At 38.1% G+C, this 72,089-nt stretch overlaps 2 protein-coding genes across 2 annotated transcripts; both read right to left on the reverse strand.

The window, feature by feature from the left end:
* Positions 1 to 10,071: 10,071 nt before the first annotated feature.
* On the reverse strand, positions 10,072 to 40,036 carry LOC149152735 (outer envelope pore protein 16, chloroplastic-like). The gene is made up of 7 exons (XM_089441509.1): positions 39,854 to 40,036; positions 38,596 to 38,722; positions 38,338 to 38,389; positions 29,668 to 29,699; positions 13,872 to 13,905; positions 13,569 to 13,636; positions 10,072 to 10,424 (listed from the first exon to the last, which is right to left on the reverse strand). The coding sequence occupies exons 2-7, from the start codon at positions 38,707 to 38,709 to the stop codon at positions 10,281 to 10,283; spliced, it is 444 nt and encodes a 147-aa protein (XP_089297635.1). The 5' UTR covers positions 38,710 to 38,722; positions 39,854 to 40,036; the 3' UTR covers positions 10,072 to 10,280.
* Positions 40,037 to 61,377: 21,341 nt separating this feature from the next.
* On the reverse strand, positions 61,378 to 64,703 carry LOC149152736 (uncharacterized). Its single transcript, XM_089443585.1, has 3 exons — positions 64,567 to 64,703; positions 61,741 to 64,168; positions 61,378 to 61,515 (listed from the first exon to the last, which is right to left on the reverse strand). Exons 1-3 carry the CDS (start codon positions 64,701 to 64,703, stop codon positions 61,378 to 61,380), a joined length of 2,703 nt encoding a protein of 900 aa, XP_089299711.1.
* Between the last annotated feature and the right edge of the window lie 7,386 nt (positions 64,704 to 72,089).

Genomic DNA, 72,089 nt, shown 5'->3' on the forward strand with positions numbered 1-72,089 from the left:
TGCAACATGTTTCCCATGATGCTAATGCCAATGTGTTGCTATGTAGTCGCATACATCCAAGCATCATCAACCTGTCAAATAAAGAAGCCTTATCCCCAAGGCCCCTTGAAAAGGTGGTGCAACCCTCCTAAATGTCAAGGCCACTGCACCAACCCATCTCCAAGGTTGTCTATCAAGAAAGGAGGGATAGGAAGTTCCCTCCCTAACTCTCATCCACCCATGTATCTGATTGATGCTGCGTCCTCAAGTACTTGTGCACAGCCTCAACCTCCTCATGTGTACAACCAAGCTTGTCCTTCGTCAACTGAAAGTCATATATGCCCATGGCATACCTGCAAAACTCCACCAAAGAAGTATTCGAACTCCCTCCATCTACAACTCCATGGTGAAGATCCTTCGTAGAAGATGCTTCTGTCAAGTGTCTCAAGATGTGTGAAATTGATTTTCCACCTTCATCTTTTCTTCTAGCTCTTGCAACAAAGTTTACTAACTTCCCTTCCTTCATTGTTTGAGTTATACATCCAAGTCCTCTTTGCTTCACATTTAGATCCTTTGGATACAAAGTCATAGAAGCCATCCTTGGTCTATATCCCAAGCAACTCCTCCTATTCATCGAAACCAACAAAGTTCTTCCTCCAGCTATAACCAAGAGAACGTCTCAGTGCACCATTGGTATGGCTTGTGCATCCTTAAAAGTCTTGCCCCAGCACCATAGAATGATCATCCAAGTCAACAATCCTCAAGTCCAACTTTCCAAACCAAGAGCCCACTCTCACCTAAGTGTTCTCCAATACACCAGTCAAAGCTTTCATGGTAGAGTTCACTGCTTTGAAAGCACTCCACTTTCTTCCCACTTCAGTGTTCTTCTGAAAAGACTTTGTTGCTTTCTTACTAAGGAAACTATGAGTAGCTCCAGTGTCCACCAATGCTGCAAACCTTTTGCCATGTATAGTTATCTGCACAAAACTCAGCGTTAAGGCATCCCCATTCTCTTTTGGCTTGATCTTTTGTCTTACCTCAGCAACCTTTTTCAACAATTCGGCCTTAGAAGAGTCTATCGGCTTGTGCTTCGACCTGACTTCCTTCTTAAGGTACTTCAACTCCTTGCTTGGCTCATCTAAGAAATTTGATCATGGTTCAGCTTGAGTTCCTTCAAGCTTGTCCTCCATCGCATCATGCTTTAGTTTACCAAGCAAGCATACATTGACTCCTTCCATTCGAAGTGAACCAATCTTTCGGACATTTGGCTGCATGTTTCGGTGATAGTCCTCAAGTCTGTCAATGTAATCAGCTCATCCTACTCTATCACAATCATCTACTAAGAAAGTCTTTCTCTATATCATCCTCAAGCTCCTTGACTTTAGCCTGCGCAATGGTGCTCTTCTCCCTTAGTCGAACTCGTTCCTCCATGAGTTCTTGGAGTCTGAGATCACCCTGTCATATCTCCTCATCAAGTTCCTTGAGTTCATCAGTATTCCCATGAAGATTATCCAAGTCCTCCCACAAGTCTGCTATTTTGCTTCCATATGTAGCATGAGTTCCCAATCTTGTACAAGAGCTTCATATTGTTTATGTGTTTCGTCTTTCCAATAATCAGTTGTGTCTTCAAGTTTTTGAAGTGACCTTTCGACCATCTTCATCCTTTCAGTGAGTCTTCAACACCTGCTTCACCTTCAACAGTCATCAGCCTTCAAAGCCCAAAACTTCAACTGAATCAACTTCGATACCCACTGTTACGAATTCCACCTGTAAATCTGAATCACCAAAGCCTGTAGAATGTGGAGCCTCTGATACCACCAGTGACGAAGTGATAGTGGGATCATCTTCCCTTCAATTCTGTGTCAAAATCCCCTGTGGAAAACCAAGGGCTCTGATACCAACTGTCACGCCCCTATCTTGGCAGTAGTCTTTCAACCACTAATAGGTAGGTGTAGCACCATCACCCGATTTCTTTTCAACAATACTTTCAAGTGTGGACTACACCTAACATTCCATACTTAGTTTATTTTTCACTTTCTGAATATTAACATTCATAACACAGCAGAAACATTCAATTTAAACTTCTTTCATTGTCATTATCATTTACACATATGCACAGCAGATACAATATTTAACGGGAGGGGAAACTCCCTGAATATGAGTCTGCCCACAATTATAATAATAATTCTTCAAAATATACAATTACAGTCTTAGGAGGGGAACCCCAACTTCCCTCTCACAATATCAATCAAAATACACAACTTTGCTCTGCACCGTGCAGCCTACCCGAACCATTGTTCAGGAGCGCCCACCCTTACCGGGTCGGGTCACCCAACTCGTCGGGCAGAGGCGCCCACCCCTGGGCCACCCTCCGCACCAACTCATCATGCCAACTGGTTCAACCGCCCATCGCATCATTCAACAAAACTTGTCTCCGTTCGAACCTGCCCACGGTGTGTCGCCTAACCGGTGCCCATCGGCAATGCTTGCCTGTCGATTCGCTCGTCCACACTGTCGTGTGCCTTATCTGGACGCAACTCGCCGTCATGCAGCGCCAACCACAGACCGCCCGCAGACCTGTTACAACCGCACCGTAGAATTGTTGTTCCACAGACCCGTTTCGCAACTCGCCCTCATTCAACCCGACTTTTCAATGAGCAGCACACCCTCCGCAGGTCGCTCGCTCTTACCTGACTCTTCTGTCCACCCGATTCGTCCGTCAGGCAGAGCGCCCAACCTGCGGCTCGCCGAACCTGAACTCTGTGCCTTCTACTCCCATCTCGATGCTACAGTCAAATTGCACCCTGCACCTTGCCTTGCCTTATGCATCCACCCTTGCTCGTCGTTCACCTCTTGAGCTCGCCCTTTTGTGTGAACTTCAAAATTGATTGCTTGATGTCTCTTACCCTCCATGCATATGCTTCCGCACAGATTATTCATGGGTCGACCTACCCAGGCCTGACCTCGCCATACTTTGCGTCGGCTCGCCCACACCGTCACCCCACCGGGTCCACATGCCCAACTTCGCACGATATAAGTTCACCTCCGCAAAGTTGCCATACTTAGCCAAATTTCCAACTTTCGGTTTTTCGACTCCTCTGTTGGCTCGTCATGCTCGTGCCCCGAGCACCTTTAACCGACCGCCCCAGCTCGTCGCTCTCTCTCCAACTCATCCCATCGTCACAACGAAACATCACAACCAATGTGCCCGCTTGCCGACTCGTCGCGTTTAACCGCAAGCGCCCACCCAACTCGTCGCACATGGCATCGGCGACTTGTGGGCTTCGCACTACGCGTTGCAATATCGACATTCAGCACTGCGAACTGTTGATAACCTTAAGTGTATGCCCTGGGACCTGCGAGATGCGGAACTATAGATCGCGGGATTACAGGGTCTGCGGGGTCGCTAATATGTAGGATGCAGGATGCGGGACTGCGATTTGCCTTGCTCCTTTGGTGTTTTTTTCCTTTGCTCGCTGGGCTTTCCAAGGGTAACCTTCAAATGCTTTAACTTCTGCTCCAAGAGTCCAATTTTGGACTTTCATATACCGATGGAAAACTCTTTCTGAGCACTAGGCAATGGAGAGGGTCTGATTAAACTCTGATAGCTTCTGTGGCTCAAAAATTATCATCAAACCTCATAGCTACGTGGAATTTGAAGCAACTAATGACTAATAAAGCAGTGAGTGACAACAGAACCCTTCTTCGTATCACTGTAATTAAAAACAAAGGTTGCCTTACTTCGAAACAGAGATATATGTATTTCACCATTCTTTCATATCACTGCGATGAAGACAGAGACTCCTCTACCCTAAAATTTTGATAGATGTAATTTCCTTCGTATCACTGTAATTCCTCACCGAGATATGTAGATGTATCGAGTTAACTTCTTTTCCTTTTGGAGTAAGATCACTTGCATACTTATAGTGTTTCATGTGTTACCTTTGAAGGTTGGCATAAGATCTTGGTTTGGGTCGACATATTCATATGAAGATTGTTTTGTTCATTTTAACTGATGGTGAGAGATAGTGACAGCGTCTTGGAGTATGAGTTCTCCTCATGTAACATAACCTTTGTAATTATATTCATAAATTCTAAAGACATCAAGAAAAAATCTTTGACCTACATAAAACACCTCTTGCTCATGAAACCCATGATGCAAGGAATACAATAACATTTGTTTCTTTATTATAAAATCATGATTATATTTTGTGGTGAAAAACCAAACCTAGTTACACTTTTCTTCAACAATGAATGTATGTGAAATATAAGTCTTCCATGTGTGAAGATTACCAACATTTAATAGAGTTTGTATACAACAATATCCATCACACATCATTAAGGATGAGCCATTTGAAGCTTTATATGATAGAAAATGCAACAGGCCAATAAGTTGGGACCATCCAATGGAGTGCTATTTGGAATGAAAATGCTCATTGAAGAATGTGTTGCCAAAATTAAGTAGAATGTGGACTCAAATTGAAATAGGAAAACAAGTTGTACCAAAAAAAAAACATAATTTACATAGTTCAATATTGGGAATCATGTTTTTCGAAGGTTGAAGCCACTGAAACGTTCTTTGAAGCTAGAAAGTTGTACCAAACTAACACCCAAATAAAATAAGAAAACAAGTTGTAAAAAAAACATAATTTACATAGTTCAATATTGGGAATCATGTCTTTCTAAAGTTGAAGCCAATGAAAAATTCTTTGAAGCTAGAAAGTTGAAGCCAATGAAAAATTCTTTGAAGCTAGAAAGTTGAAGCCAATGAAAAATTCTTTGGAGCTAGAAAGTTGAAACAAACTAACACCCAAATACCATTGGTCATTTAATGTCCTAAATAAAAATAGGTCCAACTGTATATAAACTCTTGCATTACACACTAACACAAAAGCACATACTATTTTTAACACCCAAATACCATTGGTCATTTAATGTCCTAAATAAAAATAGGTCCAACTGTATATAAACTCTTGCATTACACACTAACACAAAAGCACATACTATTTTTAATGATAATTTTCATGTGTGACATAGTAAACCACATACTTGACTGTATTGATTTTGAGGGAGCCAAATAGCCAAATAGACCATTCCAAACCAAGCCTTTATGCATTCTTAACAAAAAGGTAAACTGGTTTGGCACTTCGCAATCAGCGAAATACATATCCAACGAAAAGACTATAAGCTGCATGAAGCATGGAGAGTACCATGTTAAAATATCCATATTTGTTATAATTTTGAGGGACATTGAGATCAATGTTATTCGAAGTAGGGTCAAAATGTAATCCTGTGTTTTAAACCCCTATATTATGCATAATCAAACATATCGATTACATTCATGGATAATTTGGTTAAACATCAAGCCATAGATTTTTTGTTTGGTTGGAAATTGAACCATGTGATATATATGTAAGAAAATCGAGCCACGTGATATATGTGTAAGAATACTCATTAATGTGTGTGCATTGCAAACTAGTGCCAAGGAAGCCAAAGACAATGTCCTATCGGAGAATGATTAGACGTTTGTTTATAGTTTACAAGTTTTAACATGACAATGTCACCGTGATGTGAAAACATAAAAGTATGTTGGTATAAAAATATTTTATAGAAAGGTTTTCCTCCGAACAAATGATGGGGAAGCTACGATGTGATGAGGGTGAGCTATGGTGTGACAAGAGAGGGTGTTTCAATATAACTGTTCAAGTGTCGATGGATGAATTTCTTGCCCACAATTAATGTGCCTAGAGGAAAAGTATCCCAAAATATAAATCACCTAACATGTTTCCATGCATTCATTTGTCTTTCTCTATATATCACATTTTTGTGAATGAATTTCCTCTTCCATTTTTGTAAATGAATTTCCTCTTCCATTCATTCATTTGTCTTTCTCTATATATCACATTTTTGTGAATGAATTTCCTCTTCCATTTTTGTAAATGAATTTCCTCTTCCATTTTTGTAAACGAATTTCCTCTTCCATTCGTCTAGTTTTTTTTTGTCTTTGACTTTTTGTCTTTTAGAGCTCGAAGTGCTTTAGAAGGAAAAGAACTTTTGGGACCTAAAACCGGAGTCTTAATGACATAACAATGAAGTTAGGTGTTATGAGCAAAAGTCTAGGAGGAATGTTGTTGTTAATATGCCATCCGATGTTAAGTCTTAATCGTTGTGTACCATTATACAACTTAAATCTGTCCAACAAGGGGTATGATCTCTAGATTACTTGATGAACAGAGCAACATGAATATTGCTCTTGCTGGAAAAAGTTTAATTTGGGATCTGTGTCACAAAATTGAAAAAAGTTTAATTTGAGATGTGTCACAAAATTTTAATTTGGGATGTGTCACAAAATTTTAGGTAGCTAACGAGAGTTCCCCATACATAAGAAATATCACTATGAAATGGCCAAGCCAATGCAAGTGGTAGGAATTAAAATATTTTTACAGTGGCATTTGCAACATTGTCATATGAATATGCATCAATTCAACAAATGCCTAGATTAATGGTGTTCGTTGTTGTTTGCCTCAAATTACATGGCATTGTTAAGGTGTGCTTGTTGTTTGCCTCAAATTACATGGCATTGTTAAGGTGTGCTTTGAGAAGAAAAAATAGTAGACACACTTACCCTCATCGCTTCATATCTAGGATTGGGGTTACATTGTAGACACACTTACCCTCATCGCTTCATATCTCGGATTGGGGTTACATCTACAATGGATGCCTACAACATAAAGGTTACATCTATATTTTGTTGTATGTTGTGTTTTTGTGGTCATTTGCAATTCCTTAAGGGGTTTATTTTCTAGAAATGTTCATTTGCAAGTTATTTCTAAAATGTATGTACATATATTGTTTCAACAGTTGAAAATTCAGTTGGTGACTCACTAACAAAAGAACGCAATTCAATATGTTTTAACTTGCTGCTAAAATAATCACTTCTTTGTAGGATGAATGTTAGAATTACTCTTAAGCTAAAAAGAAATTGTTGTTGCATAACCAAGATAGTGTATGATTAAATATCATATGTAATTTGTGAGATGGTTATTGTGCTAATTTTGCTAGTGCACTCCACTAATAAGTATCCCATGTCATTGAAAAATGTAATAACTCCACTGATAAGTATCCCATGTCATTGAAAAATGTAATAACTCCACTGATAAGTATCCCATGTCATTGAAAAATGATCTTATTACAATGGTAAAATTCAGGAATAAATTGTAGCGTCAGACTTATTAAGTACCCATGCTTTCATCATGTCTCCCACTGTACAAGAGTCTTGCGAGTTTGTATTATCTTAAACCAAACATAGCTATTAATTTAATATCCTCGAGAAAATCTTGCCAAAGAGCTAGTGAAAGGCAATGCAATACTACTCTTTCACTAATATCAAGAGTAGGTAAAAGGTAAGAACATTTCACTAATATCAAGAGTAGGTAAAAGGTAAGCTATGTTCTTAGTAGACTTGTTTCAAGTTGTTTATGTGAGTTGAGTCATAATTATTGCCGTGGAAATTTACAAGCAGTTAGTTGTTTTTCTTCTGAAGCTCAAGTAGTGGAAGGCCATTACTATCATTGCCATTGAAAAGGTAATTAAGCATAATAAGTGTAAATAAAAAAAATCGACTTAACACAGATATGAAGGTCAACGAGTCCCAATTGACCTCCTACAAATAAACCTGACTCACCTAAGAAACAAACTTCACTCAACAGCTTGTGATAGTATCCAGAGTTTAAATTTCCATCCATGTTTACACACTTGTGGTTTTGTCATCAAAATACATATTAATCTTTTTTTAAACATTTTGATAAGCCTAACTTATCCATAGAAACAAACTTCAATCAGGTGATATCATCTCAAACCCAATAGCTAGTAATATTAACCATAGTTCAAATATTCACACTGCTGTACGCACATTTGGGTGATATCATGTCATACCTAATCGCGAATAATAGTTAACCACAGTTGAAATTTTCACTGCTATATGCACATTTTTTGTGACTTTTTTGGTCATAAAAGACACGTATTCGTTTTTTACAACATTTTCTTATGTGTGTAGTCCAAAAAGTTGGTATTCAAATATACATAGATTTGTAAAGCAAAATACATTTATAAAACTATTACATATTTAAAAACATCATCTATATACATGAAAAACTACTTTACATCAGTACTTGTAAATTGTGAAACAACTGAATCATATGTTTCTATCCAGCATGCACTAAAAACATTGTGCAGGTGTCCAGAAAACTACTTTACATTGTGGAACCAGATACATGGTGAAAAACATTGTGCAAGAATATAGCAAACTACTTTTGCATAAATAGTTATAAATTGTAAAAACAAATACATTGAGTTTCTAGCCTTGTATTTAGGATAGAACAACAAATTTTGACCTTAACAGTAGCTCAGCATGAAAAACGGACGATGAATGATGTTGTAAAAGCCCATAAAAGAAGCATTCAATCTGAAAGGCTAATACAGAACATCACGTCTTAGAAATAGAGACTAGAGAAAAGACAATCAAAAATCGTCCTAGAAGTATGGAACAAAGGAAAGGCGATCAGAAATTCTAGTGCCTTGAGACGTCAAAGTATGGACACAAACTATGTCGATCGTTTGAGTCCCAAGAATGATCTACAAACTTAAATTGTAATTGGATCTCCGAGGCATATCATAGGGACCCGATGTCACGTTTTTACAAATTATGATTGTAAATAAGGCATCAAATGTAGATATTTTGGGCAAGTGAAAACATTTTAAAGCAGGGCCATAACTCAACCCTATGTGCTAGAAACAAATGACCGCAGGTCATCACTACTATTAAGCTAGCATGCCCCTCGATTATTTTGCAATGATGAAAAAATGTTGTAAGTTTTTATTTTAGGTGTGTGATAGAAGCATTTTGCAGCATGATCAAGAATGCCCGATTGATGCAAAGACCATCACGAACCTCGTAAGGTTGTCACTTGGTCAATACTTCGTATAAGGTTATCTTAGTTTCAGCGTCCAAATATTTGATAAAGTTTAATTGTGCAGTTCTAAATATATGTTGGCCCTACTTCGAAGACATGGCAAGCATACTCAAGATGGTGGGAGACGTTGGTGGGTGCCTAGCTAAGTAAACCACAAATCCATCAAATTGGCTTGTTAGTCAAGGTAACCCCTCAACTTGGCTTGTTAGTCTGTTTTGTCAACCTACCCGTTATGCCAATTGACAGTTGTGTTTATAACGACAAGGTAAAAAATAACTAGATATGCACATATGGCAGACAGGAATTCCTGTGCCACTGTACCTTAATACATCTTCAATACTAGTATGAACAAATGCTTTCACTGCAATATCAATTTAACATTATTCAATAGATTCTTGCCAATAGACCACAGTGACTGTAATCATGGCTTGAATAGTGTAAAGTTTAGTAACATGCATCTTGACATTATATTCTTCAAATATCATATAAATCCTTCTACAACTTTATGAATAGCGCCAAAGCAGGGATGAATATATAATATGGAATATTGAGAAGAGATATATATTTCATCTAAAAGACCAATGTTGTGAACACGGCATCAGGATAAAATCGACAAAGGTCCAGAAAACCAAAAAATCATAAAATCGGGAAAATATCGGTAAAAATCGGCAAAATTAAGATACCATCAAAATATCAATAAAAATCAGCAAACATGGGCCAGGCCAAAAAATCGTGATTTCGAGACAAAATCGGAATGTTATCGAGATGTTCGCAACACTGTAAAAGACCAAAGATTTTAGAACAATCTTGCACACCGTGTTTGCCTATATTTGTAATGCAACAAGATGATCTACCAATTCATTATATAGATATTGGAAAGCCAGTTCTAGTACCTTCGAAATATGAATCTAATAAAAGAGCATCAAGAGATTGTTTGAATCTCTTATAAAAGAAAAAGGAGACTTGCATCTGTAAATCATAAGAATCTCTATACCAAATTCAAAAGAAGTCGTACTTCCCTCTCTCCAATGCAAGTCCATCAATCAAGCATAGGCAGGCCCTTCAAACTTGCGACTAGGAAACTAACCTATTGCAATAGCAACGCATTTATGCAACCAAATGCACACGAAATCAAGAAAATGATTAATAACAAAAGTTGTTCTTTTCTTTTTCCTCTACAAATGCGAAGCATTGGGTCTTCTAATTCATTGGTCAGTCTATTATACTTTATTTTAAACAATCTAGGTACTGCATGTATGGCAAGCAGATTAATGCTCAACATTTATTGTATCATGATTCAAAGACTAAATTCACTGGAAAACTGTAGCTTTATGTGAGATATCTTATGAATTCGGCAGCAGTGGCTATGGCTCCTCCTGTAATGGCGTCCTTTATCATCTTGTCTCTGCTGTAATGATTATCACTGAAAGACATGGCTGCTCCAGTCACAGCACCACTTATTAAAGCATTCTTCTGCATAAATCATAAAAGCAAATCTTAAGTTTATGCGCACAACTGAAAAATAGAACTTACAGTAAACACAAAAATGGATTGATTATACTTCTTACATACGAGAGATAAGTGTAACCAAAAAAGATCGCAGACAATGGCATTAACAGACTGCTCATAATAGCAAATAAAAGCCTTGCAATCTTCATTAGGCTCCACAGCGTCCAAAGGCATAACTCCAAAACCTATGGAAACTTTCTTAAGTTCGACTAGTGTTTAATTATAGTAACAGGTACCAACAAATCCACATAATGAGTACTTGGACCAAAAATTCACTACTACGCCAAAACCATGGTCTGCACAATTACACAAGAAATGACTACAAATTTTACCGAGACAATAAATCTTAGGATAGCCAACATGTGGGACATTTGTGCAGATGGTAGAACTTTAATTGGGGATTGTTCTAAAGAAGCTAAAATGTAGATCTTATAAAAAGGTATGTTGTTTGAATTGCATGTCAATCCATTGGCTATCACTGAATTTTGTGTGACTATTTGTTGAGTATGGTAACGCAGATATTACCCCACCTAGTAACAAGTGCCCAAGATCTGTTATACTAAGACCTGTTCCACAATGCATATCATTGGTTTCATCACGTAACTAGTCCTCGTGTGGGCCAAAGTGCAGAAAATTTTCAATTGGTTTTCTGCTACTGTCATTTGTCCAGGTGTTACATCAATGCAGTCACCTTCTGCACGATGTGTTTTGCTGCATCTTCTACTGTAGGCATAATCATTGCCACAAGGTCATTGTGAAGTCTTTGAAAATTCATAACCACACCATGTCTGTGAATGCCATTTCCACTTGTGCACATTAAAGATTTCACAAGAAAGTAATTTGGGATTGAATTTCACAATCAAAATCTTTTTGATTTAGATTTTATGAACTAGTAAATTCAACAAAAAAATAAAAGATTTAGATTTTATGAACTAGTAAATTCAACAAAAAATAAACTAAGGTTAACGAAGATGAATAAAGGCATGCCAAGCACATACGAAAAGTGGACACAGAGAGGCAAGAAAAAAATGAAACAAGTTAAGGAAAGACAAAAACGAAAAATGCAAAGACACTTGTATGCGGACACACTCCAATTCTTGCTGATAGCTTAGGTTTCCGTATCAACTGATATAGAACAAATCAATTACTGAAAGGCTAAATTCCATGGTCATGCCTCAGACACAACTAATTAAATTTACACCAGACAAAGATTAGCTCCTGCCTATTGTTTATAGAGCTTCACCATATGGTCTGTTTGCTACGTGTGATGTGTCTCTGCAAAACTTACTAAGCCTAACTGCTACAGGTTTGAACCTAGTCAAATGGAGTCAGTCTGACGTTGGTAGGATGAATAATAATTATTCAGGAAGTGAGTTTTCAACATTCTCACTTGACCATCTAAGCATGTGTAGCATAGCCTATGACACAACTTCCTAACCTGCATTCCCTTTTTACTTCCATTTCTCCATCCCATTCCCCCAGTATTCAACCTCACTAGATTCCCTTTGTTATTGAATTTAAATGTCCTTACCTGTGACTTCCCCAATTTTGTCAATTCCCCCAGTACTCACCCTCACCAGAGTCCCTTGCTATTGAGTTTTAAAGTCCTTACCTGTGACTTCTCCAATTTTGATAACCTAACTTATAGAATGTTTTGATTATTTTTAAAACACATGAACTTTTTGTGAGGGTTAGAGATTTGTTTAGCAAGAAGTGGGCCATGTCTAAAAGGCGCAGATTAGTCCGATGACAAAAGAACCAAAACCCAAATACTGCTTTTGTAAGACATGTTCCCTCCTGTAGGAGTGATGTTTAAACCCATACAGATGTGGTTAAACTCAGGTTAAACATTCCATTAGCAAGCAGCAAACCGAATCTAGATAATGAAGATTAGTCCAACTGATTCCAAAAGAAATGGAATCCGCAGATTGATTCTGTTAGGCATACTCCCTCCTCAAGGATTTATGTTTAAACCCCCCCCCCACCAGTATGTATTTAAACTTGGGTTGGAGATTCCTTTAAAACGGAAAACCATGTCAAGAGAATGAAGATTAGCCCAATGGATGCCAATAGACTTGAAATCCACAAATCATTTATGTGAGACATACAACCTCTAGGAGATATATCTAAACATCTGTAGATATGTGTTTAAACTTGGGTTGGATATATCTTTAGCAAAAAGTGAACCATGTGTAGAAAATAAAGATTAGTTCAACGGCTGCAAAAAGACCTGAATCCACATATTTCTTTCATAACACATGCTCCCACTAGGTGTTGAGTTTAAAAATTAAAACCCTGCAGGTGCACTTAAGTTATCAATTATATTTCAACTTTTCAAATGAAGAGAACTACTCATGTGTCTGCCATCAAATTAATTTCCAACAAGAATTTATTGCTGATTCATAACAAAAGCTGGGAAGTGCACAAGAGGCTTACGGGAGGGGGGATTTAAAGGATAACTGGAAACTGGAAAGATTAAGAGAAAATGGGGCAAGGAAAGAAAGAAGAAGGGGAAATGAGAAGCACAAGCCTGGGATAAAACTGAAGTAAACAGAAACAGACACAAGAAACAATTGTAGTGTCCTACTTTGGAATGATATGCATCAACTGGGATAAACTTTATTGTAGCTCAAAATGTTAACATTTTAATTCCTTCCTGAAAATAATTATCAGTGTCGCAAACATCCCGATTTTATCCTGATTTTGCGATTTTTTAGCCGAGCCGATATTTGCCGATTTTTTCCAATATTTTGGTGGTATCTTAATTTTGCCGATGTTTGCCAACTTTACCGATATTTTCGCGATTGACCCTTGCTGATTTTATACCAATGCTGATACTTGCAATATTGATAATTATCTTAAATTGTAATTTTTTAGATACTACTTTTTGTCACGTTCAAAGCTACTACTCAAAAGAAAGAACAAAATCAATGGAAAAGAAAGAGAATTTAGAAGAACCATAGTAGTAAATTGTAAGCACAATGAAATGGAAGACGAGGATAGAAATAGGTGACTATTTGCCCATGAAATAATATATGATGCATTTATCAATAAATTTTACAAAAGTTTGACAAAGATAAAAATAGCTGAGAAAGATGGAAACAGTACCCAGTCACGCCTGCCACGAATCCTTTCTACTCCATATTCTACTCCAGTATATACACCAGCTACAGCACCTGCAAGGAGTTTGAATAAAACAAAGGTTTTCAGCATATACATCAGTAATCAAAATGTGAATGACAATAAAAAATAGCACACATTCCCAAGAGAAATTTGGCACTATCTATATTACCTGTGCCTTCATAACTGAAATAACGCAAAATTTCATATATCAGCTAATGGGGCTTAATATTTTTATTATCACGCTCAAGAATCACAGAACATCTAGGAAGTTCCAAATATACTACTCACCCCACATGAACCCCTCCTTTCCCATCTTTTTAAGCTGCATTATTTCAAACAAAGTATTAGACAAACAGACTGAAGTTTGAAATTTTCTAGCCATGTTCATGTATGACACTGCAAACAGGAAGATGCAATTTTATAACAAAAGATTTTTTTATCAAGTATCTTGATGAAATATAAAATGAGGAAAGGAATGATAACAAAAAACTAATAAATAGCATCTCTCTTATAAGCAGAGTAAAAACCCGACATCGTCAACCTTGTTTACAAAGAGATTTTGAATATAATTATCCGTTCATCCATAGCATAGACATTCACATCTTTTAAGTTCTTTCTACCGCACATCCCAATTTTTATCAAGTTGGAAGGTGTTGTCACTAAAGAAGGAAAACCTTTAAGAGGGTACTATTTGGAGACTTGTTAATATTAGCATCTTGAAAGCCAGGGCCTCAATGTCTTACAGCTTTGAGAATTCAATTAATGGTTTTCAACTTTTCATAGAGTAACACCCTTGAGAAAGCCCTCCCAATTACTGGTGCTAAACTATCCAAACCCTTACAATAACAATTCTATTTAGAAGCCTTGATTTCTTTATTCACTTGACAAACATGGGCTTGTGCACTATACCATGTACGATTGCAGCACTTTGCTGCTTGATTCTCCCGAAGAGCTTGGAAGAGCACTGAGTAGCAAATTGCAATAGAAAGGAGAACATTGGCACCATACAAGTTGTTATTGCCACATTCAATTTGATGATCAATACTAAATAGAGCTCAGTTTTGCATCCAATGTCTTTACAGTGTTGATGACCTCCTTTACATTATCGTCCCCTTTTATGGAGTTCATTTAAATTATTTATTTCAAATCAGCAATTAAAGCTAAGGAATTTGTTGGGCTGAAGGTGTTAAAATATGTTAAAAATTTATGACGAGCATCTTAACCAAGTTACCTCATTTAAATTTCTTTGAAAGTAGAAAAATATCCAGAGGATCGCTCATTCAAAATTTACTTTGCTCACAAAATGTTGCAGAGAAACCCTGAATCGGCTTGACCAGGAGTTTCCAAATTATACCAAGAATATTTTATCAAAACATTAAATCATATTCCTTCATCAAATAATTAGTTTTCAAGCAAACAAAAAATTGAAAAAAAATTGAACAGATATTGAATGGACATTTTTTATGAATATATTCCTTTATCAAATAATTACTTTTCAAGCAAACAAAGAATTGAATAGATATTGAATGGACATTTTTTATGAATCATTGATCCAAATGGATCTGGATAGAACAAAACATAGTAGGCCAATGTTGATTGAACCATGGTAATTGATCTTCCTTTGGAATACTGGCCTCTTTTTTCCAATTCTGTTGACCCAGAGAAGTTAAAGCCGCATGGAGGAAAAGAATCACTAGATAAATCAACCCCAAATGGAACACAAGCTAGCTAGGGAACAGACAGGGTTGGGCTGTCTGGAAGCATCCCAGCTGAAACAGGATTTGATCATCAAACCTCAAATGAAATGGATTTATTTCCATGCAATATGGCATTTATGGAAGCTTTGTTTCCATGCTTATTTTCATTGTTGGTTCACTCTATAAACATTTCAACAAATTCAAGAGATCTATGCAAAAGTTGACGATTCATTGATCATTTCATGTGGTTGGATTTTGCCCTTCCAGTATCCAATATAGAAATCATACCAGAAATAGCTTCATGTAATAGAAGGACCTAAACAAACTACTTGGAACGGTAAGCCTGCTGAGGAGAGCAAACTACATCTCAGACAAAGGAGTAAACAAAAGACAAAGAAGCAACACATGAAATAGGGCACCAAAATAAAAGCCAAAAGATGCAATCAGATTGATGATTCCTGAGTTATGAACTCCTAGAGGTGAAGGTAGTAGCAAAATCAACTAAAAACAACCCCTACAATAAATAGAGGGGATCATAAACCATACTAACAGAAATAGTATAATTCTATAAAGAGAAGAAAGAAAGAAAGAAATTATAGTAATGTCCAGAAATGACCAAAATAAGATCCAAGGAACTAGAAAGTACATTGTATAACAACAGCAATGAGGAAGAGCCTAGAGCATCTTCAAAAACAAGAAATATTACTCATTTACCTATTACAGGATGTACCCTAGACAACATAGAGATAAAAAGTAAACCAAGAAGCAGTCTAGTGGCAGGGAAGTCAACAAGCTCATTCCTGGCAAAACCCTAGCCAGTATTCAAACGTTCAACACAACAAAGGTGTCAACATGTATCAATGTGAAAGAGCCAATGATAACCCTAATAGGTTAATAATGCCCTTTCAAGAGTGACCTGGGCTAAGAGATTTTGTAGAACACTTCCAGGGGGGGCATTGGGAATACTTTGTAGTGGCATCCAAGACCGACAAGTCTCTCAAGGATGAAAAATGTGTAACTGCACACAAGGAATAAGTTGGGAAGAAGGAATGTTAGTTGTCCCTCTACAATGGGGGCAAGAACCAATAAGTTGGAGGTGGCCTCATAGTTGAGACCACCCACAGTGGGAAGCACTGACTCATGGATCTACCATTATAGCTAAGTCTATCACAAAAATATATATTAGGTGCTTGACACCTCCAATGAATCAGATGAGGTGATCAATCTTGTAGATTTAGAAAGTGATTGCAAGAACTATTGTTTAAAAGAGATATCCTCGTTGAAGATATAAGGTCAAACACCTCTAGTCTAGATATTGAAAGGTGATAGCAAGCACCCTTTGTAATCCCTATATAGGAAATGAAATCTTCCCCAGATCTCAAAGTAGATAGATCACCTAACTAACAATGAAGTGTTGCTTGGTCTCTATCTCTTAAAAGGAGCAAGCTCAACAAATCTTGCCCTCATATAGTGTATGGTGATCACTCTAGACTCCCACCCATAATTGGGGAGGCACCTTTAGCTGGAAAGGGGTGATCCTAAGGCCATGTGACCAATATTGCCATAAACAATCAAGACAATCTACAAGAAGTGCTAAAGATCAAAAGCCATCTTAAGGTTGAGAAGTTGCAAGGAGAAACCTCAGTGGTTTAGAAGAACTATTGATAAATATCCTCCCCAATAACCCTATTTTCCTTTCAAACTGAGAGAATGTGATAAGGCACTTATAAAGAGGATATGTAATGGGGAAGTTGATCAATGGAGAATGCTAACAAAATAAGAGAGAGTGCACTATTCAATAAGAGAAAAGAGATGTACAAAACTCATGCATCTCATGAGAGAGACAAATACTCAAACCAAACTAGCACTAGCATTATCTAAAGAATAAATCTAATTGACTTTTCATCCCTTAACTTTATTTTGTTAATGTGACATATGACTTTATGACACGGGCCCTAAGACACTTTGTTATATAGTTCTAGCACCTGGTAAATACAACAATATGACCATCAGACTACACTAACTCACCATCCCTTAAGTCATATCAAAACTAAACATTTGTGGCAAAATATTACAAACTTATCTAAGCTGAGTATATTGAAGATGTATGCACCCTACCCATGAAATGTAGTAATGATGCAATTCCAACCATTAGATGAGACGATGATGAATATCAACACATTAAAATCCCATTTTGTTGTCCATAACTTTACGGGCTAAAGTACTTTACTAGCATAACACATCCTTTTCATTTGAACTCCAAAACTCATGATTTGGCCCAACTATAAAGTGAGATAATGTTAACGACATGACATGTAAATAATGTAATCGATAGAAGATATGCCAAGTCACCAGCTACCTATCTAACCATTAACTCATTATCAAATTGATGTCAATGTTGGCTGAAAATATTAACCCAGCTAACACAACTACAGAAATAGAACAAGCAAGACAAGAAACAAGAACTTCATGGAAAATGGTTTAAGCGATATTTAACAAATGTATGCATCTCATGATGTCAATATATAGTACACGTATTTAAATACCTCTAGATCTAGAGCTCAATAACAATTCATTAGTGGATAATGACAACACCTCATCACTAGATAAGAATGACAACAAATAAGAAGGTTATCTTGGATTTTGTGACTGTCTAGGGACTCGCAATCTAACATCCCCCCTCCAATCATAAGTCTAAATATTTATACCAGTAAGGCAACATGAACTAGTTATCACCTTTAATCTTCATAGTTCAATTTGAACTTCTAAACTGATCTTTGATGAAGAGATGACTAAAAACCACCAATATGAATGTTGAATGGTTCCTCTAAAATGAACCTTGAAAGAAAGTACAGTTTTTGGAATTGAAAAACTGCCATGTTTAAACATTACCTGATAGTTTGTGAACAAATAGGATCATTGTTTTGCTATCAATGAACAAATAGGATCACTAAATTTCTCTCTGAATTTAGACAAAATTAAGTGTTGAACAACATCCCAATGAATAATAGAAGAGTAATGAGAGAATCCTAGATTCCATGCTAGATCTTCCAAAATATGTTGATTTGATGAGAATGATTGATTGAATTGTAAATCCCCTGTTGAGGATACCAATTGCCATGTTGAAATTCCAAAATTTTGATTGATAGGATGTCTACACTTACTCCATATTAAGAAATAGAACACGAGAAATGGAGGACAACACAAGATATTGGCAATATGAGAGGAGAGATCATGCACGAATCTCAACACAATCCCAATAGTACAGAGGTCGATCTCAATCACAAACTTGCAAGGTTGACATAACTAAAAGCAATGAGAGAACAATACCCAGGTGTTGCGGTTGGTGTTTCTAGATATTTGTGTTACAACAAGGCAATTGTACAGATTATATCTTGAAATGATGTTGATCCAAATTGCTTGAAATTAGGCTGGGAAAAAAATATATATATATATATAAAAACACATCCAGATATTTAAAATAGATATTTGGCATATATCTTTGAAAGGAGCTTTTTTTGCCACAAATCTAAGTGTGGAGGTTGAGGCTACAACATATCAGGGCAATGGGCATGCTAGATCTAATGTCAGTAGCATAAGCCAACAATGGCACACTTCGAGACCACAAGGGTTTTCAACCCACATATATATCTTTATTTCAACATAAATGTTTAGCACTAAAAACAAAAAAAAATGTGAAGAGACTTGCATGACCTTGCTTGCCTCAATGTTGTTCTAGTATGCACCCACTACTCTTCTTTTACGACATACTTATCTTAACACAATCATCTCACACTATTGGCTACTTATATTGAACTTCTCATGGATGACTACGATGAAGGAGTCACCATTCCTCAGCTTCCATGAAAGTACCATGCTGCTATCATGACTTTCAAGACCTCTAATACAATGTTATCAGATAGAACAAGCAAGACAAAAAAAAAAGAACTTGCCAAAAGAGGCTTTAATCCATATTCAACACATATATCCATCACATAATGTCAATATATACAACATGTACTTGGCCACCTCTAGATCTAGATCTCATTGACAACTCATTAGTGGACAATGATAGATAGAATAACAACTCATAAAAAGGTGATCCTTGACTTTGTGATTGTCTAGGGACTCATAGTCTAACATACCTTAGCATGTAAAGAGCTAGATCCACATGATTGTTCTCACATGGCTTGTAAACCTTGTGGCTACTTTTCACAGTAGCAACTCTTTACATCCATCCACCAATCAAATCATATCAATATGGCAGCACTAACCGAGATATGTCCAACTTTGTTGCAAGAGCAATGCTTTCTTCCAATCATATTTTCTTCTACTTTTCCATCAAATCGAGCTTCACAAGAGGTTAAAGCAACAAGCAATCCACAACATTCCCTATTTACCTTTTGTTTTGAACTTCCGCTTATGCCCTCAACAATAGGCTATGAAAGAACTTCCACCACATGTGCAATCCATCGCTTCCCTTCTATATCATATTAATCAACACCATCCACACTTCTACTAAAGCATTTTCACAATCCCCTACCTCCATGCAACCTACAAATTATCACATGATGATTGCCTATCATCTTACACATGTACTCCTTGCACACCAACTAATTTTCTAGCTACAAATCATCAACCATCATGCATTTCAAAGTATCAAAACCTTATTTGAATCCAATTTCTCATCTATTCTTGCATCCCTACTTGAAACTTGGTTTTGTTCAAGGATCCAAAATCCTATATCTTTGCTTGGTCAAAATTTCCAACAAAAAATCTATGTTACCAAATCCGTCATGCCTAATGGTTGGATCCACGGATCCCCGGATCAGAGATGGATTCGGTTCCGAATCCGCAGAGATCCGCCTAGCTTCTTTCTGAGGATAAAAAACCGTCAACGTAATGCACAAATATGTGGTAAATGCCAACACAAAATTCCAAAACCGAAAATCCAATTGTCCATTCACAAGTCAATGAACAAATCAACGTCCGCTAAAATAATGAATCACTGAATCAGTGTCTGCGAAAATAATGAATCAGTGTCAATGAATTAATGAATCAACGTCAATGAATTAATGAATCAACGTCTACCAAAATAATCTAGGGAGTTGGCCGCCGTAATTTATTATTTTTATGACCATATTATAAGCTTTAAATTATAAACTTTAATGCAGTGACGTGAACATTATAATCTACCCATTTTTATTTGGATATTTTAAAGTTTAAAAAGTAACTTTTTATTTAGATATTTTAAAGTTTAAAAAGTAACTTTTTATTTTAATCAATTTTAAAGTTTCTTTTCAAGTTTAAAAAGTAAGTTTTCTAAAATAACTTAATAATTTGTTTAATATAAATATTATAACTAATAGCTAATGTTTAAATATTTATAAATGATACATTAATCGTAAAATAATTAAATTAATAATTATTTTTGAAGTATTATATTCAAGTTATATGTTTAAAAACTCACATATGGTTTTCATTTTTATATAAATTTAATTAATATTTATAAATGATATATTAAGTCTGGAATTATTTATATAATAATTATTTATTAGATGTAAAAATTATATATTAAAAAATGGGCATATGTTTTTATTTTTATATTTATATCAATTTATTTTTTATTTTTATGTCTATATAAATTTAAATTTTAAAAATTATAAAATATTTTATATTTGCGTGTACTTGTCATTTCCTTACCGTTTCCGAATCTTGGTTTTTCAAAAAACTGGCGGATCCATATCTGGATCCGGATCCGAATCCTGGTAACTTAGCAAGAAAACAACTCACTACCTTGAGCATTACTCTTGTTTTCCCCCAAAAGCTCATTATAAGCAATAAAAAAAATATTTTGAAGTGATTAACCTTTGGCTTCCTTTCTGACCATGCATCCTTAGGTGCAAATCCTATCACTTCTCTAAAGGAACTCTTTTCAACAAATAAATTGTTATACGCATTGCTCTTGCCTAGTATTTATCTAGAAGTAACATTCCTAATAGCATACTCTTCATCATCCCCCTTCCCTAGAGACCTCAAAAACAATGCCAAACCAAATCCCTTAACAAGCGAGCAAAAAAGATCACCTAGACATTACCAACAAGTTACTTCTTCCATGCAGCAATGCACTGTGCAGCCCAGAACTACCCCCAACTCTTCCTTAGAACACCATTCTATCATGAGTTTTGTTCATTTGACCACAAATCTTAGGAGAAATAGATCTATTGGACCATGATCTTGTTCCTTAATCCTTTCCCTTTGTAAATATCCCTCCCATTGCAATGACCTACACTTGGAGTCAAGGATTTTCCATCTTTTACCATTGATCTCAAGCTTGGATTTACTTTATTACTCTTTATAAATTTATATATAAGACATTTTTGTACTCCTACTTTGTATTGACATCATTGTACCCGTTGACCACTGAAGTGGCACTTGATGATTATATGAAGACTCCATGCCCAAGGATGATCCAAAGGACACTTGTACCATCAGATATCATCAGTCAACAAGAACTTTTAAACTCTACTTCTATTTTCTCATTATCTTTAACAGGCCTAGGATGTTGGGATTCAATCAGCAAACGAGTACACTTTGGAATGTTTTTTTTATTTAGTTAATTATCCCTTCTTTTTCAAAGGCAGATAATTTTCTGAGTTTTTTCTCTCACTTTTTACCCTAAAGTCGAGGTGACAGTTTGAAAGTTGAGCCCCTAACACGTCTTAGTGTCTAGAGTCTATGTATATTACCATACTACATCACACAAAAAATTTGTGGAATTTGGTTAGGTATATGTAGTCATTTTTTAATTTTTTAGATTTTCCGCACTACGGAAATTCCTAATAAAATTGCATTTGTAATGTAATAAGTGATGCCTGGAGAAGTTGTATGGGGTATGCGTAATAAAATTTGCACCTCCCAACCTCAACTTTCTACTATGACACACTTTGAGGGGTTAAAAAAGTGTTTTGAACCCTCAAAACCCATTTTTCTTAAGTTTATTGGGAAATCTGGCAATTAATTAGGCCAGAAATTAAATAAATGGAAAAAAATAAATATCCACACATGCTAAATGTTGTGGAAATAAGGTGGAAAATTATGGAGGAGTTAAAGTGAAGTCCCAAGGTGAGATGGACTCCTAAAATCAAGGAAATGACATGTGCTCAAATAAAATCGAATTTATTGCATTAAATTAGAAAGTTGCTTACTTGGAAATCGAATTATGAAGTTAATGCACATTTGGGAGGGGATTTGTGAGAATATTTGGTGGATATTTTTGTGGGAAATTGTCCCCACATGGATTACCACCCACTACACTTGTCATTCCATCATAAAATTCGAATTTGGCACATAAGGGAAGAAGAAAATGATGTCCATTTGCCATAATTCGATTTTTACACTTGGCACTGGAGCTTTATTCAACAAATTCAAATTTCTCTTTGGAATTGTCACCTCATGCCACTTGTTTAATCTCTCTACCTTGGGATTGGCTCCAATGCCATTTGTCATTGTCATTCTTCATTGGGATTTGCTCCCAACTCTCTATATAATAGAGCCATGGGCTCTCATATTGTAATGATGTTATGAGTTATTGTGCTTGGGAAAGCTCTGCTCTTATGTACACTTGTTCTCAATTGCAATAAAAGACTTTGGGGTTCATTCATGAGTTGTTCTTCTTTTGGAGTATGATGATTGACTCACTATTGGTATAATTTTCTTTGCTCATGCTTTGATTTATTTTATTTCCATATGTTCTTGTAGATTTGTTAATGTAAAGCTATCTTGCATTGGCAATTGATTTAGGAGTATGATTTAGGTGTGGAAATCTCTAATTATTTTCCAATAGATTTCTAAAGTTTTCTTATCATTGCTTATTTGCTAAATCTATATGGGACTAATATTTGATTGAATTTTTGTAGAGGAAAAGCTTGTTGGGATTCAAATATCAAGCATGAAGGAAAGTCTTTGGAAAGACCAACCCACTCTTGACACATTCTCCAAAGATCTCTCATTGATTCTTTGAATTTCCATGGTTTTATCTTATAAAGTGGTTTCTTGCCGAGATTTTCTTGGACATAGTGTGTGTACAAACAAATACTTCTAAATTTAAATCTATTTTCAAAAATTGTGCTTTCATTGATTCATTTAGCTATTTAAGAGCATTTTCCAAGCTAGGCAAGTGATGGAGTTCAAACTTCACTCCCATCACTTGATTTGGTTTTGCACATTATTTTGTATCATACTTGTTCATTTTATATGTGTTCTACCATCACTTGATTTGGTTTTGCACATTATTTTGTATCATACTTGTTCATTTTATATGTGTTCTACACTAATTTTGTCTTGGTTTTGCAACCCATAGTTGGAGTTTTGTTGACAACAAGTGCCTTGAGGAACGACCATTGAAAACTTTACCTTTCTTGTAGGACCTCTCAAGCACCCAAAATCTATTCTAAAGAGGTTGTGGATAACTAGAAGGAGCTACAAAGAATGTTAGACCGTTTTCCAAGCTAGGCAAGTGATGGAGTTCAAACTTCACTCCCATCACTTGATTTGGTTTTGCACATTATTTTGTATCATACTTGTTCATTTTATATGTGTTCTACCATCACTTGATTTGGTTTTGCACATTATTTTGTATCATACTTGTTCATTTTATATGTGTTCTACCATCACTTGATTTGGTTTTGCACATTATTTTGTATCATACTTGTTCATTTTATATGTGTTCTACACTAATTTTGTCTTGGTTTTGCAACCCATAGTTGGAGTGTTGTTGACAACAAGTGCCTTGAGGAATGACCATTGAAAATTTTACCTTTCTTGTAGGATCTCTCAAGCACCCAAAATCTATTCTAAAGAGGTCAGGACACTAGAAGCAGCTACAAAGAATGTTAGACCGTGGGCCTTTGGGATTTTGTCTTGGTTTTGCAACCCATAGTTGGAGTGTTGTTGACAACAAGTGCCTTGAGGAATGACCATTGAAAATTTTACCTTTCTTGTAGGATCTCTCAAGCACCCAAAATCTATTCTAAAGAGGTCAGGACACTAGAAGCAGCTACAAAGAATGTTAGACCGTGGGCCTTTGGGAGCTTGTAATTTTCTGATTTTAGAAGGACTTCATTGCCCTTTGAGGTTGCCATAGTTTGGAAGGATATTCTAACTATTTCTAGCTCTCATCTTGTACAAATCTCCATCATCTTTTGGGCAGCCCTTTAAGAGGCTTTTACACCATTGTAATATCTTAATGTAGAATCTCTTTTTTTGTGGGAGCTTGAGTTTACCCAAGGCATACTTTCTCCTTATTTAGAAGGAGGATTTTGTGTGGGTGGATTAATTTTGGCATCTCATCTTTTCTAACTTTCATTTTTAACTCATTTTGCATGCTCTAAAATTAACACAACCTCACCATCACATTTCAATTTCTAAGTTAAATTTTGCTAAAAGTTTCATTTGATGCTTTTCCTTTCATTCCTTTTGCTTTGAAGTATAAGTTGATATTTTGCTTTAGAGCAACTCATTTCTTACATGCAAGTATGTCAATTTGTGTATCAAGTTTAACTTAGTTGTTTAACATTTGCTCTCTTTACAATTTGTCTCACTATAGGCTCATTTGTGGTTTTTCTCATTTACTTTCAAAGCATAATTTACAAGCAAGCATTTACTTTTTAACTTCATCTCATTTTCAATTGTTATAAGTTTATGGTTTGTGACATTTACTTGGAGCAATTTACAATTCCATTTATTTATGAAGCTTATGTTTACATGTCTTGTACAACTTTGAGAGAAATTTTTCAAGTTACATCATTGTGAGCATTTCCATCTACTTGAGGCAATTTCCCTTTTTTGCAAAGCAAACTTACTTGCATCACTTTAATTCACTTACAAGCTAATTTCCTTTTTTCAATTGAAATTACATTTGCAATTTACTTTGAACGTTATCTCATTTCGAATATTTTGAAGCATTGCAAATTTCCTTGGGAAAACTTACTTGCATATCATTTACAAATTCTAGCATAGTTTACATTTTAACGCAATTAACCTCCAAGCATAAACTTGGTTGATAGAGAGTATAGGGAAAAAGACTTTCTTGGAAAGTTCTTCCATCTGGTACGAAGTAAGGTAAAAGTGGTTTGACCCTGCAATTATGAAGGTGGCTTGTCCCCTTGTAGGAATGAAGTCAAACACTGGCTCTTAAGACTCAGGGGACAGGTATCGTTCATGACACCTTCATGTCCTCGCCCCCTCTTTCTTACAGTGACCCCAATTTTTACCCTTTGGTAAGAGCTCAAGAGGACTGCTCATTTAGATTAAGCATTTTAGATTAAAAATAACCAAGACTAATTGCATTCAAATCTAGTATATGTGCATATCATGCTAGTACATCTTATGATTTCACTTGTACTTGCCCATTTTACTTGTCGTTATTGAATATTTTATGTTAGCAAACATTGTTTCATTTTCCTTTTGCAAGTAGAACACTATTTGCTTTTCTTTTTGCAAGATATATCTATTATCTATATACTTTGATTTAGGCATTGATTATATTTTGAAAGCATTTTATATTTTGTATCAATTATCGTGCTAACATCTTTGTCTCCATTTCAAGATTGCTTTGATTTCTTTTTTGGAAGCATTCTACTTTTGTTTAGAGCAAATGTATCTTTCATTCCTGTTGAGCAATTTATCGTAAGGCACTGGTTTTATGGTTTTATTATGTTAATGATTTTTATTGCTCATATCATATTTGGCTCATAATTCTTAAAAGTAATCCACTTTCAGTTTAACATCTCTCCTAGAACCTCACATTTCTTTCATTTTAGTTTTCTATATTAGAGACCACCCCCCATAGCTAACCTAGGAGATAACTTAAACGGAGAGAGGGCATTTAATGTGACAGCCCCTTCTCTTAGTTCCCTGCCCCCAACCACACCTTGTGGGGTTGAAGGCTTTTCTCACTGACTTGTAGGTAGGTATAGGCGGCAGGGTCAATTGGCAAAAATATTGCTTTGATGTCTTACTTCTCATCTCTTATTGTCTAGTGTGTATTTTTGTGATTCAATGTGACAGCCCCTTCTCTTAGTTCCCTGCCACCAACCACACCTTGTGGGGTTGAAGGCTTTTCTCACTAACTTGTAGGTAGGTATAGGCGACAGGGTCAATTGGCAAAAATATTGCTTTGATGTCTTACTTCTCATCTCTTATTGTCTAGTGTGTATTTTTGTGAATAAGATCACTCTAAACAACGGTTCCCAATGTTTTTCAGAATGATCTAGTTTTAGATGACTCACCAATCCCAACAATCACTCTGTGAATTTACAACCACACCTTGTGGGGTTGAAGGCTTTTCTCACTGACTTGTAGGTAGGTATAGGCGGCAGGGTCAATTGGCAAAAATATTGCTTCGATGTCTTACTTCTCATCTCTTATTGTCTAATGTGTATTTTTGTGATTTAATGTAACAGCCCCTTCTCTTAGTTCCCTGCCACCAACCACACCTTGTGGGGTTGAAGGCTTTTCTCACTAACTTGTAGGTAGGCAAGGTCAATTGGCAAAAATATTGCTTTGATGTCTTACTTCTCATCTCTTATTGTCTAGTGTGTATTTTTGTGAATAAGATCACTCTAAACAACGGTTCCCAATGTTTTTCAAAATGATCTAATTTTAGATGACTCACCAATCCCAACAATCACTCTATTGAATTTATGTTGTCTTGTAGTTGATCACTTCAATTTTCATTATCTGAACCATCTTGTTGACTACACATATCAAATTCTAATGTCACTAACCCAAGCATATTGTTGTTATTTGCACACTCACTGTGTCTACTTGATGTAAAATACAAAATTCCAAATTTGTCTCTCAACATTGTCCTAAGATCTTGAACACCTATTACTAAAATTCTTCCTTCCAACAAAAAATAAATTTTAACTCAAAAGCTGATTGCACCTAGCACATGTTATAGCCTAATAGAACTCTTTTATTATTCAAATATTAACACTGACTATATGACTTGCATGTCTCATTACTATCTAATACCTCTCATGGTCTATTGTGCTTAAAGCCTTCCTACTATAATTGTCAAACTACATTTTCTTGTTAAAACTACATATGAACATTTATGATTTTTCACATGCAATTCCTAAAACTCCATACTCCACCGAGTTGTGAATTACACAATCTAAAACAAGCTATCAATGTTTTACAGCAATAAAACACTACCTTTTGCTGCATAGTTGTTGCCCAAACACATCATAATTGAACAAGATTCCCATGTCCTAACACATGATCTCCTAGATAGAAAAACAACACACACTTAAAGTTTTCTCCTTTAGATGTGGTAATGATACCCACACTCAATTAAACTATTTTCACTAGCATCACGTTTACATTTTGTCTTGGCCTCTCAAAATCTAAATGCTCTAACATGATAACCTATGTTTTTTTCAAAACTTATCAAATTTCTCAAATTCCCAACAACTAGTAACATCTCCTAGTGAATTCTTCACGCATAACATCTACATTGTTTGTCTGAACTTTTGTTCTTCTAATGCCACATTGTCTCTCTCAACATCTATCAACTCAATGCCTCTCCAACACCTCTAGTAACATGCCTAATTGAATAAGCATCCTTTATATTGATAATGACCAATTGCCACACTATTCTAACGGTGATTATTAATCACTATTTCCCCAAAAACAACTACATCTCAACTTACAACCTACTGTAAAATAAACTTCATACACCCTTGCCACCTTTCTATTGCCCTATTTAGGCTCTAATGTTTGGTCATTTTACCAATGCATGCAAACCTTTCAGCATCGACCATTTTCAAATCTTATATAGTTTTCTTATTTTCATGCTACCAATCTGACCACCATCATTCTAATTCCTATTGTTGTGAATTCATCTACCTACTTTTTTAATTTTAATCTCATCTCCCTAAGTTTCTAACTCAGACCAATTTAATATAGTTAAAAAAACATTAATTTATTAAATAAGGCAAATTCCATACTTTAACATTTTTTTTTGCCACAAGGAGCCTTTGTTTTTTGTTCCCTCTATTTTACACTACCTCGTTCACACTTGTCAACAAGTGCCACAATTCCTAGCCACACCTAAAAGTTAATATGCTCATGATGATTTGTAATCATCCTTAACCTGACTTACAAATGCCCCACTGTCAAGGGATGTAGCTCCCAAATGCCAATTAACATTGGCTCTAATATGATTGTAATTATACCCACACAGTATAAAGTTGTAGAGAGTGGAAACATATTATTGAATATGAAAAAAGAGATAGAAAATCCACATCACATAACAGAAACAAGCACTTGTACAAACAACTAGTATTGTGTTAACACATCACACTAAATCTGATTAACACCTTACATGCCTTGCTTAACATTATTTATTAATGTGGCATGACTTTATTCCATAATGTCCTACGTCACTTCCCAATAATGGAACTTTGTTTGGAGTAAAAAGCCCTCTTTGAAGAAATCTCCTTTTTCACATGTTTAGAGGGAATTCAATTACAAAGCAAATAAACTCTCAAAAGAAATTCTCATTTTGCAGGAAGGTCAACTAATTATGCAAAAGTTCTCTTTGGATAAGATCCAAAAATCACTTTTTTGATGACCTGTTCTTTTTAATTCAGTAGCATGTCCTTAATTTTCCTTAAAATTCAGTCCCTTTCTGAAGTATGTTTTCAGATTGTATACTGACCAGTGCGATCCCAGATTAAATTTATGTTGAAAGAAGACTGTTTATGTCCTAGGTCTAGGTTTGAAGCCAATTGGGAAACTTGGAACTGAGCCAAAAGTCTAGTCAAATGCGTATGTCGATTTCCCCTCTGAAATATCAAATACGGTGTTTTTTTCCTTGGGGGGAAAAAATCCCCAAGTCACTTTATTATCCAATTCTAACACCTAGTAAACACAACCATTAATTATACTATCACTATCACAGCCCTGATTGACTTGGTCCCACATGTTACAAAGAATGCTTGTCCAAAGCAAGAATTGTAATACAATGATACATATCTCAGCTGAGAATAATGAGTGAGAAAATAGTTGTTTAGGCTATGGTTATATAGACAACACAAGTTCTTTTATATTTTAAAATGAAGCAAATATTATTTTGACAAAAAAGAAGACAAATAACAGACACAGTTGTAATATTTAAATTTTAAATCAAACGATAGATAGATAGTTTACCTGAAATATCTAACACTTGATAGAAATTATAGACGATATTATTCACAATTGTTCAAAAGAAGTGCAATCAAAAAACAAATGAATATTTTGAATAACAGAATAGAGGCCAAATAATGGCATTTGCAAAACCTTCCCAAAAAGGGTTACAGGGAGGAAATAATGCTCACCGTATGCTCCAGATCATGCTTTGTCACTTTTCCTGTACAAAAAGTACAATAAATATTATGATATGGAAAAATTCAATCTGATCTTAAATGCATGTTTACAATTATTCAAGTCATAGTATGAACTTTAATCAGATGTGTCCAAGAAATTGAAGTCCCTATCACCAATGTACTCATAATAGAAAGAATATACATTAATAGAAGAAGAAATCATATTACTGTCCAAAAAAGAGCAAAATAAGTCAGTTAATCAGATGTGTCCAAGAAATTGAAGTCCCTATCACCAATGTACTCATAATAGAGAGAATATACATGAATAGAAGAGATTATATTACTGTCCAAAAAAGAGCAAAATAAGTCAGTTTAGTCGTAACTACAAGATATCAGAGTAGCAATTCAGATAATTTCCATGTATATTCAACTTCATATCAGAAATGATACCAAAGTCAAAATCCTACTGTCATGCATTGAATTTACTCAATACAGTTCGTTCAACAAGCAATGCTTCTCACTAACACAGGGCACAAATGAATTCTTCTCAATTTCCCAAGTAAAGCTAAAACATATAATAGTTATATGAATATCCATTAAAAGAAAACAGAAGTATCACATTGTTCAACTCCAAATGCAGTCATAAATCTGAAACAACTGCATCCTCTTGCAAAAGCAATTAATGTTCCTGATTATAAAGAAGTAATATGGCATTTCAACCCTTTTTTTAAAGGGCATGCTCTTCAAAAGAATAAAATCATTATGAGGTCAAAGATAAGGACCCTTGCCTCATTGGCCAACCCAATAATAGATAAAAGTAACAATACTAAGAGAATTGCTTATAAGACTAGCAACATTTCCAAAATTAGCCCTTATAGATGAGGTTGTCCATTGAAGGTTCCAAAATCAGTCTCTATACATCAGGCTAACTGAAATAAAACATGAACTAAAGACAAATATTGACTACATATTACTATATTAGTAATCAAAATAATTATCATCCTCGTCAACAAAATATAACAAGATGCTTGTTCTGCAGAAGAGGCAATTCTACTAGTACTTCCAGTTCCACTTGAATCGCCACTAATATCAAGAGCAGCAAGAGAGAGCTCTAAGTGTGATTTTTTTAATGAAATTAGCTTGGGAGTGAAATCAATTTTACAAAAAATGTGTAATTAAGCGTTTTTGGGTCATAAAAGGGACCCATGCCCTTCTTGGCCTCATGCCGAAACAGCATCTTAACTCACCAAAACCGCATTTTTCAGCTGAAACGGCCCCAAAATGTTGTTGGATGTACCATATGGCATTCAGAATCATGAAACACCATACGGTATGGCCAACAGCATTTCAGTAAGTTTCCGCCGCATTTCAATGCATTTCTGATACTGGTACGCTGCCCAGGAAGGTGTTTCGTACAACATAGGTTTGTAAAGAGAATGATTTGAAGTGCAATCTATAGCATGATGTTTATCATGTGATCATTGGATGATTTATGTATGTATGCTGCTTCTCTCCAATGGCTTTGCTTGCATTTATAATAATTGCACGCCAATTTCTCCATTTAGACTATTATGGTGAATTCCCTTATGACCAAAAACTGCAGGCTTCAATTCAAGTATGATGTATGATTTCGATTTTCCATGCACTTCTAGAAGTGTCAGACGCCTGCATTTTTTATTTTTTATTGCAGTTGATCTCCTAAGCTTCAAGGACAGAAGCTCAAACTCCAAACGCACTGCTGATTTAGAAGAAACTGAGGGCTTTATAATGATGTGACCAGGAATGATGCCATAACAACTTCCTTGACTCCAACTTACCACCGCAGCACCATTTTTTTAGTGTGCCATAACCAGACCGAGGTAAGCATGCCTATAAAGGTCAAACAACCATATGCCAGCTTACGTTATTACCTTACACCTCAAAACAAATTACATCAACCTTTCCTAAACTTGAACACAACTAAGCACACTGCACAAACTTCAATAAACTCCAACTATTCATCTGATTAAGCCAGACAATGACTTGTCAAAGTTTAATTTTGGACACATAGACTGAACTTGTGAGACTCAGACTCGGCAAAGGCTCCACCAGCTTTGGGCTCAAAAAAACTCAACAGCTCAGCAAAACTCGGCTCAAGACTCCACAAATAGAAAAAATTCAACATACAGAAAATTTTCTTAAAAAAAATAATATTGATATCTCCAATCCATAAAATCTATAAAACAACAATTTGAGCCGAGTTTGGTGAGTCTTGACTCTTAACCAATTTTGACAAAGCTTTAACCAAGTAACAAGTCTTGGGTGACTTTGACAAGCTTTGACCACATGGCCAAGTCTTGGCCCTTGGAAGAGTTTGATGAGTTTTGACCAGGTGATGAGTCTTAGACAAGTACTTGCCCTAGGCAAGACACAACAAAACTCCTGAAGACTTGCAGGCCTTGCACAAGTCTCACAACACTGATGTAGACTTAACATGAGCTAGTAACATGATGTAGACTTAACATGAGCTAGTAACACTGAATAAAAAATGAGCTAGTAACACTGAATAAAAAATAAGCTAGTAACAAATTTAAAACTCTATCTTCTACTTATACTCTTTATGTGACAAATTTAGGAAATAAAATACTTCTCATCCATGAAAAGTATGGAACTGCATAAGAACCACAGTCCACTCATCATCATTCAAGATGGTCCATCTTAGACTTCTAGAAAGTGCCCCTTCAGTGAACTACGTTTGGCAATTCTTTTGGTCTTTTCTAGTGATAAAAATGTTTGCGAATGCCTGCAAAATCACCTCTTTTATTCCATTGAAAAGGAAACCTTGTTCCATTTTATTGACAAAATGCATAACATAATCTTTCTCTGAAATCAATCATCTAGGGTTTCAAAGGAGTCTCACCGCAAATTGGTTGTTTATTAGAACAGTGTCGAAGTTTTGAACTAACTGCAACAGGAATTTCTCCATTAGAGCATCAGAACAACAAAAACTGTTTATTGGAAATGGTAGAATCTTCCACTCATGACATCTTCTGAACAAGAAGAGAATAACATTGCTCGCAATCATGGGCTTTACACAAGCAATAGTCTTATCAAACAATGGCAAAGAACAAGTACATTTCTTAATGTCTAGCATATCTTGTGGATACATCTAATAATCAATGTTTCTCTCCTCTTTGAAGTGACAACATCACATCTGTAACTCTGTTTTTCCCTTGAAGAAAGTTTCTTCAAATGGCCTCATTCATTAACTGAATCATCGCAGCACTCTGAAATCTAACATCAAAACTGTGAATTCTCTGCCTTGTGTTTTACTTTTTCACTTCCTTTCATGTCGAAATGGTGTGAATAGATCTTCATCATTCTCTTGTTTCTTTCCATTCAACAATATTTCTCATATACCACGTTGGAAAAGTTGAAAACATGTTCATTGATATTTCAAAAATCAATATATTTGAAAAAAATGGATATACATAATGAACACAATCACAAAGAGTTGTTGTGTGTTTTTATCCATCCATATATCCTTCCTTGCCCTTGCATCACTGAAAAAATTAATAAAAAAGCCGCCAAACTAGTGAAATCGCAAGTGTTTGAGTTCTCAACAAGAACAATTTTAGTATCTGGGTGAAAAGCTTAGGGAGTGTTTTTGGGTCTCAAGAGCACACAGCAAGCACTGAGAGAGCACACTTCAAACAAAGCTTTTGAATTTGGCAGGGCGCATAATTTAATTTGGGGGAGCACACTTCCTAAATGATGCAGGATCAAGTCCAAAGCAAGCGTGCACTTCAGTCCTGCTTCTATCTGGTGTTTCAGAATTGGGTGCTAGAGAGAGGGGCACTTCCTTCCAACACTACTTTTGCTTCAAACATAGACACATGTGGACCTAGCGTAAACATCAATGAAAGTTAATATCCATTTTGCACCTGAAAGAAAAGGCTTGCCCATCAGTCTGTAGACATCATGTAAACAATTTGCTAAGGTATTGTCTCACACCATGGCTTCACTTATCCAACCTCTCTTTATGATGCTTGCCCAAAACATATCCTTCATGAACAGCATCTTTGTGGACAAGGAAGATAGACATGCACCATTTTCAACCTACTCAGCAACTGCAAAATGCAAAAAACCAAATGCCCATTCACTCATGCCACGGACTACTCGCAGGACCGGTCTTGGCAAAAGGCATAAGAAAGCTGACTAAAATCACTGGAGTGAATTTTGAGAACTCATAAAGTTTCTCATGATCTCCAAACATATCCAACTGCAACAAGTTTTAACTTATTTTGACATCCTTAACAATGAACCAATTAGACAAAAGCTCTACCTTCTTACCAATTTTGGACATCTAGTAAATAGAGGGAAGATCAGCACTCAAACAGGTAGGATGTTAAACAACTAAATTTTCAACAATGACATTACTAGTACCACAAACGAGGAACGTAATGGATGTTAAACATCATTCACAACTACATTTTCAACAATGACATTACTAGTATTACACACAGGGAATGCAATGCCATCTCCAATATACCCAGAATCCACAATCCATTTAGCACTTAAAGAAGCATGGGCATGCAAAGCTTCAAACTTCATGAATCCACAGGCAATACCTTGTTGCTGACTTGACACAGAAAGCTTCTTTGTTTGCGTCCTAAGGTCCTACTAGCAGAGTAAAATACTTGTATTCTAAATGCCCCAGCTTTCCACAGTAATCAGACAGCTTCTTATACCAATTTTTTTTCCCTTCTGCTTCTAATTCTGTTGTAAATGCAAGCGGTAAGTCCTTTTCTGAGACTACAGGAGCACTTTGAGGAATCACACCTCTGCTTTCTCTTCCCTTTGGAAAAATGAGCAGTAAGATCTAATAGCTTCCCTTAGAAAAAAGAACTGTCATTTTGGAACCAAGCTACAAAGATCTAATAGCTTCCCTTGGAACCAAGCTACAAAGATCTAATAGCTTCCCTTCATCCTCAATTAAAGAAATGCAATATGGAACAAAATCCAGCTCAGTGTTGCAGGAACTGTCACCCTCCCCTGATCAAATACCGGAACCATAAACCATGCAGAAATGTTGCCAAAGTGTCCCCGGAACCATGCTTCCAAAAAACGGAACCATGCTTCAGCCTTGATTTGCCTGTTTTCTTGATATTTGGAACCACCCCATGCCGAACCACGCTCACATCACGCTTCCTAGACACTCCCTGGGTGCTCCCTGGACCCACCCTAGGCGCTCCCTAGATGCTCTGTAGTGGTAATGTTAAATTCTTGAAGGAAAAGGATAAAAGGGAAAGATAAAGGAAATGTAAAAGAAAGGATAAAAAGGAAAGATAAAGGAAATGTAAAAGAAATATAAACAAAATGTGATTTTTTACTTAAAATTTTTAACATTACCATTATTTGTTTCAGAACATTTGAGACTGGTTCCAAACTCATCAAACTTCAGATGGAGAAAAAGTATTTCATATCCCATTCAAAATTCAGCAAACTTAATAGTTTTCACAATTTCAAGATCAATGGGATTGACATTTCATCGGATTATATCACGTATGAGGGTAAGTGACTGTCATTTAATCAAGAGAACCAAGCCCCATATGCACCCCAATTTTGGTGGTGTTGATTGTTGAACTCCTTTGTCATGACTCATGGCCTTAGCAAAAATGTACCCTTCAATCAAACGAAAATCATTGATCAGGCATGTTAAGCTTTTTCTACCATATTTTAAGGCCTGGATTAGGCAGTTTAATCAAAATTGGGTGGTGTCAACTGATGTCTATAGAAAAACGAGGTAGGGACAAAGGCTAGACAGTAGAAAACTACAAGAGGAGAAAAATGGAGAATGATACTAGTGATGAGGAACTCAACATAAGTGATGGTGGAACATTGTTTGTCAAGCAGTGGTGGAACAAGCATGGTGGTGCAACCCCACAGCTACAACATTTGGCAACATGGGTGCTTTCATAATTGGTAAACACTTAGCAACTAGCTCAGTTTATTGTTTTGGACGTTTTGGTCTTCATATTTGAGTTTGTAGATGGCCTATTTTGTAAACATAGCTATTTGGTCATTTTATTGATGACTGTTGCTAGATAACCTATTTCATTCCATAAGTTAATGATCAACTTTCTACTATGTGACTTAAAAAATTGTCTGTTTGTTTGGAATTGATAGAATCTAGACTCTAGATAGTTGATGCTCAAATAATTGATCATTAATGTACTACCTATGTCATTAATCATTAATGTACACAAGGTGCAGGGATCATGTGAGAGCAACAACAAAACGCTCTTTGTTACTTGGAACAATCCCACTCCCCTCCCTTCCCTTCCCTCGCTCTAGAGAAAAAACAAGTCAAAATTTTATTGATTTTACAACAGAAAATAAACAATCCCCATTCAAAAAAATACCAGATACAGAACTCCAAACCTGAAAAGATTTGACAGACGAGACAGCTGGGAAAACACAGCCTCTGCTGTAGGAACACGCCACACACCGAATAAAAAAACTGCCCAGTAATAACAATGCTGATTAAAAATTACACATTCCCTACTGCTATATTCACAGATCTGTATTACGTAAGGGCTCAAGGTTGGCCCCGGCCTATTAAAATTGGCTGCAATTTCTGGCTGTAAACAAGACAGCAGCAGTTGGTGGCTGCATGTGTATTGAAAATTTAAAAAGTAAAACAAGCACTAAAGCAGACAGACCCTCGAACAAGGAGGATCTAATTGAACAGACTGCTGCAATCCACAAAATTCTGCATAAAACAGGGAATATCTTAAACATATTGTTACAACCCAGAAAATTAATGAAAAAAGGCAGATGTGAAAAATAGATTGCTGCAACACAGAAACCCATAAAACCAGTTCTGGACAGAAGGTTCAAGGTGCCCTTTGGAGCCCTTACCTCGAACTAACCCAGAAACAAAAGAAACTAAATAAGATAAGGAAAACAAACAAACAATAAACAAGAAACAAAAAAAAAAAAAAAACAAATATAGAACAGACACAAAAGAATAAAATAAAAATTAAACAAAAAAATTAAAAAAAAAAAATACCACCATTGCAAAGATCTGAAATATGTGCATAGAAGCCCAAGGGGTTAGCTCAACTGGTTGTCTCTAGTGCCGTTGGGCACTTGAATAGTTCCATACCAGCAGGTGCCAAATCAAACTGCTGCAATCAGGTTTCCCCACTAGGTTTTCCTTAGCAAAAGGAAATATGAGCATAAAAGGTTCCTTATGGAAAGAACTGTGGTTAATAAAAGGTTTAACCTGACCTCAAAGAACACAGTACCAATCTTAGAATGGAAGTCTCCTTTTGCATATCGGTTCTCCAGGAGATCAACAATGCTTCACGACTTCATCAGAAGATGAAGGCAATTAAACCCCACAGCAAGCTTGAGTGCAAGCAGTCAAGGCTCAGAAGACTCAATACCTCAGCGCTGATACTATGTTTTTGTGCCTTATTAAAGCCTCACTATTGCCATGAATTCCTTACAACATTTTGCTGACTTTAGTTGTGGATAAAATTACATATGGATTAAGATGGTCTCGTTGTATAATGGCTTGTAGCTTTTATAATTCGCATCATGCAAGATTAACAGAAAAGATGAATCTACTGTAACATGTACTAGTGTATTTTTGTCACAATGTTACCTATTAAAATGCTATATTCAGGGCAATCATTTTCTTGAAGCAACATGAAAACCTCTGAAATAATGTCCTTGTCAGTTGTCAGCTAACAATCTTTAAGTTTGCATATCTTCTATGGATAATGTTAGGTCATCAATGATAGATACCAGTATGCATGCTATGATAATGTGTAGAATAGAAGGGTCTCAAATGAATATGCGACTTCACGCACAGGCTGTTGGGAGAGGATATACCTTTGGAATCATAGACGTTAACTGTAAACTGCATCTATATTTCAACTGGGAACCCTTAATCAGTACAATATAAGGTATTCTAAGTAGGATTGGCAGGTAAAAGAGAGTTAAAGAATCAAATGAACAATGAAAAGCAACAAGTGAGGGTAGTCGATGCAAAATATAGAGTATGTATTGCTTTTGATGTATAACCATGAAATTCTAATACTAGGTACACTGGCACTGGCAACTGCAATAGTTCCATCACATTTGGCATCCAATTTCTATTTAGTATTTACATGACACGTTATTCTCCTTAAAAGAAGATCACAAGAAACATCATAGTTTTTTCCAATGACAACACGACTTGTCTAAACAGACAGCAATGTCAACCCAGCCTAAAATTTCTATATTTTCATTTTGTTTCTCTCTTTTTCCCCATTACAAGAGTGCTCTTGTAAAAAGCCAGAAAGAAAGTGTAATGCTCTCTACTGAACAAAGCTTTCGAATGAATCTGTATTTTTGCATTCAAATTACAAAAATAAGGGGTTTACTTGATATCAACAAGGGATTTGCTTGATATCATCAGCAAACGGAGTCGCAAATGGATCTGTTACTGTCAGTTTATTCAGGCCTTGGAAGTCAATGCAAATTCTCAGCTTTTTAAAGGTTTTAGTACAAAGTACGCAGAAAAATTCACCGCAACTATTATCAAGTCTCATCTTTTGCTAATATATGCAGTCAACAAGAATGTGCATTTTCTTCAAATAGAGAAACAAGAGAACTATTCAAAAACAACGATGGATCTAAAAATTTGACCTTTACTCAAAGCGCCATAAGTCTCTTCAACAACCACGCGCGAAGCACCCACCTGACAAATGCATGAACTGCCAAATTATTTTTGCAAACACTTTCATATTACCTATGGTTCTGGTAAATGCTCATTATGATTAATTCCGTGCCAACAAGAGAATAAAACATTCAAAAAGACATCCATACAAAAGCAAAATACACATTTACTCTTAAAGAGACTCAAATATTTCCTATAACTTATTCCATGCAAGTAAAGGTGAATACAGTTCCAATTTTGAGAAACCCGTCAAGTGTTCGATTGAGCAAGGGATTGCCCATGTCAATCATCACACCCACAGTAGGCGAATGAACATTAGCGGAAATTCTTCCATGAGGCATTTTGTCAGGTTCTCTGCCAGCACAGAAAAACAAAGGACCAGTGGATCAGCTTTCCTAAAATGAATCTTCGGAACAGAGACAATAAACTACTACTTCTCTGTGAAATATAACAACAAATTAAACTGATCCATTAGCTAAAGTGGAAACAAATTACACAGCTTGCATTAGATGCCTATTTGACAGTGACAAACACTACCATATTTCAGGGGATAGTGGCAAACATCCCCTACATACCCTTTGATAGTTGGATAATTTGGTTTATCAGAATACATTACAATGGAGAAAGAATTAGGGGCGCAATCACTGAAACATTTCGTGGCAGGGTGCTCCACGGAACCAAAGACAGTCCCATCCGCCCTCTTTCGAGGCTCGTGCCAGCTTGGTGAACTAGACAACAGCAAGAATGGAACCCAGGTTGTGGATGGCCCCACACCCACCTCACCAGTTGACTACGCCCTCGCTGGAGCTATGGATTTGTATCGGAGTAGTACAACAAGCACGGACTGGATATTACAACCCCTAAAACTGCTACAACCTTAAGCATCCACATTCCTGTAAACTCTGGTAGCTATGTTCCTTACCAATGTTCTGCACACACATTATATGGGAACTGATCCTAATGGCTAGTCGGTGCAATATATGAAGTACAGATTGCGGGTTCAAACCCCTTGAAGTGACTCAATGCATTCCAACATACTAAACCCAGCAACAAACATCATTTTAAACTTATTGGAAATGAAGGAGGGCTCGATCGCATGGGGATCTCACTTAATCAGTAAACCCTCCTCTCAGGCATGACACCTTCAAAATACAACAATGAGAAATACGATCGACTATTTCTAAAAGTACCGATGGGCACAGACTGATTTTAACCTTAGCTAAGCAGATCGAGTATTTTAACGCATGCTGGGCACAGCTACACCGACACCGAATTAGTGAAAATAGAAGTGGGTTTCGAACATGCGACCAAAATAAACAGAACTCTGCAAATTCACAGCATATTTCAAGCACATTCACTGACAATTTGACAGGATAAAGCCCACTCCATACCAAACAATGCTAAGCCTTTCAAATTTGAAAATATGAAAACAATATCAAGCCTTTCGAATATAAATATATGAAAAGAAAAAGAAATCGTTCATACCCCGAAGTGCAGTAATTCGGAAGTACGAAGACCTGCAAAACTGTAACGAGATCCTCAATGAGTTTCTCAGAGTAGCAGAGCACAAGCGAGTGCTTGGGCTAAGAAAATGGAAGACGAGCGCTTGGCCTGACACAAGCTTCACCGTATATTTTTTTCTCACATCCCATGAAATGAGAGATCTTTATTTTGTGGTTGTGTATAAAAAAACAAAAAAGAGAATTGTTCTTTGTGAATGTGGGGAAGGCACGTGACATAATCGTACTAAAGGATATAAAGGATATTGAGAACCGGGAAGGTGAACATTGTCGGTGGAGACGAGAGCTTAAACAACCCCGATTTTTGCGATACTGTTGAACAAGTGTCCATGTTTATGTTGTGCATAGTGTTAAGGTGAACGAAATCTTGATGGGATTTGCAATTATTATTGCAGATCGTTCTGGACTTCCAGGGGACATTCAGAAGAGTTAAGATTTACTGTGGGCTGTTTTCGCAAATGATTTGTGATAATTCGTTTTTTTTTTATCCTTTTATTTTTTTTTTCACTTTTGTTTGTTTTTTTCCCTTTCCGGGAATATAGTCCGATTATTATTACAATTTTATTTTAAAAATGTTGTTTCCTTTTATACCAATTTTTTTACTCTGAGATTTGCATAGATGTAACAAGGGTTATTTATAAAACAAGAGGTAATTGATTATTTTAAAATGGATATATGTTAACTTTAGATTGAATAAGGAATTATACATTTTTCTAATACTACACTATATCTCTCGACTTAAAAATGTTGTTTCTTTTTATACCAATTTTTTTATTCTGAAATTTGTATAGATGCAGTGAGGGCCATCTCTGGCTGCTATCCGCGAATGTCAGTTGACACATCACTGTTATCAAGGAAAACCACGCCACCTGAAATAACCCGCTGGTGGTCCGTAAGGGAGCAGGCTATCACTCCTGCCAGATGCCTCTGGGTCTTGGGCCGTTAACCTGTTTCCTTACGTCCGAGGAAGACTAAAACGAGGGGTAATAAAAATGTTGTTTCTTTTTATACCAATTTTTTTATTCTGAAATTTGTATAGATGCAGTGAGGGCTATTTCTAAAACGAGGGGTAATTGATTATTTTTAAAAAGGATGTATGTTAACTTTAGATTGAATACACGAGGAATTATACCGATACTACATTGTAAAATGCATCTCTCAACTTAATGACTTTGAAATGACATTTATAAAATGATAATGATTATATTTATATTTATAGATGATGTCTTGAAGACATTATGTTGAGAGATACATTTTATAGTGTAGTAAATGTATAATTTTTTTTATATTCAATTTGGATTAAAATATATATATATATATCAGTGTGTTACTTAAACGTATTATAAAACATAAATAATCTCATTTTTACTCTCTAATAGTTGATATTACAATTTATAAAAAAAGATGTGGTAAAAAATATTTCTCTCACTTGCATAAATAAATTATTTTGGTATCCATATAAAATAAAATAATTTTATATCAACTTTAAAAAATATAAAGTAATTAAAAGTAAAAATATTTTCACTAAGAAAATATATAATTCTTATAGTTTCCTTCTTTTTTTTTGTGTGTGTTTAAGTTGTATTGTCTCAAAATATCATGCAGAATATATACATCCAACAAGTAGCATCATCAAACATGTTACTAGATATTTTTGACCACCTATCAATAGAGTAATTTATTCAAAATTCTAAAAGTTTCAACAGTTCTAACATAACTAAAGTATCCATGACTGTGTTGTAATGCCAAAAACTGAAAACAAGCATTTAGACTCAATAATATGAGGAAGTGATAGGAGTTGAATCTCTAGCATTGTGTTGTAGCGGCTACAACACCCGCCAAAATTTTGGCCTGCATCCAATTTCAGAGCCTCCCTTGAGAGTTTTATTTGATGTTTACAAGCACTCGGGTTCACCTCGTGAGCTCGTGTAAGTATTTGCACCCACCTTGCTTGATCGTTCAACGGACAGTGTTTGTATGTTGGTATCAATGTCTTGCTTGCGACAATGTTTTGGTCGTGCACAAGGTCTTCATTTCATGTGTATGTGTTGTGTTCGCTAGGTAAACATCTGTCGCACTCACACATGGAGTCGTATGCAATGTCACACAAGCGTCACCGCGGTCGTCCAGCCATCGATCACAAGCGTCGCAGTCGTCCAGCCATCGATCACAAGCGTCACGCTTGTCGCTCACACCGTCGGTCAGTCATGTTGAGCATGTGTGTCTTGATGTTTTGAGACATCTTGTCATCAAGTCATGTGAGTGTGTGTTTGCAAGGTCGTGTATGCACCATTTCACTCTTTCACACACTTAGTCATTTTTGCTGAAATTCTGACGACCAAATCACCCTCTCATAGCCGGACCATCACCCTATCATCGACTCGATCGACTGTCACCAGAATAGCGCAGAAGCACCCAGCAAGCCATTTCAAGTTGCACTTCCCGCAAGCTCATCAATCAACCCTCCTGTTGGTAAACCAGAAAGTTTGACGGGCGGTCAGCCCGAAACTGACTCCCCTCAAAAATTGCACAGAGGCTGCAAACCATGCCTGCTCCGCTAACTAATAAAATTGCACAGACAAACCGGACAGACACCCAGTGCCTGTCCCTGTCTCCCTCAGAAAATTGCGCAGTTTTCCCAGCCAGTCACCAGTCAGCCGGCCAACTGCTCACCCAGAAATTTGCACAGATTTCATGGGCAAGCCCTCTACAGCCCAGCAGTCTGCTCAGCTCAGAAACTGCACAGAGGTGCTCAACAGGTTAGCCTCCCAGCAACTGCGCAGTTTTTCCCACCAGCAGTCCGCTGCCAACTCCCTCCAGGAACTGCGCAATTTTTGCTGCCAGCTCCCTCCAGGAACTGCGCAATTTTTGCTGCCAGCTCCCTCCAAGAACTATGCAGTTTTTGTTGCCAAGCTCCCACTGCTCGCTCACTCCAAAAATTGCGCAAATCCTGCCTACCCAGTCCTCCTGCAGCTTGCACTGCTTCTCCCAAAAATTGCGCAGATTTTTCCTCCAGTCAAGCAAGATCTCACGGACAGTCACTACCGATCCAAAATGCCCGTCTCCATCTCCCAGTGACTTCTGCGCAATTTTCATCAGCAGTGCCCGGAGCCCACATCCCAGCTCGAAACTTGCCTCACACAATTTTGTAACCTTGTCCTCTCTCCCGGTCACCTACATCTGAAAACAATCATGCATCATGGTAGACTAGGAGGTTTATGGATTTCTTGGCGTCTCGTTATGAGTGACTGCAGATAAAGGTACATGAATAGACATGATGTGACGACAGATGGGATGAACAAGGAGAGTACATGCAAAAGGACGTGTTCGCGAACGAACGAACAAACGATCCATGCAAGGAGATGTGTTCGCAAACGGACGACCATGTGAAGTTGTGTTCACGGACGGATGGAAAGACAAACATGTGAAGGTGTGTTTGCAGACGGACAGATGGACGAACATGCTAAGATGTGTTCGCGGACGAGCGGATGAACGAACATGCAATTTTCGCGAACATACGAACATGTCAAGAATGCCAAAGTACAAGCAAGGAGCAAGGAGCAACGTGCGAATTTAACATCAAGTGAATCGAACGACCATCGAAGACTCTGCGCACCTTGCCATGCGAAGGTGGAGCTATGACACACCAAGAGGATATCCATCACTCATTAGCACTACAGCTCGACATGCACACCAACAGCAGCGCGAACGTACTAGAATTATCATGTCGAGTCGTTTCATGAGTCATGTTGGCCACATCACTATTGTGGGCCATACTGTGTTAATCAATGTAATGTAATGTGGAAATTCAAGAGACCCACTTGTAATCTGAAGAGTCATGTAAAGTTGAAAAGTCATGAAAGTCAAACAGTCATGAGGGAATTTGAATAGTCACAAGGATCAGTTTTAATTTGTACATGCAAAGGACTTTTCACCTTGGCTCCTCCCACATAGCCTTGAGAGTCTGTAATCTTTTCTTTGAGGAGTGAGCAATGGCTCCAATGCCCCACCTATGGGGTTAGTGATGTATGGTGTATCGATGTGTCTTGGAACTTTTGCTTAATTCAGAAGCATGTTAATAGGCCAGCATGTTTTCACGCATGTGTTGTAATTGTTTATAAGATTCATCTTGAACACTTGTAATACATGTTGCTTTAACATGTGTTAAACACTTGAACCCATTCAGTTGTTCTAATACATATATTAAAGAAAATGTGTTGTATAAGTTGTTAACAATGTCCTGCCCGTATTGGTTACCTCCCTAGACATCAGACAGAACCTTTCACGTAAACTCGCTATAATGACCATCTCACTCGCGTGGATTTCCTGTTGAGTGTTGTATGTGCTATCTTCCCTTGTGTGTTGTGACTATCATATCCATGTGAATTACTCCTCCAGAAGCTGTGCATGTCATGTTGTGTTTTGTATTTCTAATAGAGTTGGTGCTTCCTCCCAACTGACTTGAGACTCACTCCCACCCTCTCTCTCTGCGGTGAAAGAACCTCGATACAAGTAACACTAGCAGTCACTAGGCATGCAAACCTCGTTGTTCGAAGACAAAGTATACCACTCTCACGTGCTGACAAGCAAGAGCTAAGGCATATCTTTAAGATAATGGCAACCGGACCATCGTACCGGATGGGACTCCTACACCAAACAGTGTGAGGTCTAGTTGGGACTTCATACCAGGGAGATCCCCTGATGTTGGCGGGTCCAGCACCGTGAACATTTTGGCGCTAAAAGGAAGTTCAGATGACAAGTTGAGCCCATACATCTGGGTTGAATCTCTTACCCAATGCATCATGCACAATTCGTTCTCCTGGGTGTTTCTCTCATTTCTCCCTTAATCAGCTATCAATCCCCGATGAGCTTCTCGATCACTTGTCCTTATTAAAGTTTGACAGTGAGGACAGAACATTCGTAACTGAGCACATTTTTGCGAATCTCATGAGATCGATAGTGATGAGCTTGTTTACGTACTCTTCTTCCTCACCCTTGAAGGTCGTGCTAATCAGTGGTGTCATACCCTGCCACCTGCTTCCGTCCATTCCCTTCTCACTTTCCTCAAGGAGCTCCATCAAGCCTTCGATGAGTGTGACCACCAAGATGTCTATGAAAGAATCTCTCATTTAAGAATGAAGCCTGGCGAATCAGTTGAGGACTTTGCTACCCGCTTCCTTCACCTCTGTCACAAAATTCCTGAACGGTTTGTGGACCTTGACTTCATGAGCCAAGAGCTGAAATGCTTGGTTCATGTCTCCCGAAACAATGAACCTCATGATTCCCCTTCTTCCTCGACTTTTGCGGACCACGAGACACGTCATGTCTCGAAGAGGGTGCCCCTTCGCAGTGATTGCAATGCTAAGAAATCTATGTAGCGGGTACCCCCTCGCAGTGGTTGCAAAGCTGAGAAATTTGCGCATCATGTACCCCCTCGCAGCGGTTGCAAAGCTGAAAAATTTGCGCAGCATGTTCCCAACCCATCTACTCGGTTGTCACCTGCCCCAACGAAGGAAATTCCAGAATGGTTAAGAAAGCCTATGGCAAAAACTCATCCCTCCATTCCGCAAGAGGAAATCACAGTTCATAACCCAAGTCTTGAGTCTAATCTGCATCTCTGCGATCCTCCATCATCTACAAGCCATGACTCCTTGCATCATGACTCACTTGAGCGATCTACTTCACAAGCTAGCTGCGCAAACTCTCTTGATTCTCGAGCTGCTAGCTCAATTTGCAGTCATGTGCAAGGCAGTCTCATCATACAAGCGAAGGAGGAGGACGGTGAAGACACAATCAATTCCTCTCAAAACATTGAGCTTCCATTCTTGATCAATTCTCGATTTGCAAATATTAGTGAAACATCATGCACAATCAATTCTTTCGATCAACCTCCAGTCTTGGGCTATCATCACTCCCACGCTTCCATATGTTGTGATTAACGCCCAAGCACATCATATGATCTATTGTCATCTCATGTACACTCTAACTGAGATCTGGAATGCGCACCGATCAAAGCAGACATCCATATTGAAGCTTCGTCTGCCCCTCACTTGCCCGTGTGTCCTATCATTCACAGCGCATCAACATGCGTCAGAGATACTCTGCGTTCTCTTGATTCTTAATCTTATGACTTATCTCCTCGATCAACACAAGGCAATGAGGTTGTCCATGATGAAAATAGTCTCAACACACAGGACTCTTCCCACTCGTCATCATCTTGTGTGTTGCATGAAGATAGCTTGTCAAATCAGCTTGCTGAAAATTTTGATGAAGCCTATGAAAGAGATGGCTTTCATCCTAAGAGAAGTTTTGAAATCAATAACAAGAGCCATCCTCAAGCCAGTCATGATTTGGTTCACATCTCAAAATGAAAATTTTCAATTCTGGAAAGTTTCGGGACATGCCAGGGAGTCGAGGCACTTCAACGTCCGTTGATGGCTATGTCAAGACCTCACGACTCTGGTAAGCTCGTCAAACCAAATCAGATCTCGTTTCTCATGCACAATCTGTCTATCTGCATGGTTGCACTCGACATGGATCCCTGTGTAAATAATATTTACTATTTTGGGTGTGACATTTCAAAATTTCAGATTTTCGCTAATGATCGAATCCACAAGTCTGTTACAGCATGTTTGTCTTCATGCACCTCTCTTACATCCAATTCGGGTTGGGAGTGTTTGTCCCTCATGTAATCATGGGGCAGTGAAGTTGATCATCTCAAAGACTATCTTTATCCAAATCATACTTATCGGATGTTCTCTCTCTTAATCAACTCCTTGGTCTTTTTTGCAAATTTTGCTTGTCAACTTTGCCCACTCATCACAACAGCAATCTCCTTATGTTATGACGAGCACACAACCTATCGTGCAAATCAAGTTACTCTCGTTTCACCACACCCCAATTGGTTTCACACATTCATAGTGCTAGCATCCTTTCTACATTTATGTGATGACCATGATGCTTGCGCACTTTTTCACCAGTTGCAGGTGGGTGTTCTATCATGTCTAGCGCACAATGAACTTGGTTCCCTCATTTAGAGCGTTCACACGATTGTTCAAAAGTTTTCTTTGTTCATGTCAAACTGGGGATTTGGCATCTCAACCGACTAGTCTGATTTTTCTTTTATCTTGGGTGGTTGTCATGCAGTTTATCATTCCCAAAATTACATCCAATGACAGTCGTTTCGCACACTATGATCTTCATCGTGTAACATATTTATTCTTAGACTTCTGTCAAGCAAGTGAGGCACTTCGACCTGCGTTGACGGCTATGGTAGGCCCTCACTGTCTTGACATGACTGACGAGAATGACCAGATCTATCTATATATATCAGATTCCCATCGTGATACCCTCTCTCGAATCAAGAATCCATCTTCTCAAAGATCACAAATCTTTCAAAGCAATCATCATGAATTTTATGATCCAATCGTTGAATGGCTGGAACAATCTTACTTGGCGAGTTGTGTTGCAGGTAACAAGCTTCAATCCTTCCTCACACTCGCTAAGAAACTTGGTGTAGAACAACACACACTCGCAAGAGGCCTCCAAGGTTTATTGAAAAACAATAGTCACGGAAGAGGTAAGCATGTGTGTTGGGTGGTTGTGACACATTTTTCCACCCACAGGCGAGACCTTTTCTCTCGTGTGCAAGTTTGTCAAGTTTTTGCATTTTCTGTTGCACACTGTTTTTTATATGTTTTAATCTCTTGCATATTTCTGATTGCAGGTTGGGTATGCCTACAGTGGCTTCACTAGAAATTTCATTTAACGTAACCCCAACCGTTTAGCGTAGGAGTAGTAGTGTTTTCTTTCTCGCTTGTCTTTTCTTTCAGGTTTGCATGTTTGTTTGTTTGCTAACTTGGTTTAGTTTGTTTGCTTGTTGTTGTGTTGGTTTTGCTTACTATATTTGTTTCGTTTTATTTTGTTTGATTGATAGCTTGATATTTTTGTTTTCCGGAAATAAGTGCTGCCATCTACTGAGTTTTGGCTTTTGAATGAGTATGTGGCTGAAATCAAAGAGACTTGTGACACTGCAGCACTTGGCCAGTCTTGTGTCTGTCTTCTCTGTACTTGGTTATAACCTTCAGCCAATGAAGTATTAATGGAAAATACGAGCCATCTACAAGGGGATCTTTGGTCCAAGCATGAACCTGTGTCCACTCTGGGAAGCCCCATGCTTGTACTCAGCCTTCTGCTATGTGTGTTCAAGCTCATTCATCTAGTAGAAATGGAGAAGGGGAAATCTAAACGAGCAAACCTATGTTAGAGGTTTCACATGCTTCTCTGAAGGAATAACCTCTTATGCTCTCAATAAGTCGGGATCCCTCTTCTGACCCAAAAATAAATAAGTGTCTATGCACAGTCCTCTTAAAAAATACAAAGGTGAAAGAAGAGAAAGGCTTCCTGCGCAGAGAGGTGAAGCATGCAACTCCACCAGGGTACAAACCAAGATCATTGGCAGTGGAACAATGCATGTGTTCCTGCGTGACTCCGTCAAGGTACTATTTAGGCCTGCTGGCAACGGAGTAACACCAAAGATGAAAATTTATACTTCGAAAATTTTCAACTAGCGAGCAAAAACTACCCTTCCCGATTTCGAAACACTTTGATCAAGCTGAAGCTTTTGTTGTGTTTCACTGAGTTGGCAAAAAGGTGAACCATGTCTATCTATGGGGTAAGTGGGGAAGCTAAAGTAACCCACACATCGATTCAATACTCCCCAAAAGATCAAGGACCTGTGTTGTCAATGAACCAAAATAGAGAAGCTGGAGTTCTACCAGTGTGTCGCCAAGTGTTGTAGTGGCTGCAACACCCTCCAAAATTTTGGCTCGCATCCAATTTTGGAGTCTCCTTTGAGAGTTTTACTTGATGTTTGCACACACTCGGGTTCACCCCGTGAGCTCGTGTGAGCCTTTGCACCCACCTTACTTGATCGTTCAATGAACAACTTTTTTATGTTGGTATCAATGTCTCGTTTGCGACCATGTTCTGGTCGTGCACAAGGTCTTCACTTCGTGTGTACGTGTTGTGTTCGCTAGGTAAACATCCGTCGCATTTACACACGGAATTGTATGCACTGTCATGCAAGATTCTTCACGACCGTCCAATGATTGATCACAAGCATTGTGCTTGTCGCTCACACTATCGGTCGGTCATGCTGAGCATGTGTGTCTTGATGTTTTGAGGTGTATTGTCATCAGGTCACGTGAGTGTGTGTTTGCAAGGTCGCGTATGCACCATTTCACTCACTCACACACTTAGTCATTTTTGCTTAACTTTTGACGACTAGATCACCCTCTCACAGCCAGACCATCACCTCGTCATCAACTTGATCGACTATCACCAGAACAACGTAGAAGCACCTAGCAAGCCGTTTCAAGTTACGTTGCCCGCAAGCTCATCAATCAACCCTCCTGCTAGTAAAAAAGAGAGTTTGACTAGGCGGTTAGCTCGAGACTGACTCCCCTCAAAAATTGCGTAAAAGTTGTAGACCATGCCCGCTCTGCTAACTAATAAAATTGCACAGACAGGTCGGACAGACACCCAGTGCCCATCCCTGTCTCCCTCATAAAATTGTGCAGTTTTCCCACCCAGTCAGCCGGTCAGCTGCTCACCCAGAAAACTACGCAGATTTCATGGGCAAGCCCTCTACATCCCAGCAATCCGCTCAGCTCAGAAACTGCACAGAGGTGGTCAGCGGGTCAACCTCCCAGCGACTGCGTAGTTTTTCCCGCCAGAAGCCCGCTGCAAGCTTCTTCCAGGAACTGCGCAGTTTTTGTTGCCAAGATCCCGCTACCAGCTCCCTCCAGGAACTGCGCATTTTTTTTTCCAAGTTCCCGCTGCCCGCTCACTCTAGAAATTGCGAAGATCCTGCCTGTCAAGTCCTCCTGCAGCCTGCACTTCTTATCCAAAAATTGTGCATATTTGTCCTCCAACCGAGCTAGATCCTGCGAACAATCACTACCAATCCAAAATGCCTGTCTCTGTCTCCCAGTGACTTCTGCACAGTTTTCATCAGCAGTGCTCAGAGCTCGCATCCCAACTTAAAACTTGCCTTGCACAGTTTCATAACCTTGTCCTCTCTCCCGATCACCTGCATCCAAAAATGATTATGCATCATGGTAGACTAGGAGGTTTATGGATTTGATGTCAACTCATCACGAGTGACTGTAGATACAGGTACATGAATAGACATGATGCAATGACAGATGGGATGAACAAGGAGAGTACATGCAAAAGGATGTGTTCACGAACAGACGAACAAACGATCCATGCAAGGAGATGTGTTTGCAAATGGACGACCATGTGAAGATGTGTTCATAGATGGACGGATGAACATGCGAAGGTGTGTTCGCAGACAGACGGATGGAGGAACATGTGAAGATGTGTGCACGAACAGACAAATGGATGAACAAGCAATTTTTGCGAACGAACGAACATGTCAAGCATGCCAAAGTACAAGCAAGGAGTAACATGGGAATGCAACATCAAGGGAACCCAATGACCATCGAAGACTTTGCACACCTTGCCATGAGGAGGTGAAGCTGTGACACACCAAGTGTAGAATTTCCCATTGTAGATCACCTGATAATGCAATATACTAAAGCAAAATACTTGATCTACTTCTACAAACAAACTTGCAAAAGCTTAATCGATTTTGAGCAAGATCAAATAGAACACATATAATAGAGAATGAGAAATCAATAACACATGACCGCAGAAGAATACTCTGGGGAAAGCCTCAGCTAAAAACCCCAACCTCTGTATTATCATACAAGTGGAAATATGTCTGGATTACACAAAGCTTTAGCTCACAAGCTATCCAGCTCTTAGTACAATCCCTCAATGTTGCTCATAGACTGAATAGACACAACATATGCCTTCCTCCAATCCTCCAAGCCTCCTATTTCCTTGCGCAATTTCTCCTGGGTCCTCTAGCTGCCACCTGTGTGAATTCACCTCTCACACAACTCACCAAACTCAGAAGTAACAGCACAATCGCCAAGGAATGAATTCCTTCTGCATGGAAGAGAAATCCTCAATGGAATATTCCTGCAAATGATAGTACACTGTCCCATCATCTGATCTCAACTGGGTCTCTAACTGAACTAACATGCATGAGTTATTTATGAGAGAATATTTAGTTATCTGAAGTGCAGTAGTTACATGCATGCATGCATTTAACTAATTGAACTCACAATCCGTTCCACAAACTGTTGGAACTAATCTAACTGAACTTAACTCAGTTAACTGAGCTAACTAATTACAACTCAAAGTACAATTCATCCTGATCTCCTTAATCAAGGGATAACTTCCTCAATTAAAGGGGAAACTGTTGCATGTCTTCACATAGACTTCATGTTTGATTTTCTACAACTAATTAACTCAAGGTGAATTAATTAATTATTTTTCAAACAACTGGTAAAATCAAATTCAAATTTTAATTCTCAATTTTATTTCAGGGACTAACTAAAATTGGAATGTATCAAGAAATGCTATTTATAGCAATGCTATTTATAGCAATGCTATTTTTAGCACTTCTATATTTAGCATTTCTTGTTGTTATTTTCAAAACTCCCTCTCAACAAGAAAGGGATTATCTGTCACCCCAATCCTGTCTCTATGGAACTCGAACTTGCATTTTGGCAATGCCTTAGTCAAAATATCTGCATCCTGTTCATCGGTCGAAACATACAGCAACAACATGATCCTCTTCACCACACAGTCTCGAAGATGATGATACTGAATATCGATGTGCTTGGACTTGTGATGAAATACTGGATTCTCAGAGAGTTTGATACAACTTTGATTATCGCAATAGATCACAGTTGGATCCATCCTCTGACCAAACAATCCAACTAGAATCTTCCGCATCCAAATGGCCTCACATGTTGCCTGACTGGCAGCCATGTATTCAGCCTCTGTTGAGCTAAGTGCAACTAACCTCTGTTTCCTACTGTACTAAGAAACTGCAGCTGAACCAAGGTTGAAGATTCCTCCTAAAGTGTTGTTTCGGTCTGATGGACTCCCTGCCCATTCTGCATCTGTGAAGCCTTGAAGCTTCACTCCCTCTGTCCGTCTGTACCACAATCCATACTAAGATGTGCCTATGAGGTATCTTAACACATGCTTTGCTACCTTCCAAAACAACTTGGTAGGTTGAACCATAGCTTGACTCAGTTGGTTCACCGCAAAGCACAAATCTGGTCATGTGTTCACTAGATACATCAATGAACCCACAAGCTGCTGATAAACAGTAGCAGCTACTACCTCACCTGAAGTAGCATCCTCCTTCCTCCAGTTACCAGCTAGAGGATTCTGCATGGGCTTACACTTCTCCATTTGGAATCGCCTGAGTATCTCATTGGCATACTTGCCTTGAGACACAAACACTTCCCCATCCTTCTGCCACACTTCCATGCCTAGAAAGTAGTGCATAAGACCCATGTCTTTCATCTCGAACTCTCTTGCAAGGTCCTCCTTGCAAGTCTTGATCAACTGATCATCACCTGTCAATATCAAACCATCAACATAAAGAATAATGATCAATGGCTTACCTTCTACCATGATGTGGTAAAGGTTCGCATCCGCTTCACTCTTGGTGAAGCTGAACCCGATGAAACAGTTGTCGATCCTGGTGTACCAAGCACGAGATGCTTGCTTCAGCCCGTACAAATCCCTCTTGAGTCGGCACACATGCGACTCACGATTGAAGGTCTCAAAACCTTCAGGCTGCTCAATGTACACCTCTTCCTCAATCTTCCCATTGAGGAACGCAGTCTTCACATCCATCTGATGGATCTTCCAACCCATCTGTGCTAATAGTGCCAACATCGATCTGATAGATGAGTACCTTGCTACAGGAGCAAAAGTATCATCGTAGTTGATCCCTTGACTTGTGAGAAACCATGGGCAACAAACCTTGCCTTATGTTTCTCAACACTGCCATCAGCTGCTTACTTTACCTTGTAAAGCCATCAGGAACTCACCACTGACTTGTCCTCCAGTCTTGGGACAACATCCCAAACAGAGTTCCAAATGATGGAGTCGTACTCCTCCACCATAACATCAACCTAGACTAGTTGCTGCACTGCTTCCTTGAATGAAGAAGGTTCAATCTCTACACACTCCCCAACCAGGGCCATGTAACCAGTGTACTGCTCGGGTGACTTCCTTTGTCTGTGCTGAGAAGATGGCTATCCCACATTATCTCTCACGTCCAACATCAACCTGTCAACTTCCCTTGAGCGTTTATGCCCATCTCTGGAAGACTCAACATGAGTGGATGTCTCCACTCCTGGATCCTCTGCATGTGGCTGCTCCGCATCAGTCTGAGGCTCCTCCTCCCTAGGAACTAAAAGTTGCTCCTCTGCATGCAACTTGAGCTCCTTCTCAAGTGATACTTGCATGGCTTTCTGCTCATCGAACTTCAGATCTCTGTGTACCATTGTCCTCAGACTAATAGGCAAGAACACCCGATAGTTGTGGGGTGTATCAGTGTACCCACAAATATCCCCAACTCAGTTGTTGGATCTAGCTTCTTCCAGGCATCTTTGGTCGCATGGCAATAAACTGATGATCCAAAGATCCTAAAGTGACTCACATCTTGTCTCTTCCCAAAAAAGGCCTCCATTGGTGTCTTCATCCCCAATATACGATGCAGGCTTCTATTCTGCAAGTATACTATTGCATTGCATGCCTCAACCCACAAATGAAGTGGTGGGCTTTGGTCATGCAACATCGCTCGAGTTTCTCCCACAATCGATCTATTCTTCCTTTCGGCCACCCCATTCTGTTGTGGGTTATGGGGTGCCGTCAACTCTTGTTTAATTCCTTCTACTGCACAGAAGTCCTTAAACTGTTGGGAGACATACTCTCCACCATTGTCGCTACGCAAGGCCCTTATTTTCTTTCCAGATTCTTTCTCTGCCAAGGCTTTGAACTCATAAAACCTTGAGAAGGTTTGATCCTTCTTCTGCATAAAGTAGATCCAACATCTACGAGAAAAATCATCAATAAAAATAACATAGTACCTTTGTTTAGTGGTGGAGGCTGTAGAGAATGGTCCACACACATCTGTATGAACTCGCTCCAGGATTTCTCCAGCTCTACTGTCTCGATCCTGAAAGGAAGATTTCGCATACTTACCCAAGGTACAACCTTTGCATGTATCCATTTGCTCCATTTTTCCCTTGGGAAGTCCGGTAGAAATCTGTTGCATGATCTTCAAGGCCCCATGGTGCAAGTGGCCCAATCTTCTATGTCATAGCTCGCCAACATCTTAGCTCTACACCAACTCTGCTTTGGAACTCAATGCAACACAGTCATCTACCTCCAGCTTGAAGAGATTCTTTACTCGAATCTCAATCCTCTTGGTCTATCCAGTGCCGATATGCCTCAGGAATGCCTTTCCTTTATTAAAGACTACATCATAGCCTTTGTCTTCCAGCATAGCGACGGACACAAGATTCTTCTTCAGACCCGGCACATACTTTACATCAGTCAGGGTAAGAGGAGCTCCATGCTCCCTCTAAAACACAACCGTACGTTCACCTAAAACACGGTACTTTCCATCCTCGCCCATCTCGATGCGCATCTGGAGGTCCTTCTCCTCCAAGGTACTAAAAAGATTCTTGTCACCGGTCATGTGGAATGAAGCTCCACTATATAGGTACCAAACACACCCCACCATTGATGAAACCATACATGCGATGAGGGTGAAATCCAATTTGAACTGTGAAGCCAGTGCCTCACCATCTGATCCCTTCGAGGATCCCTTCTTGGATTTCTTTTGTGGACAATTTGTAGCATAATGGCCCACCTCATGACAATGAAAGCATCTCACTTTCGATTTGTCAATCTTCATCCCACCATGGGAAGAACTAGATTTGGAATGGGACGCCTTCCCTTTCCCTTTCCTCGCCTTACTCGCTAAGGCTAGATTTTCTTCATCATCTTGCTTTGATGAAGCCCATCTCTAGTGCTTCTTCTTATCTCCTCTTGCATCAGATTCGACCAAAGTCTTTCCCAATCTAGCAGTTTCTCTCTTCCATTTATCGAGTCTTGGTAGCTATGCCAGCTCTTAGGAAGACTGAGGAGAGCAAGACTCACCATGTCATCATCAGTTGTCGTGATCCCTACACTTTCAAGCTCATCCCTGCAGGTGGTGAGCTTGTTCAGATATGTAGATATCGTGTCGCCCTTTTCACACTTGATTTTCCGAAGCTTGTCTTTCAGCGCTAGCTTCCTTTGATCGTTGTTGTTCTAATATAGATCCTTCAATGTTTTCCACATTGAAAACAGTGTCTCCTTCCCATGGAGACTCGAGACAATGTGGTCTTGAACTCCCTCTAGAAGGATTCTCCTCGCTCTAGCCACACATTTCTTCCATTCCGCCAATTCTTGGGCATTAGCAGCTGCAGACTTGGGGACTTCTTGATCAATGAAGTCCTTCAAACTGTTGTCCTCTAATACTGCTTCCATGCGATCCTTCTAGGCCATATAATTTGAGTTGCCATCAAGGGCATACTCGAGTCTCAAACCATTGAACGCCATTGGTGAAATTTGAGATGTGATAAGAATTCGAATTCTATAATCAGGAACGTCAAACTTCAAACTTCTCCCTTCTTTGTATACTGTTCTTCGCTTTGATCACCTTCGCTCTGATACCATGTAGAATTTCCCACTGTAGATCACTTGATAATGCCATATACTAAAGCAAAATACTTGATCTACTTCTAGAAACAAACTTGCGGAAGCTTAATCGATTTTGAGCAAGATCAAATAGAACACATATAATAGAGAATGAGAAATCAATCACACATGAACATAGAAGAATACTTTGGGGAAAGCCTCAGCTAAACACCCCGATCTCTGTATTATCATACAAGTGGAAATATGTCTGGATTACACAAAGCTTTAGCTCACAAGCTATCCAGTTCTTAGTACAATCCCTCAATGCTGCTCATAGACTGAATAGACACAACATATGCCTTCCTCCAGTCCTCCAAGCCTCATGTTTCCTTGCGTAGTTTCTCCTGGGTCCTCTAGCTGCCACCTATGTGAATTCACCTCTCACACAACTCACCAAACTCAGAAGTAATTGCACAATCTCCAAGGAATGAATTCCTTCTGCATGGAAGAGATATCCTCAATGGAATATTCCTGCAACTAATAGTACACTGTCCCATCATCTGATCTCAACTGGGTCTTTGACTGAACTGGCATGCATGAGTTATTTATGAGAGAATATTCAGTTATCTGAAGTGCAGTAGTTACATGCATGCATGCATTTAACTAATTGAACTCACAATCCGTTCCACAAACTGTTGGAATTAATCTAACTGGACTTAACTCAATTAACTGAGCTAACTAATTACAACTCAAAATACAACTCATCCTAATCTCCTTAATCAAGGGATAACTTCCTTAATCAAAGGGGAAATTATTGCATGTCTTCACATAGACTTCATGTTTGATTTTATACAACTAATTAACTCAAGATGAATTAATTAATTATTTTTCAAACAACTGCTAAAACTAGCAATTGTCCCAAAATGTACAAAGAGAGGCCGATAGGATTAGTGAAAGGAAGAAAGTTTTATAGATAGTGAAGCATATATAAAGGTATGTAGTGACGAAGTTAATAACCACGTTGACCATCCTGTACCAGTACATTTGATATTAGAAGAACAAAACCAAAACCAAACTATTCATATTAATATAGTAAGTGTAGAACGCGTTCATACTTTTAAAGTTCAATAGGTTCAATAGATTATTGGCAGCATGCTTTGTTGTACATGGTAAATGAAAAGTGGAGAAATTTGTGATTTGCAAATGTTAAAACAAATCACTTACATTACTGGTTGACAGTAGAAGTAAAACATTAACATTATTAAAATTTTGAAACCGATTTTAAATTCATGTATTGTATTTTTCAAAGTATTTTGTTTTACATACTTAAGTCCTCAAATATAGTGGTTTTAGATTCCATTTTGGCAAACCCACCATTCAAAACACTATGTATTTCTCTGGCCCTCAAAGCAAGCTTTTAGCACTTATTAATCTATGCTCTGTTCAAGATACAATTCAAACTTTCATTTTCAAGCATTTTAAGAGGCAAAACAGTGCAAATATTTTAAATGTTCTATTTACTTGTCTGAATTTCTACAAATAAAATATATATGATTGTTTTGATAAGATTGGAATTGATGGTTCCTTTGTCTAATTTGTGTAACAATTCTTTTCATGCTGTGCACTGTTTTGATGCTGATGTTCTGGGCTGTAAATAGCATCTTTTTGTATTTGGTCAATGAGGTTTTTAAAAGAATAGAAACTAACGCAGGGCTTTATGACAGAGGGGAACGGTCTGGTCTGATTGGGGTTCAAGTCCGCTGAAGTATGTAGTAATTTGGGGTGATGCAATCAGAATGGGCTTGATGAATGGGCTTGATGGGATTGAAGTATGTAGTAATTTCTTATTCATTGAAATTAATTGAGGCAGTCTCTTCCATAAAGCTTATCCCCAGTCTATTCTATGCTTCCTTACATGAAGATTAGATGACCCATCGGTACCTCTCTTTGTTGGTGCAACTCGATACTTGCCATTAGCACTTGTCCCAGTTTTACCATAGTTTTATTAAGGATTGGCTTCATGCCACTAATATGAGCTGTAATACTGGGAAACAAGGGCCTTGATCTTGTCTTCGCTTCAGTCCTTAGTCTCAATGGATTTAGCATCCACTTCATGGATCCATTTTGGATTCAGTTCTTGTTATTGAGCTTTATCTAAAATTTTAGTAGCCAGAATGACACCAAATTACACTTTGTTGTTCATTCTTTGATGAATTTCTTTTGCTTTTCTTGTTTTCCCACACTAGCAGGAACTTCTGCAGCCTGCTATGATAGCTTACAGTCCATGGGCTAGCATCTCATATTTATGGACATTCCTTACCAGGCAATGAATCATATACCATACACAACAAGGAAAAATGATATTCAAAGGAATAGAATAATAGCATGAAGCATTTAACTATACAAGACAAGTGAGATATAATAGTCAAATAAATAGAATAATGGCAGAGACAGGATATATATTTTACCAGGATGATGTTGTAAATCCACACCCATTGTCCGTACAGGTGGACATAAATTTTAATTGAGACTATGTTTCTTTTTTGTGCAACATTGCAATTTAAAGTTACTTTCTAATGTATGGCTACCGCGATGAAATTTGGTGTTTTCTCTGGTTCTTAGTATAGCAATAGGGGTAGAGTATGAAAGTTCAGGGGGTTATTGTTCCTCCTAACAATAATTGTGCTAAACAGAATCAGCCACAGAGCCTTTGTCATGGCAGGTTCTGTATTACTGACCTCTATTAATGTGTTTTAAATTAGTTATTGCTACCCTGTTTCTCTTTAGATGCATGCTATTTTTAATTTATTTGTATTAAAGTACTGGACAAACATTTTGGTTCTAGAGCTGTCCCTGTTGAAAGACAATGTTGTACTTTTTGATGCTCTCTGCAAAAGTTTCATACTGAAGGGATAGAGTGCAATGGAGAATGAAGTACTGCTTGATTAAGATGATCATAAATGTCTCTCTGATTTGGTGACAGGTGGACCTGGAGAGTCTTGTTCATGCTCGACAACTTAGCATTATGGTTATTGGACAAGATGCCTTGAAGATGAGGTGAATTCCTTTTTACTTGTAAATATGTAGCCTCTTGATTCAATCCAAGAAGGGTAAATTGTTTATAATTAATCTTTCCTTAACTGGAAGAAAGTCGTTATAACTGTATTCTTTAGGGGATACTGCTTTCTTATTAAAATTTTTAATTTTTATTGTTGGATCAGGTTGCTTCACTATGCACTATCCTCGTTGAAGAATACAAAGAACATGCATATGAACTCTTGCGACTTCCTTATATAAGGAAAATTTTGGTACACAGTTCATCTTTATTCTCCATTATGTATTTTATCTTTTGTTCTTAATGTCTATGGAAACATTTGCAAGGCAAAGAGTCTTCAGTATTTTGTGCGCAACGTTCTAATCTTTGTGAGCTTTTGAGTCTCGAACACATCTGCATTTTTCTTATTTTCATTGTTGAGTCTTTGAGGAAATTACAACTGTCAGCTTGCAGGTATTTTTCTTGATACACAGAACCTTGATTCAACTGCTGTATATTTCACCACAAGGAATAGAGTTGCAGTTGATTTACTGCTTGTTGGTTGCAGCCAATATTATAGATACTCTCTCTTTGATGAGTGTATGTCATCCATTATTTTCATTTTGTTTTGTTGAGGATATAAGTATATTTCTTTACAGTTTCATATCACTGACTTGACTTAGGCTTGTGGATTGATGCATTTTCCTGTATTTTGCTGTAGTGAATCAGAATCACAGTGATAGTTCATTTGAGGAAGCAATGCGAGACATTTATGGAGAGCCTCCTAGTAATTCTGGTAAGGATTTTAACCATCTAGAGTTTTACAGTGTTTGAAGGGCCTTTGTTATGTGCCTATTAATCAATTGATTACAACATAAGTAATGGGTCATCTCTCTTGATGTATGGCAATGTCACCCCTTCATAATTTAAACGAATCACAAGATAATTTAATACACCAGTTAGTTATAAGATAAAATAAAAGAATCCTTATTGGAGGGGAAATACCAGTAATTGGAAAATGATTTGAGCTATTTTGTGTAGTATTGTGCAAAAGCAGATTGCCATTTAATTTGAACAAAACGGTATTCATGGTATTGACTGAATAGATGGTTAGCCACAAATTTTCCTACGTAGCGTTTTTTAAGATGTGGTAAAGATATGCCTGATCCAAGCAGACTCTACCTGGGGTTTCAGTTTTTTTATTTGGAAATTGAGAATCTGGCTTTACAGTGAGGCTGGATTGTTATGTTAAAATTCTTTGAATTTTTCTACAGAAATGGAAGTCAACAAGAGACCCTCATCTTTATTCAACTTTTCCTTTTTACTTTTATGTTCTTTTCCAAATAGTTATTTTCTGTTTCTCTTTTACCTTTTTGAAATTATGTTAAGGCTTTTCCAAGATTTTGGCATTCTGGACTAAAATACTCAAAATTATGCAGGGGATCTTCATTTACAAGGGAGTAGGATGGCGCCTGCATTCAAATGAGATTATCATAGAGCCCCATAGCACAGCTGTTCCTTTTTCTTGTACAGTGGGCTGATTGCAGCCTAGCAAGCACATTAGGACTTCTGTAATTGTTCCGTTGTTTGACTCAACTCAGAATACTTGGCACTTTAACATGCATCACCAAGCATGTGAAGAGCCCAGAATAAAAGAAATAGTTCATTATAAAGAGAAAACCTCTACTGTCAAGAACTATCCTCATCTACTATTTTAATTGCAAACATGAATCTGAAATGCATGAGACATAAAATTGCCTTAAATTCCAGGGATTTGTGGTGCTGGACGTGTGTTATTTCTGAAGGAAAACCATAGTTTCTGTTTCAAAGTTGCATTGGCAGAAGGTACCAACTACTGGGCAGAGTTAAGTGTATTTTCGATACTGGAAAATTTAACAATTAAGAAAGGTACTGCTCAAATCCAGATACTGGGAGTTTCAGAGCTAGTCATCAACTGGGTAAATGATAAAATACAATATGCAGATTTTGACCCTATTAACACTAATAGAAAGAATTAAAGAGCTGAATGAAAATTTCCCTAATAGGTTGTTGTAAACATCGACCTATCTAAAGTGAGAAACGTGTTTATTTATAAAAAAAGTTGTTGGTTGAATCATAAAACCCAAAACAAGGAGCAGTGGGCCATGTACTTGAATACTCTTTGTTCATACAACAGAGAACAGTTCTATTAAGATATAACTAAACATGCCAGATATAAGTAAAGATATATACAATGAAAGTTTTGTTGGCTTGTATGCATATGTACAATAAAAGCATTATGTAGAGATGTAATTGAGAAAGAGCCGCTAATCATATATGCATGATGGGCCATGGCATCGACAACACCAGTTAGTGTTTATTGTGGTGCCATGTTGTGCGAGCTGTTCCTGCAGTTGATGTCGCATCTGCCTATGTGCATCCCTTTCATGGATGTGAATTGTAAGCTTAAGTAGTTTCCTTATATTCTTTAACAACGTAATTGCTGGGCGCAAACGGTAAAGTGGCATGGATGGTTGTGGCAGGATCCTTGTTTGCATATCTTGTAATGTAAGTTCTTGTTGTTGGATTTCTTCGCAACACTCGTACAACTGTCGAAGGTAGCATGTATTCATACCTGTTGGCATCCAAAAAGGAAACACTGTAACTGATAATGAATATGTTTGACGATTTTGTTTGAAAATTCGAAATAAATTAAACGATTCCAAATGAGTATAAAATCATATGAAATTAAATGTAATAGCAAGAAATCTATGTGAAACTTCGTTATGTAGTGAGTGGTGTTTACCATGTGGGTAATTCTGGAAGGCAGGTTGTATGATTGGCTAAAGTGTATTATCCTGGATAGATTTTGATGCAAGGAATAATTCCTCTTGCTGTCTACGCTTAAGATATGGATTCTTGTGCATTTGTGCAATACGGGAGAATGGGAATGCTGAATTGATGTGTATGTCCGCTAGTGACTGCACTCTTGAAATTGCAGTGAATGTTAGCCCTTGGCGTTCTCTGGTGCCGATGTCCACTGTTGCTTTGTCTAATGTCATTCCTTGTGACTTGTGGATCGTTAAAGCCCATGCCATTTGAAGTGGTATCTGACGGCGTGCACCCCTTGTGATGGGAGGAATGGGTACATATGTTGGGTGTGAAATGTCCCATGGTGTTCCTTTGTATTGTTGAAAGTCAACAACCACAAAGGATGGTAATGCTGGGGGCTTTGAATCAGTTGAATACAATATTGAGACGACCTTCCCAAGCGCGCCATTGACAAGGCCTGCATGTACCCATAAGTTGCTGGTGAGCATAACTTTTTGTTCACTACATAAGAGCACCTTTGCAGGTAGGTGCTCATCTTCTGTTGTAGTAGGAGTTCTCTGTCTTTGTTGTTCCGCAGAGCAAAGTGCTACTGGGATGTTCAATTGTTTGAGCATTTTCTTATTATGCAAGACAACTGCGTTGTTTGTCGCGAATAGGTGCATGGACTCGTCGAATGTGCATTTCTCTTCATGTGTAAGAGAGGGACTTGTTCTTGACATTAGATGTTGCCAATCTTCAAGTGTAGATATTCCATTCCTAAGATTTGCAAGTATTTGCCGGAAAGCAACTTGGGACGAGCTAGCTCCTTGTTGACGGAAAACGGTTGAAAGTGTTATGAATATGTCGAAGCTGCGCCAAAGTGCAGTGCCACGCGATGTCCCAGCATATAAAGGAATGTCTTTTACAGGTGGGAGTTGGCCTAAATCTCCGACAAGGATAATTGAGCGATTACCAAATGGTGTATTCCGATGAAGAGGGAATGCCTCTCTTAGACGATCGTCAATGCGAGAAAGCATTTTTGGACCAATGAAGCTCATTTCGTCAATGAGGATGTATTCTACATGACGAAGTTGCTCTTGCAGGTATAGGAGCGGCTGGCCTTCGAGAGGATGCATTGTCTGGATAGGGATATGAAGGGCAGAATGAATTGTGAGGGCATTTATGTTGAAAGCTGCAACGCCGGTTGGTGCAAGTAACAATAAAGGGTTTTTGTTGGCTGGCGAGTTTTCCACAAATGCTTGGTGAAGGCATTTAATCAAATGGGATTTTCCTGTGCCAGCTGTTCCTTGTACGATGATCTTCCGTGGGGATTTTGGCGAAGGGGTTTTGAAGTGTGAAAAAACAGCGGTGAAAGCTATGCTTTGGGTAGGGGATAATGTATGCTCATGGAGAAGGTTGGAAAATGAATGATGTTGGTTTTGAATGGGTGAGCGGTTGAATTCAATGAAATTGATGGCAGTTTCTTGCAAGGGGGGAGGGACAGTATTTTGTGACCAATTGTGGTTGACATCGAAGTCGCGGTAGCCAATCATGTCGAGGTCATCAATTGCAATATTGTAACTTGGGTGTAGTTGAGAGAGGATTTGCCATTCATCCATCTGAATGGAATCAGGGGGGGTGTGTGGGGTAGGTTGATCTTCAGTAGGTGGGCTTTGCGGGTTTTCGGGTTCGCGATGGACATGCCATGGTGTATATGCACCCTTTTTTTGTTCCCAGTGTGCAATAATTTCTGCATCAGTTGAACCTATATCATCAGGGAGTGTTCGGAAGGGGAAATACAAGAGTAATTCACTCCAACAGAAGGTGGCATAAGAAGGATTAGTAGAGGAAGGAATGACATTGTAATGGGGCAAGACATGTACAATCATTGGGGGGAATATGTGTTTCCAGTGGTTTCTTCTCCGCTGGGCAGAATATGACCACGAGCGAGCAGCTTCAAGGAGGGGCAGTGCTTCTAGTGAGGCAGGCCTGTTCATATACGCAACGATAAAGTTGGGTGTCGAACCAGGATTTTCAGTATCTTGCGAAACACGTTTGAAAACAGCCCTGTTGACATTCAAAGAACGGAATGTACGACTGCAAAGAGAGAGAGGTAGCTTTTGTAACATATGGCATATTTCTTGTGCACCAATGTCTCTATCTGCAATGGTTTCTGTAAGGAGTTTCCGGATGACACCACTAGTAGGTGCTTCTGGAAGGGCACTTTGTGATAGTCGCGATAGCATTTGACGGTAGCTCTCAGATCTTGTCTCTGCTTTTGTTGCATATTTTGAAATATATTTCAATACAGCATGGCGAGAAAGGACTGGTTGGCAATCAACATTTGCTCTCCAAATAGAGAGTAGATCGACGTTGTGAATATTCAATCTTTCATCATTGCGAGCAGGGACATAGGTTTTATGACCCTTATCATCAATGAAAAGTGAAGAAGTGGACTTCAATTCCCATGGTACTCCATATCGGCAGCTAAGCACATTGTCTTTCTTACGCAGACAGGAAGATTCATGACACTTTGTATGACGTTGAACGCAGTTGACAAGCTCTGTGTAGTCTTCAAATTGATTGGATGCGAATATTGCTGCTGTGTCAAGGAGACACGGGTTATGAATTGTTGACTGGTGCAGCGAAATAGTTCGGTGTTCTGCCTGACGTGGATTCCAAGCAGTTACGTAGTGGTCGAAATATTTCTGTGCATTAGCAATTTCTAATGCATTGTCCCAATCAAGTGTGTCCATGTCTGGTGCATTTTGTAGCCAAAGGAAGCCATGAATGTGTGCGGATCCTCTATGTTGCCATTCGTATCTGAATATAACATGAAGGGTACAATCAGTTAAGACATGTATATGCAATGTATAAAATTAATGTAGAGGGATATGGATATTAAATAATACCTGCACCAGTAGTCGCTTGCATGGAGGCCTTTTTGAAGGATTTCTTCAAGGAAAATTGTAAATCTACAATGCATATATTGGGCTGTTAGATGTGGGTTTTTAATTATGTTTTGGATTTTCCATTGGAAGGGGTTGACTGAAGTGGACTGAACACTTGTGGGCATGATCGTGTGCAAGTCATGCCATTTAGTATCAGCTGCACTGAGAGTGAAGAAGAATGTTGGGCTTCCTATTTGCGTGATCATGTCAGTCAGCTCAGATCGGCGTTTGTTCCAGAAAGACCGTGTTCCTTGTAGAGCTGACCCAAACCTCATTATTTGCTCTGGCAATCTTGAATCTGGAGAGTCATGAAGACACTGGCGTAGGTCTGACACCGTTGTTGGCAAGTTGTTCTCAATGTACTTCTTCACGAAAACACTGGCTGTTGCTTGGCTGCGGTGGCGCATTAGAATGTTATAAAGATAGTAGCGGAATCTTGGGTGTTGGCCAAAGCGGTTATCATGGTAGTGAAGCAAGTGCAAAGCATATTCATGCATTTCAACTTTTGTAAGTCTTGGTTGCATGATCATTGCAATGCCTGTAGGGAAGAGTGTGGGGAATGCCATGGCAAGGAGGCCGATGGTGTTGTATTCATTTATAGCGGTTGGAGATATCGGAGGCCAATCGATAGAGCTTGTTGAACTTGAATGGGTCGAGTGCAAATAGTTACAAATGTGGTCACGCTCGGTACATGAATTTGGGAGGACTGGAACGAAAGAAGAGGGTTGGATTTCTAATGGAGGTAGCATGTCATCATCAGGATTATAAGTGGAATCAGTAGTGGTTTGATGGGGTTCAAAAGAGGAGGTGGTTACATTGTGGAGAAGAGAAGAAATGTCTGTAGGGAGATCTGGCAGCGTAGAAATTGTAGATGAATTCAACTGAACATCACGGTAGTAAGGGTCATATTTTATTTTGTATTCAAGGGCTGCAAGGACACGTGATTTGCAAACGTAGAATTCGTAAGCCTTTTCAGATGGATTTTGCCTTTTCACAATGAGGATGTCTAAGTCAGAGAGCATCCGGGGTAAGTATTTGGCAATACTGGTGATATCTTGAGGGAAACTAATTGTATGGCCACTATATTTATATTGACCACCACGGGAATGAGTGACTTGTAGAATGGGGTTGACACGTGCGATGAGCATTTCTTCAACTTGGGTTAATTGGTGAAGGACAAAGGGTTGTTCTCCAGGGTCCATGTTGTTTAGTTCAGAAAAACGATTGGTAGATTTAGATGATGCACAACGAAAACAAGTGAGTCTATTGTGGAAGAGCTTTGTTTTCATTCCTGGGTATGCTTCCTTGCATGTTGTGCAAACGTGCAAGGTAGAAAGTCCATCAATCCTTTCTCGAAAGCGACGGTGTTCTTCGTTAAGGGGAGGGTTATATTCATTTGAGGTGGGAAGGGATGTAGAGGAAGTAGTAAGGTTGTTGTGCTGTTCATAAAGTAGTCGACGTCGTGCATTTATTTGATCCTTTTGTTGTGCATAAAGAATACGCCGCCGCTTGTTTTTGTCCGCAAGTTGATTGTTTGGTGGCATATCTAAACAAGTACAAGTAGTAGTTGTTAGTTTTCATAAACAAGTAGTGCATGTTTGGTATCTCATTTTATTGTGTGCACATCCATTGTGAAATTGGAACATTATATTTTGAACATAGATTTAAATTTTTTTAGTTCAACATCGGTGAAGATAGGTAGATTAGGTAGAAGGGAAAACATGCAATTAGGAATGATATGAAACCATATGTTATTTCAGTATCTATCATTGAGAGGAGAGAAACAAGATTAAAAATAATTTGTTCCCTTTTCTTACAAAAATTGTTGTTTGACATGTTTGAGCGATAAAATGAATAGCTTAGGAAGCAAGGGATCAATGTGTAGCATGTAGACAACGAACGACAAAGATATGTAGTGACTCTTTACATCTGTTGATATTTATATTACGTAAAATGTAAATGGCAAACATACATATGTTGGAATGAATGGAAGAGAGTATTTGCATTGAAAACTACAGGGTTCATCATAAAAACATGGGTGTGTAATTTACAAAGATGAGACAATTAGTTGTGTGGAAATGTTTGTTTATGTACAAAAAGGCGTGGTAGATGACGCCCTAAGAAAAAGTTCACAGGCGGCGAACAATAGGTCGTTTTGAAGCAGACAGTGCTTGAATGTCAGTGAGCGCTTCCTTGCATGCAGAGGCATATTGAATTTCCTCTGAATTGATCAGTATTGGTTGCAAGCGTTGAACACCATTGAAGTAATCTGTTTTAATGGAAAGTGTTAGCTGGAAGCGGTGCCCTGAAATCCGGCCACAAATTTCCTGTAGATCAGTTGGTTCGATAGAAAGTAGGAACAGGTCTTTAGCTGTGATGCCCATGAGCTCGTTCCCTGCATCATTGAAAACTGTGACGTTCTGTAGATTCCCGGTGTGGTCATGTAGATCAATTTTAAGTTTGTAACGGTAGTCACATTCTGGGAAGTCACCGTTACATTTTGTACAATGCCACAGATTGTTAGAATGCTCCACAACCTTCTTCATGCATTGTTTTCCATTGAAATCTAGTGGACATGCTAGAAAGTAGAAGTCATCCATATGAAGAGCAGTAATTGTTGCTCGAACTGAAACCCAGATTGCTTTATCAGAGGGCTGCATGCCAGCAATCTCATGAAACGTCTTTCGTGGTAGGGCACGTTTCGAAGCAACACCATAGTTTCTACTCAAAGATGGAGAAGAAGAGCTATAGCCGGTTTCACGGAACCATGCATGTAGTTGCTGAGTTTCTTCAATCTGTGGATTTATTGTGAGAGTGGTCGTTGGTATCGTCCCTATTGTGGTGCCATTAAATTCAGACACGCGGCCTCCTTTGATTGCAAGAATTGGTGGGTTGTCGAAAGAGTAGAATTCAGAAAGATGTTGTCCGATATAGTCACAATGTTCTCCCCATAATGTTACATCAATGCTAAAACCCGACCTGTCCTTTAGTATGAGTGTTTTCCTTAATGTCTCACTTCCATCTTTTCGTCGAATTGTTGATGCATGTGACGTGGAAGTAACAACACCAATGACATCTACATTTGTATTTGGAGGTGCATTTTTTACGTCAGCAATATTCTTGAAGTGAAAGCTCTGGTAGGGAAACGTTGGATCATCTGTAGGACATGGATTGATAGTGGAAGCAGCAGACAAGTAAATCTCCCATTTGTTCTTGAGGTGGTTGTAGTTTGGATTTGCTTCTCTCACTGTGCCATTTGATACAATGTATAGTTGCCCAACCTGAATTAGATTGTAAAGAGATTCGGCCAGTTCAGCAAATGCAGAAAGGTGGATCTCTTCCTTATCACGGTTGATAAGGTCAAATCCGAAAACTTTTCCTGAGCCTCGCACATTGTTGTATGACTTCAATGATGTCTTCGCAGATGCTCTACCTTGGATAGACCAATACTTTCGGTAAGGGTTGAGTGCCGTGAATGGAATTGTTGTAGTTGTTGCCGTAGTTGGTGGGGTAACTGAAGAGGGCAAGGTATCTTTAGCTGACGAAGAGCTAAATTGGGCTGAACCCGGCTGTGCATGTTGCAGCGTCGATGTGTCCTTCATCAATGCTGTTGTGCGCTTCACAACTTCAAGCTCAACGACTCGGATGGACCTTATGTAAACAAGTAAGAAATGAATTAATAAAGATTCCATTTTCCTTCGTTTGATGCAAAAAACGGCTAGGCGGGAAAAAAGTAAAAGAGGGTGATTTCAAATGGTGGGCCTTACGAGGAGTTTTGGAGCACTGTGCAAGTTGCTTTTTTGAGCAAAATTATTGATCCAATTTGGATGTCTCCAGAGACAACTTGTGGGCCATATGCGGATGGTAGCAAAGTCTTATGTTGATGTGCTCCATCAGATAGAGTAATGTGGAAGTGCGAGGATGTTGTTTTCAATGAGGTAACGGAACCTACATCGATTATTTGAAGTAGTGGTTGAATCTCGGTGCAACCATTCAGCAATAGAGGAATGGCATTCGGTGTCAAGGTTGTCTCCATAATAGAACAAGAGGTTTCTTTTTCCCGTGAGGGGAGTACCTGCAATTCATCAATTTCAGCACAATACAGAATTCTAGTCAAAGAAGATGTGACATGAATGGGGAATCTAATCTAAGAAGGTTAATTGTTGATGGTGAAACAATAATAAGGGCACAACCTACACGGGGAGGAGAATAACCTCTCATATTAACGACCGAAGGTAATCCACGTTAACAAAATGCTTGTTATTTGATTCAGGGAAAAGCTACATATTGTTGGAATTTAGAAGCACCTTAAGCGGCTCAAAAATGCTTATAGTCTTACAGCACCGGCAAAACATCAATGAAATAGGAACATTTCTCAGCCAATCCTAATACTGATTGTACACATTAAGAGATGTTGTTCAATGAAGGCATTTGCCATGTATTTCACTCACTTAATTTACCCTTTCCAGACCCTTCTAAAAGGCTGACTAGACTCCATATGGCTTTGTAATAATTTATGATATATTAAGTATCATGTGAACAATGCACAATTTTTTTTCCTTTAATATGATATATTCGGGTGTACTCACTGTGCTTGTGCATTTCTGCACATTTTAGGGCTGTTGAAAAGGAGGCATTGCATATAGTGAACACGCTCTTCGAACACCATGTATAGCTATTGAATCTAAAGGTTCACACAGTCCTTCAGTCTAGGCATATAGAAGAACTATCAGAAACAGGACCCTGAAAAGAGCGGCCAGACCATACCAACAATCAGATTCCATCAGTCACATAACAGTGGCCAGATTGCGGACTATCATGGGCAGTTTCTATTTATTTGCAGCCTGACCAATCCACCTAAATGCAGCGATCTGCAAAAGAGGAGTAATTCAATTCCCATTTTCTTCAGGGAAAAGCTACATATTGTTGGAATTTAGAAGCACCTTAAGCGGCTCAAAAATGCTTATATTCTTGCAGTACCGGCAAAACATCAATGAAATAGGAAAATTTCTCAGCCAATCCTAATACTGATCCTACACATTAAGAGATCTTGTTCAATCAAGGCATTTGCCATGTATTTCACTCACTTAATTTACCCTTTCCAGACCCTTCTAAAAGGCTGACTGGACTCCATATGGCTTTGTAATAATTTATGATATATTAAGTATCATGTGAACAATGCACAATTTTTTTTTCTTTAATATGCTATATGCGGGTGTACTCACTGTGCTTGTGCATTTCTGCACATTTTAGGGATGTTGAAAAGCAGGCATTGCATATAGTGAACATGCTCTTCAAACACCATGTATAGCTATTGAATCTGAAAGTTCACACAGTCCTTCAGTGCAAGCATATAGAAGAACTATCAGAAACAGGAGCCTGAAAACAGCGGCCAGACCATACCAACAATCAGATTCCATCAGTCACATAACAGTGGCCAGATTGCGGACTATTATGGGCAGATTCTATTTATTTGCAGCCTGACCAATCCACCTAAATGCAGCGATCTGCAAAAGAGGAGTAATTCAAACTGCCCTTAAGTTTTTCAAATTGCTTTCACACTTATGTTTCAATTTCAAGGCACATGAAAGCTTGTTAATCCGGCCTCAAAGTTTGCACTCTTATGAATTTTCTATGAAGAAACAAAATTGTCAAACACTGCAAGTGGATTTTTCAGAACAGACTCTCTGTAATTTTGAATTTGCATACATTCAAAAGGGACCAATTTAGAAATAGGAGCTCATGGAGCTTTTTCAAAACTGGCACTTGGAGGGAACGTGGTTTCCCTCACCTCCTAACTATCCTTAGGTGTGCAATTGTTAGTATGTCAGTTTCTCCCTCCACAAATGATGCAAAGAAGGCCCTTCAAGATGCCACATCCAGCCTCTAAAGGCCTCCCAAGTACTCCTTTCCTCCACAAAAACCAGTAAGTACAATCTCTATGTATCCTCCAAAATGGGTAAGTGGACTTTCAAAGTGAATGCTCAGCATCAAAAGCCCCAAATATTCGATCTCCTCACCATCAATCTAGGCTTCTGAATGTAGTTTGATTCAAACCAATATTTTCTTGGGCATCACCACATTTTTACCAACAGACAAGAAAACTCAATCAAGACAAATGTGCTTCCCTGTTACAGTGATATCATTGGGACAGCCACCAAGAACACAGCATCAGAGCTAAACATGAGCAACTAAAATTGTTTTCTACAATGACACATGACTACGAGAAATAGTAATTTGCAGTTTGTCCAGTTCACTCCTTGGGGACCTCAAATTGAGTTGTGAACAGGTTCAACCTGTTCAATCTGCTGGTTTAATCAATTTGACCAGGGCCCAACCAGCCAGTTTGATTGTTTAAAATCTCCATTAAAATAATTAACATTTTATGTTTTTTTAGCTAAGTTACCAGAATATCGATACAGATCCAGATGGAGATCCACCATATTTATGAAAAGCCAGGATCCAAATATGGCATGGAAATGACAAGTAAAAAGGACATAAAAATGTTTTTTTAATAAAATAAAAGAACAGAGTCAAGATTCAAAGCCATTCACGAATCACAAGAGTAGAATTACATGTTCTAACCATAACCGAAAAAGAGAATTCTCATACATATTAATATTCACCGTCCATGTACTGTAACTGATAATTTGATAAGTTATTACCATCATTGATTATTGATGATGTTAAGGACCATTTCGGCAGAAGCATGTAAGCAGGTCATGACTCATAACAGTTTTGTAAGCCACGTCTACATGTCCATGATAGTGGTGAATGTGGTTTTCTTGAAGGATATGACATGACTAAATAAAAGTGTAAGTGACCAACATCGCAGCACATAAGAATCGATTAGACATTGAGAACAGGTATTGACATAAGGATAAATCAAACCTTGATTAGGATTTAACCTTAAGTAGTATCGGATGAAGCTTTTCATTAAAAAATCAATTTCTCGGGTATCAACTGGTCAAAAACACCCCTGGAATATTTGGGATCCATTTCTTGGGCCCAGCATCTGTTTCCTTCTCCAGGGGATCCGTTTCTGTGAACCTGTTCACAGAAACAATTCATAAACCTAGCCCTCAGCCGATACCGATCTGAGTCTAGTTTGATCTAGGACCTATTCAAGTCCAATTCGAGCTTCTAAAACATTGGTAGTTTGAAATTCAACATGCACTCCCTACGAAATAAAATATCAAAGACTTTTTAAGGGATTTCAAAATAGTCAAGGTAATTTTGGACTTGCAATTTTACATCTCGATAAGACTTGTTTAGCAAACTCAGAATACTCAGAAAGACGAGTAAAATCATAATTATATCAAGAAAGAACTATAACAAGGTAAAGCTATCAGGATTGAAGACCAAATTTACTATCTATGACTTGAAGATCTGTAAGACCATTTTAAAGAAAACGAAAATTGTTGAAAGCCAATGTTGGTGCAATATTTTACCTATACCAGGTTACAAGGTGTCCAGTTTTAATAGCTCGCACCCAGGTTCAAAAACCTTGAAGACATAGGTGTCCAGTTTTAATAGCTCACACCCAGGTTCAAAAACCTTTAAGACATAGCTGTGTTAATTTGACCAGTAGAATTATCTATCTAATCTGAGATTAAGTGGGAGTCTTAGCATCCTTGACAAGCAACAGATACCGAGTATTTCAACAGATGAGACCAGGTGAGGAATACTCGACATATTTAACAGAACAACCTCTGTTGTTGGGCAATCTAAGCCAAAGGTCGAGTCCATTTCCTTAAGAAAGAGCCATTTACCAACAAAACACGGAGGCCATA

The sequence above is a fragment of the Pinus tabuliformis genome, chromosome 9 (genome assembly GCF_031772625.1).
Source record: "Pinus tabuliformis cultivar Carrire ecotype Pingquan chromosome 9, CPIR1, whole genome shotgun sequence".
NCBI classification, from domain to species: domain Eukaryota; kingdom Viridiplantae; phylum Streptophyta; class Pinopsida; order Pinales; family Pinaceae; genus Pinus; species Pinus tabuliformis.

Bases quoted from the DNA above. Each gene is read 5' to 3' on its own strand.
- LOC149152735 (XM_089441509.1), bottom strand. From the start codon at position 38,709: ATGCCTCATGGAAGAATTTCCGCTAATGTTCATTCGCCTACTGTGGGT. The intron at 29,700-38,337 runs GTCAAATTTTTA...CTTTTTGTACAG, and splicing joins TTATGGCGCTTTGAGTAAAG to GAAAAGTGACAAAGCATGAT. The intron at 13,637-13,871 runs GTGAGTAGTATA...AACTCCTTGCAG, and splicing joins AAAGGAGGGGTTCATGTGGG to GTGCTGTAGCTGGTGTATAT.
- LOC149152736 (XM_089443585.1), bottom strand. From the start codon at position 64,703: ATGCGCCACCGCAGCCAAGCAACAGCCAGTGTTTTCGTGAAGAAGTAC. The intron at 64,169-64,566 runs GTTTGGGTCAGC...TGTTATATTCAG, and splicing joins TTGCCAGAGCAAATAATGAG to ATACGAATGGCAACATAGAG. The intron at 61,516-61,740 runs GTTGTTGACTTT...TCAAGAGTGCAG, and splicing joins CAGCATTACCATCCTTTGTG to TCACTAGCGGACATACACAT.